Source organism: Centrocercus urophasianus, unplaced genomic scaffold (genome assembly GCF_019232065.1).
Source record: "Centrocercus urophasianus isolate 14NV4802_14NV808 unplaced genomic scaffold, USGS_Curo_1.0 seq_14, whole genome shotgun sequence".
NCBI lineage: Eukaryota > Metazoa > Chordata > Aves > Galliformes > Phasianidae > Centrocercus > Centrocercus urophasianus.
This window is the reverse complement of record NW_024884586.1, coordinates 42,095,901-42,167,989: the sequence shown is the minus strand read 5'-3', so window position 1 is coordinate 42,167,989 and position 72,089 is coordinate 42,095,901. Positions and strand designations below refer to the sequence as shown.

Sequence of the window (72,089 nt, the reverse complement as noted above, 5' to 3'; positions counted from 1 at the left end):
CATACAGAAATCTAGTTACTCTTTAACAGATTAAAAACATCCATAAATCAAGATATCTTCATTCACCATCTCTTATTTGGAACGATTTTGTTTCCAGGCTTGATTTTCATCAGCTCAACCTCTGCACAGCCCCGTCTAGTCTCCGGTTTCTTTCCCTTACCATGAAGGTCTGGCTACTCCCTGCTTTCTCAGCACACTCACAGTCTGTTTTGCTGGGCTACTTTCCATGATCATCTCTGTCTTCCACCTCACCTTATCTTTTTGTTCCCAATTCTCTGCCTCTGCACTGTCCTGTGCTAAAGGTACAACCTCTCTGTGGCCACCTGAAGGTCCTGCCTGGCCCAGGACCTCTCCTCATAGCATATAACCCAAATGAAGAACAAGTAAATTCGTCATTTCATATCACAGGTGGCTTATAGCAAAGTGTCAGCACTGACTAAAAGAGATTTGAGAATCACTGCAAGTGTTCTGGAGAAAAAAAAAAAAAAAAAAAAAAAAAAAAAAAAAAAAAAAAAAAAAAAAGAGAGAGAGAATATTATCTTCAGTAAAAGCACTGAAGGTCAATTAGCTGCAGCTAAAAATGGAGATAGCATAGAGATAAACACCAGCTGCTTTTTAAATCCTCCAAAGATGTGTATGAGGTGAATTTCAGGTATTTAAGAAGACACGTGCAATATTCTTGGAAGGCACTGTGCTATAAAGGAATATTAGAGGAAGGAGACTTATTGCTGATCAGGGTATGTCATTATTAACATTTGCAATGGATGCACAGATAGCAGGCATGAGAACAGTGCAATGGTTTGGCCTTAAAAAGCCTCAAGAGACTCCAACCTTCTTCATGTAGCAAGATGTAAAAGGTCCAGTTTCTGCATTTTGCATTAGGAGGAAGTGAATAAAGAAAGCTAACAGCTGCCAGATGGCACAAATAGCTTCACATTGCCAAGTACGTTCCTAGTTTAAGTTTATGGCAGAAGATTTGCAGTTTTGCAAGAGCTCAGTCTTAAGAAGCTATACCTAAAATTTCTTATTGTAAGAACTGGGGTGACTGAACATGGTTTCCTCTGAAATATTCCTTATCTTTGGGGTTTCTGGCCATCAGCTGTAAATCAGACCCTTGTTTTAGTTCATTCTGAATGCTGCTGTCAGAAACTGCTGATGTTGCTCAGGATTTAAGGGCTGCCTTTCCTCAGTGGAATGAATTCCTGAAATTACATACAGCAGCCCTGGTGAGATGCATGAAGGTCTGCAGGTGCTGTGGAAGAGAACTGAATAGGGTTACCAAAAATGACAAAGGTTTTTTTTTTTTTTTTTTTTTTTTTTTTGGCTTATCTTGTTATCATTGCAAGGGCTTTCCACATTCGGACCAATTCAGGAGACAAATAACAGTATTTAAACGAAGACCTTAACAAGCTACACATGTTCTTACATAGTCCTAAGTTAAGGATGAGAGATCAAGGCTGAATAGTTTGCTTACCATCTATGGGTGAAGAGCTAATCATGTGACAGGGGAAAGTAGTGTATTTGAATGCCTCTTCCTTTCTGGGGGTTTCTTCGTGTACTTCTGCAAATCTAGCTAGTGAGGGGAGAAAACAGTCTGTAAGACAGATTTTTTCTGCAGAAAAAGAAAAAATAGGCCCTCTATGCTGGTTGGAAGTAACAGGGAATCAGGAAACTACCCTTCATATGTAAAGCTGACACGTAAACTCTCTGGAAAGAAAGTCTGGAGACTTGCACAGGACAATAGTTTATATCTTCCTAAGTTTGTCGCACTTGTTCACTAGGTATGTACCAAGAGCAAAAAGGCCCAGCTCTGAGACAGTTTTAAAATTTCAGCAACAAGGACATGAAAACCTGTTCCACATCACCAATATGAAGCACTGAATCTGTATATCTGCAGCAATTGCTGGAAGTTTTCACCTGAACTTGTTACTCCAATGCTCAATAATTGTCAAGGAACCATAGAAAAAAGAATTATAGAATGGCTTGGGTTGGACAGGCTTTTAAGATCATAGAGCTCCAGCTCTCCTGCTACAGGCAGGTACACCTCCCACTAGACCATGTTGCTCAAAGCTCCATCCAGCCTGGCCTTGAATACTTCCAGGGAAGGGGCATTCACAACTTTGCTGGGCAACCTGTTCCAGTGTCTCACCACCCTCACAGTAAAGAATTTTTTCCTGATATCTAGTCTAAATATACCCTCTTCCAGTTTAAAACCATTTCCCCTTGTCCTGTTGCTACCTGCCCTTCAAGCAACAAGAAATCAGATGAATGCCCATTCCCTAAATAATATCTCTTTTCTCTCTGTCCAGGAAATTCTAAATAGAATGAGAGAGAGGGAAACAGACACTTTTACTTCAAATTCTTCTTTTGAACTCTCGTACCATCATACATTATTTTAGTTTATTGTATATTTACATTTTCTGAATACAGTTCCCAGTATGCGATTGTCCCTTTCTCTAAAACCACCAGATAGTCAAGTCTGGAGTTATAGCAAAAGAAAATGCCCAACTTTTTACAAGGCAAAGTAAGTTCTTGTCTAGGAACACAGCCAACCTGAGTCTTTTTGCGAGTAAAAAGAAGGACTTGCAAACCATTTTCCTTGGGTCAGTGACCCCTGTTTTCAGGTAGACTCAGTGGAAATGATATGTTTACATATATACAGACAAATGCTGTTATTATTTACAGAACAGTGCATAATATAAGAGGCCATCTTACAAAACAGCAGACTTTAAAACCTGTGGAGATGTTTTTAGGAAGTATCCAGATGCTTGGATACTCAGCCAAATCTCTGGTCTATAAGAGCAGGAAAGAGATCTACATTAAACATGTTGTGTTTTAAATTTTCTTTTGCAACATCTCTTCCTTTTGGCACCAAAAGAAGACAGAGGGACCAAAGAAAACCAAAAGTCATTTCAGTTCAAAGGAAAGGTTCAGTACAGTTTGTGGATGTCCAAACTGGCAACCTCTCCCTACAGGTGGCGAGTGCAACTGGTGTCTTTCATGAGCTTTTCTGTATTGCCAGTGCAAAAGTTTGCAAGACTCAGCCTGAAAAGAGTGAGGATAATTGATATTCCATTCTCAGCTGAACAAATGCAATATCATTACTGACATTCCTTTCTCTACAGCATCTTTAAAAACTTTATCTGTTAGCAAAATAAATAGTAGTGTGTGCAATCTTGAAGATTCAGTATAAAAGAAAGCAAGAGCTAATATAGAGCTTGATCCTAAAGGATCTGAAAGGAATTTAGTTTGGACTAAAAAATGGTTCAGAAACGAGTTCTGATATCCTACCTTCTGCAAAACTATTAAGCTATGGAGCACTTCTTCAAGTGCTCTGCTCCACCAGCATTTGTTGTTTCTGCACAACAAGAAATGCAATTTCCTCCCAGCTTACACAGTTTAAGTCTTATCACGTAGAAAAAGTCAGTCTATTGGCAGTCAAAACAGACATGTCTTACTTTGCATTTTTCATGATACCAGTACCTGTGAACAGATTTCTTCACAGATTTTCAGATTTAATTACTACTGGCTTGGTTTACTTTAAATCATGAAGTTGTGGGGGGGAAAAAAAAAAAAAAAAAAAAAAAAAAAAAAAAAAGAGGGCAATTGAAAATGAACATGGGAAAGAACAATTTCTAAGGGTTTTTTTGGTGGCCTGCAGATTCACTCCGCTTGGAATCAGAAGAGTAGATTTTAGAGTGGGACTTTCACAGAAGCCCATGACTCAGGAGCACTAGGTGCACTGCTGTGGGTAAAGCCACAGTGCCAAGTGGAACGAGGTACTACTGGCGCTGGCTGCATGGCTCTGAAAGCAGAATTAGCACATCAACACTCAGATCCAAAAGCTCATCCACAGAATGAATCCAGAGCCTTAATGGCAGCGCTGGATGACCACTGCTCTCTGCATCCAGTCAAGTGCCTGCTCCATGCTCTCCCGAATATGCAGGTTAACAATCAATTTGACAGTACCAGATGGATTTTATTTTATTTTTTTCACTGTACTCAGAGTCTACAGAGCTGCAGCTCTACGTAGGATTTAACACATACAGTGAGGCACTAGAACAAAGGGCCATGCCCAGAAAAGTAATGAACGCTTGCTGTCATAACATGTCAGTTAAATAAACCTCCCTGCCCCTATGAAACCTTCTCCTTCTCCAGCCCCCTCAGCACATATGTTTTACCAGATCAAACTTACTCCTGCGTTGGTAAATACGTATCATCAGCTACCCTTTGACTGTTTCATGCTAACAGTCTATATCCCTGCTGGAAAACATAACGCCATTTTGTTCTGTTTGGTAAATTTGAAGAGGGTTTATTCAGCTGCAAGCATTATCACTAGTTGTTGCGTACTGTATTTTACTGTCTGACCACAGGCACAAAAGTAGTACACAAAGGGGAAAAAAAAAGGAATTGCAATTCTGAGATTTCAAATCTTTGCTTTTGGAACAAGTATTATCTTTCAAGAATCAAGAAGTACTAAGAAAAGAAATAGTTTTAAGGTAGTAGAACTAGACTTCAAAATTGACCTTTTTGATATAGAGGACAGTAATTAATTCCCAAAGGAGGTTGTGGATGCCCCATCCGCGGAAGCATTGCAGGCCAGGCTGGATGTGGCTCTGGGCAGCTTGGTCTAGCAGTTGGCAAGCCTGCACATAGCAGGGGGTTTGAAACTAGATGATCATTGTGGTCCTTTTCAACCCAGGCCATTCTGTGATTCTATGATTAAAAAGGAACTCAGGCCAGAATTGAAAATGAGAAGCAAAACCATTGCACACTAACATGGGGCTTATGTAAGTCAACCTCACTCTTAGTCCAGACATGCTTCTATTTGGTTCAAATGAAAACAATATTCATGTTTTTTTGTTTTTCATAGGAAAACAGAATATAAAAAGCTAAACTCATCCTCTCATTTAGCCTTTGCACTGATTTTGGTGACACATCCTTCTGAAACACAGTTAACCAAGAAAAACCTTCAGCTCCCCCCCCCCCCCCCCACTGTCAGTTCCCAATGACTCAGCTCTTCTGTAGAGGACCTGATATGATAAAATAGCACAAGCCTAACCTGGCAAGAATGTGTTTAAAAAAAAAAAAAAAAAAGTCAGTACTATTTTTTTGTGTGTCTTAGTCAGATCAGTTACGCTTTTCAACATCAACAAAAGAGTGTAGTTCACTGCTCTTATTTTGTTCTCACACATCAAAATGCTCTGTTACAAGTAGAAATTGACTCCCCAGGGTGCGCTTCTTAAAAAAAAACCCTCTGATCGTTCAGGTAAATGAGCAATGAACTACAGCCAATCCTTTTGAGCCACACCAGCAGATCTGTGTCAAGGCAAAATACATTTGCCGTATGCATGATGCATGCCTCTTTGTTAAGTACTAAGCTTGCATATCCCAGCTATCACACGATATTCTCATTGAACTTTGAGAAGAATGCAGTCACATCCAAAGTGTATGCAAGCCTACGGCCCTCTATGGATCCATTTTCAGTTCTAATTTCAGACTAGGAGCTTTATCACAAAATCTTAGTGAAAAAAAAAAAAAAAAAAAAAAATGGAATCACAGTGCAAGTGTACTTTATTCCCACCTGCCCTTTTCATGGCAAAGGATTTCAGGCAAACTTTCAATAAATACTACGAAGCTCTTCAGCCTAACAGTCTTAAAACGCCCATCCATGTCAATGAATAGATTTCAGAGTAAGAACCTCAGGTCTATCACACTCCAGGCACTGAAACCTGGACACTTCCACAGCATAACATTCTCAGCAACCAGCTGCATCCTGCGATTCTATGGAACTGTCAGCACAAAGCAAACACAAGGTATCCATTCACTGAGATTTGAAGACAAAACAACTTGAATAGGGCTTTTTTGTTTGCTTTTTTAAATTTGCAGCCGGATAAGCAGCTTCATGCAGCCTGTAACAGGGCCAGTTAAGGCACAATAAGTTGTTATCTGTGAGAGAATAAATTTTAGCCAGAAACCCTGTGACTGTGGGAGGGTTGAGCTCTGGTCTGTAGGAGATGTACTACTTTTAAAAGCCTTGACTTTCATACGGATGAGTTGTTTTCAGTAAACCTGGCATTTACTTGTTTTAACTGTTACGCTAATATCTAGAAATTTGTGGAACCCCAATGAAACTCATGTTAAAAGGATACAAAATTTGTATGAACAGCCTTTGGGATAGAACTGCTAAGCTTCAACATAACTGTCAGGTTATTATTTTTAAAATAAAAAGCAGAAGAGTCAATCTATTCTCATCCTTGGAAACCAAGCTCCCTTTTTGCTGAGACTTAAAACAACATTAGCCTGAGCCAGAAACAGCTCGGGAAACCTGAGCAGAGATTATTTGCATCAGGCATTGCTATTGCAACCCCAGCACGGGCTCCTAGAAAGAAAATTGTCAGGCAAGTTAAAGTGCAGTGTAACTGCAAATCAGTCAATATAAATTGTAGCTAGATATATGGACAGACATACTGTACTTTCCTGTTTTTTAGGTTCTACTGAATATATGCCATTAATGGTTTCAATACTCAAAACCCAGAATTCCCACATGTCCCACAGCTGAAATAATCCTTCCCCAAAGACGAAGACAGACGTGCACACTATAATCACTACCTGAGCTTTCACAAATATCTCTGTAAAGAGCAACTATCGCCACTCTAATTGCAGTTCTCATATACCACATGGCAAGTGCACCATCTAGTCACAGAACTGCTCACTGCCACAGCCATGGCATGCTAAAACACCTGACAAACATTCCAGCATATATCATCCACGTTTCAGCTGATCTTTCACACAAAGAAAAATTTGGAGGCAGCAAGAGGCAGATCTTACAGACCATCAGTTGAATTTACTTGAGCTTTATGTCAAATGTGGTTCTGTAGGGGAAGCATGAATGTTGGTTGGGCAGAGCTTTGTGGGCAGCATTAGTTGGAACTTTTTCAGTGGAAACTAGCTCAGTTGCAAACTCAGCACTGCCCACAAGAGACAGAACATATGTACGTGTTTATTACATGATTCCATCTGAAGACCCATTTAAGCTGATAGTTTAAAACTCCAACAATTGTACCGCAGGCTCTAATAACATTTTGTTCTTCTGTATATCAAGTTCTTCCAAAGTCTGGAAGAAAAAAAATGAGAGAAAGGAATTCTCTTAAGCTACAAGTACTTTTTAAAAAGAGTTACATCATGCTCATACTCAGTGGAATTTTTTTTTTTTTTCCTTAGTTATAGGTATCACCAGGCTACAGAGAGTCCAAAAACACCCATTTTTAGGTGCACCTCTGCTGAATCAACACAAGCTTCATCAGCCCCTTCAGACTCCTTCCTTCTTGCCTCTCCTTAAAGTGCAAGATGAACATTAGACATTCGCCCATAATGGGATTAACAATTCCTTATTATTGCATAGTGGTAGCACAGGCAGCTGCCTATAAGCAATTGAGTAGTACCACAAATCTAAGCAGCACATACAGGAGGAGAGCAGAAAAGAATCTGAATTCCCTATTTCTTCAAGCTATGCCACCTACTTAGATTTCCTCCCTGCCTCAAGCTAGTGACGCCTGCTAGACTGACAAGACCTCTGAGGTTCATTAATACCAGGTTAACTGGGTGGCCTTCATTTCTCTTCTGCCCTGGGGCTCTGTGGAAACTGTCCCACCACAGTTTCTTACTTCAAATCCTCAAAAGAAATGCTTAGACTCACCATTTCATTACCTCTTTAAACTAAAGTGTTCCTCCTTTAATCTACTCCCTTTTTACATGCCTCCACAAAGTAGGACACATGAAATTTTTTCCCAAAGTTACTTGACTGTGGCTGGTTTGGCTTGAGCATGTTATTCCTTTCTAAGTGCTCTACCACTACTCTTTTGGCTTTCTCTTATTCCTGCTTAATATATGCTGGCATGTTTCAAAGAGAGATGGATTTAAGACGCTATTACAGAATCATAGAATCCTTAGAGTTCAAAGAGGCTTTTAAAGGTTATCTAGTCCAAATCCCCTACAATGAGCAGAGACATCCACAGCCAGATCAGGCTGTCCAGAGCATAGTCCAGCCTGAGCTTGAGTGTCTCCAAGGACTGAGCATCCACCATATCTCTTCCAGTGCTTCATCTCCCTCACTGTAAAGGACTTTTTCCCTTATATCCAAAAGCAGCATGAAGTTCATTTATGCTTCATGCATATTATTTGTAGCAAAAAAAACCATAAATTTTTATTCCTAATACGATACTGCTGCAAGTGCTATCAGTGGACGTGCTGACCCTGGATTTACCTATTGGAAAGCCATAACGCATGTACATACATTAATTTTGTAACTTGGACAGAGCTATCTATCTCTAACTTTTCTTATTGGCTTACACAGAAAAGAAAGCCTTGAAGCCAGAGGATAATTGGATTTCTTCGCACCTTTTTTTTTTTTTTTTTTTTTAAACTTACAGGTAGTTTTTGTGTGTACAGAAGATTATGACTTTAGGACAGGAAAATGAACATCTCTAGCCAAGATAAATGAAAAATCTGGATGGAAAGAAGCAAAATATAGAAAGGACAAAGGCTAGTGCCACTGATATTCAAAATAAAGACGACCTCCGGGAAATGGTGACAACTGATAGACAAGCCAAGCTTTCTAGAGGGGAAAACAGGCACTGTGTTTCTCTTGTTATAAGTGCTGACTGGACCTGCAGACAGCTGTGAAGAACAAACCTGAACAAACTACAACTTTTCCCTTCTAGCTCCTCCAGTTTCACATCTGCTTTATACCAGAGCAAGAATTAAGGTATTCTCTGATGAGTTCGTCTTATCAACACCAGAATATCCAGGCAGTTGTTTAAAGAGAGACTCCATCAGACAGGATTCCACATTGGAATCAATCTCTTTATGGTTTTCTCCTACCACTAAGCCCAAATGTGTCTCCTTATACTTTCCATCTCTGGCTTCCAGATGATCTTTGTTCTTCCTGAGCAAGAAGCCACTATTAATTCATTCTCAGGCTTGAAACTACAGGCATTGCTTCAAGATTCCCTATAAGCAGGCTGCCTCATATCTTTCAGCAATTCAGGCTCTCAGTTATCAAACTGCTCAGATTTCTATAGTCCTCCAAGACCCATTATTTAGAAAGAAAGCAAGCACAGGTGAGAGTTGAAGTTTGAATCCCTTAAAAGATTATGCTTGCCACGATAAGATGCAGGACTCTTGAAACTATCAATAATTTAAGCACTGGAAGGTAGAATAGAATAAGTCCAAAGAATTCCACTTTTATTCAGCCGGTCAAAATATTAACCATTCCTTGCTAAAAATCCTTTAGATGCCCAACTCCCAGCAAGTTGTGAGATGTTTGCCAGTACTCTGGAAGACTTGATGAAATTCTTTTTTGAATTTGGTACAAAAAAAATTGTAAAAATTAAAATGTGTCTTTCCTCTTCCAGTTTTGTCAGGTTTCAATGCCAGTAAGGTATAGACAGGCAAATCAAAATTTTATCACAACATGTTCAGAGTATGGGAACAAATATCACATTACAAAGTTTCTTTGTGCATCCTTTTGCAAAGGCAAAGACAAAACAAGTGAAATAGGAGAGGCTAGGATTGAATATTATACCTAAAACTTTGAATATACATGAATTGCCAAAAAATACTTAGGATGAAGAACAGTAAGTGAGAATACTGCCTCAGCGCCTTTACATTTAAGCTATCCTTATTCATGCAGCTTTGATTGTAAAGTGCATACTCTGCATTCGGTTTATAAAAACCCACACACGTTAAAAGAATGAGTGAATTTTGCATACCACAGGTAGGACATGAAAACCAGCATTACTTAGGAACACATGCATATGTTCATGCCTGATGGCTGAAGATCAAAACTGGATATTGTAGTAACCTTTCCATATGAATCATTAACTGCATGCCACTAAAGATGCCAGGTCTCTACTCTCCAACAGAATTCCAAAGAAGATCAATAATCCTATTGGAGTAACAGTACTGGCTTCAGCTGCCAATGAAGATGCTATTTAGGTTTTGTTGCAGTATTAGAAGTGGTTCTACTTTCATTAGAAGTAGTTACCTACAAGAAAAGAACTACAGCCTTGTTCTCGTTTTCCCTTTTTTGCCCTTTTCATCAGTCAATGGTGATGGGTTAAAAATTTCCTAATATATATATATAAAAAAAAAAAAAAAAAAAAAAAGCAGTTTCAAAGAACTCTAGGTGCTTCCGTGTTCAAATGCTGCCATCAAGTGGAAATACATAGAATCGTAGAATCCTTAGAGGCGGAAGGGTCCTCTGGAGACCATCTAGTCCAATTCCCCTGCAATGAATAGGGACACCGCAGCTAGATCAGGTTGCCCAGGACCTGATCCAGCCTCACCTTGAAAGTCTACAGGGACTAAGTATCAACCACATCACTAGGCAACCTGTTCTAGTGCCTCACCACTCACTGTACACACTTCAGTGTAGTAGAAGGTGACAACTAATAGCAAGGCCATTGTTTTAAAAAATTAGGAGAACCAGACTAAAAGAATAAAACAGTATATTTGTTGCAAGTTATTAGACAAATTACAAAAAACATTTGTTATAATCTAAACTTCTTCTATTTAACATCCTTAAATCTGAAACTTTTCTATAGTATTGCTCCACACCCCCAAAAATTGTCTGTATCACTAAGGATAAGGACTAGAAAATGTATTGCATTCCTGTAAACTTGTCTGAATTCCTGACACTGATATAAACTGCAGAGGTAAAGTAAAGCAGAAAGAAAAATTATTTTTTTGTGATTTGGAAACTTACTGCTTTTCTTTAAATCCCAAAGCAATAGTTAAGTATTTCATTCTCAGATACAAACACGTCTTTATAAAACATCTTGTTCCCCTTCTTGCAAAGATTTGAAAGAACCATATCCTCATTTTCTTCAAGAAATTTAGGAAGAAAATTCAAAATACTTGGTGTTAGAACGGTGGAATCTATCTGGTCTTTATGTCTTTTATGGCTTCAGAGATGCAGCAAAGCTGAGTAGTATTCATGAGCCTTAAGTGCTGACTCCAATCTGGGTTGAGTAACCACAGACGTCTTCTCTCAAGGCTCCTCTTCTTTCATCTAAGCCAGGCACTATTGGATATTTTCCTAGGCTGTGTGACAATCAGGAATGCAAAATTCGTCCAGTGGCTCATTCACAAGAAATGCATAGCAAATGAGATGTGTTTTGGAAAATCAACAGTGCATGCACAGTACGTGTGCAATAATTTAGTGTGCTCTGGATGCACATACACATAGTTCAGCCAGAAAAGGAAAAAAAAGAAACAAAACAGCTAAAGCAGGGAGTCCTGTAACTGCAAAAATTGTTTTGCCCTTAAGACTGTGATGGTAAATAAATATTGCCAAGGCACAGACAAATTTACGAACTTGGAGAGGGAAGGACAGAGTTATGAAAACTATCTGACTCAAGCAAGGCAATCAGCATCACTGTCTCTGGTGATGGTTTGTATATATTCCCCACAGCCAAGTCATTAACACTTCTTCACTCTCAAAATCTCAAAGTCTGTTTTAAGGAAGAATACTATGGGCTATCTGGATCTAAATAACTATTTGAAAAGTGAGTTGACGCTGTTGGCCAAGAAGAGCAGACCAACTGAACTCTTGTTAAGATTTATCTATAGCAGATTGTGTAGCACTTTCAAATAGAATCCTTATCAATCAAAAGCAATGCTTACATTATTGGGTTATGAACAGATTATCAAGAACAGCAATAAAATGGTAAGCTACATGTACTCTCCACAAGTGTGGCTTGTCCAGAGTTTGGTAATTGCTATTTCCTATGTTCTACTTTTACAGCAGCCAGACTTCTTCACCACAACATGAGACAAAGAGATAAAACAACCAACCAACAAGCAACAAAGCCTTCCCACACCCTGGATGTAAAACCTTTGTGGAAGATTCATGGATCTTTTATTGTTAATATAGCAGGAACAGAGGTTAAAATTTCTCAAAAGGGACCAAATAAAAATACTATTTAATATATTCTGCTATACCTTGGGGAGAATAGAGAATTACTGACTTTAACTGATAAGTGAGAAGTATCCCACTGTCTCAACCTGCCCCTCAGGTTAGTTGTCTTATTTTTTTTGGGGGGGGGGTCACTAATAAGGCAGAGGTGGGGTTTGAGGCTCAGAGAGATCACTGCTTGACTACAAAAAGCATTATAGGTCAGGGCCTCTGGTAATGGTCACCATAGATACATTATTCTCTCATTAATAACAAATATATAGAAAAAAAATTGAAGAGATATCTGCATATTTTGTCTTTGTATCAGTGTTTTCACAAATTGTTTATTTAGAATTCTTGCTTTGGAGACTTCCTGGATCTTATTGCTTCATATACTGTAGCTTTTTCAAATATAAGTCTTCCTTAGCACTCTAGCACTCTCACTCTTATGTTATGATCAGGCATTAGAGCCATTCACTACACTACCAACACACAACAGACTTCCATACATACATTTATCTTCCCTGTTCCAGAAAAGAATAAAAGACAGATATGATTTTTTCCAACCTTTCATGTTCAAGTTAGTATTTGTCCTCTTTTGAGAATGTGTTAGGACAATAGCAGCCTCATATACTTCTTCATTGCCAACGATAGAAAGGATGCTAAGAGCTGAAATCTGTTTTTAACATAGTGAGTTACTGGCCTCAACTTCAAAGAGGATCTCCTGTCTACATATAAAGAAGTAAACTGTGCTGGAGGAGCTGCCAACTAGGTTACTGTGGCCAAAAATCTTGTGACAGTTTATAAATATGAATTACTATAATTTCCTGCTGTCCGTAACAGGCTTATTTACTTGGAGCCTTGTTGTAGTTTGTAGCAAAGTGAGTTATAAGGGCCATGATGTAGCCCTTGCAGGCAGGGAAGGGAGAGGTACACAGCTGCATGGCTAACAGCTATGGCAACCTTAGTCCCTGCAGAGGTGGCACAAGAACACCAGTAAGGGAAAGTTAAACCCAAGCTAAAATGAGGAAAAATAATCTATTCCCTTCACAATGGGAGGCACTGCCATGGTACCATATCTTCATACAAATACACACCGTCATTCACTGAATAAGTTCTGTCTCCCTGGATGATTTTACCAAAGACTTCACTGTCCAGCTTCTTCTGTACAGTTTGTAGTTTTAAGCAAAGACAGCTTTTAAATGATTTTTAAAGGGCAGATACACTTCAGCTATGCCTCTTCTACTACTTCACTAGATTTAGAGAGGTGCAGGAAACTGAGAGTGTCCCTCTTTTGATGTATCTGGAATTCAACCACACATTCCTAGACAATATCTGTTTTAACTGATTTGGTCAATACTTTCCACAGAATCATCTCAACACTTACTTTGATGCTGGAATGCTATAATGGGACAATAATAGCAGGGTGACAAAGTCTTTGGCTACAGCAAATAAGAGCAAGCTCAAATACAGCAGCTACTGAAACAAAAGAAAAGAGCTGCTTACCTTTGGAAGACCTTGGATAGGCAGAAATCTCCAGCAGGAGATGCCCTCACCTCCACTGCCAAGCCTTAAATGAGGTCTGGGAAAGGATGGATCCTGGCTCCACCCCTTCCAATCACTCAGAGCATTGCATGCATCTGAGCTCCCCTGGGTTAGCCCTGCCTTCCTACCAGGTGTTCAATCACTGTTTCAGGCCATGACTCAGCATTTCCACTACAGATGTTATCACTGATCTTTGCACTCTGCAATACTATGATATGCACAGATATTAACAACAATACAGCTCTATAACAGTAGCACTTAAGAGAAATATCAACAACAAAAAGCCCTGGGGCAATGACTTGTATCTACATTAAGGCTTTTTAAAAACATGTATCTCTCTCTCTGCATATATATACGTTTATATTAATAATCATATAATTATACGTATGCATATAAGTTGCTTGAACAGCTCTTAACGGATGTGGGAATAGCCTTGTAATCAGACAGCTTAGAGGAAGATGCTAAGTATTCCTACCTAGAGTGGTTGGAGGAGGAAATTGTTAACAATATTTGTTTGCATGTTTGTTTTTTAAAATTGCAAGAACCAGGCTATCAGGAAGGAGGCAAATCTGTGAGACGAGGTGATCCTAAGGTGCAGCATGCCTTCACCAATGGTGCAGACCCTATGGGACTAAACAAATCTGTGCCTGTGAGTGAGCCCATTGGCAGTCCCAGACACAGCAAAAGACAGGACTGGAGTACAGGTCTACAGTCCATACAGGAGATGAATCTGGATAAAACAAACCTGAATAAAATCTACAACATAGTGCAGGGTGTTGATCTAACTGATCATCTGAGGTCCAACCAGAATGTGTAGATAGAAAACAGCATATCTACATCATAGCTCAAATTAGGACTGATAACTTTGGGCTGAGTTGAAATAGGATTTAGATGAGTGGGGGTCCAGGTGAGACTGATTAGGGATGCTAAGACCTATTAGCTCCCTCAAGCCCCTGAAAATGCTGTGATTTTTATCAGCCTTTATCCAGGTGATGTTTTTGAGTCTTTTCAAATCTTGTCTGCTCTTTGAAATATGGCAGAGAAAATACAGATTTGAAAAACTTAAAACTTAAAAAGTGCCCTTTTTCATAATATCATAGAATGGCTAGGTTGGAAGGGACTTTAAAACCACTCAGTTCCCACCCCCAGCCATGAGCTGGTTGCTCTGTTCAGATGGGGTGAGGCACCCACAGCTCTCTGGGCAGCAGTGCCAGGGTCTCACTGTCCTCTGAATTAAGAATTTTTACCTAACATCTAACTCAAATCTCCCCTTTTATTTTAAATCATTCCTCCTCACCCTGTCACTATCAGACCATGAAAAAGTTGGCCTTTGTCTTGTTTTCAGGTGATTTCAGTTTGATTTTATGAGAAATCATATGACACACACTACCCTTTTCATTTCTGACCGTAATATGAGCATGAATAATATTTGGCAGACTTCCTTGAGAAGTAATTATGGAAAAGCCAGAATCACATCCTTTGCATCTTGACCAGGTCTCTAGACAGAAGGTTTGACCAGATATGTTAAATGCCTTTTTAGTATTCTAGTAGATACACAATTTACTGAGGCAGCATCTGAACTGACAGAGGCCTGTAACCTGAAATTATAAACACACAGATTCCAAAGAAAGAGTAACAAATTTTGGAAGTTGTATAATCAGCAAAACTAACTGGATAGGTGAGACATCATTGTGAGTTTGCTCCTGCTGATACCAATTGCTAACATATTTATCACAGATAGAAGGATTAGGCAGCGGACATCTCTGATGAATTGGTTGAAATATAACATTTACAAATAAAAAATTAAACGAGTATAGCCCTTATATGTTGTTTATTAGAAAAAAAAAACAACAAATCAAAACAACAAAAACCACATCACTGAGTAATTTACAGGTACCATATTTGTCAAATAAACTATGCACTAGTCAAGAAAGCTGCAGAACACTTCCAGTGGTAAATTTTACCTTTTATTTTACAAAAAATAGCTGCCTTGAAGATTCCCTGGTCTTTAGTGCTTTTTTTTTTTTTTTTTTAGATTTACTTTGGGGAATGAAAAATCCTTTGCAATACAGATATGTTACATTTGTCTTCATTACCATCCAGCACAAGCTGCAGCAAACACACCCACAGATCCTGAGGCCAACCACAGATAATAAGTTCAATTTATTTTACATACAGTTATGAAATGTTTCAATTTGGTAGCAAGCTTTCAAGGGGCTAGATGGCAGTGTAGTTCTTGGTGTAATTTGTCAATTTGATTTTCTCTGGGAAAATAATATTAACAGAAAGGTTTTCCCCATTACTAGACTTCAGAAGAAAGTTCTTTTTCTTGCGCAGGAGATGACTATATTTGGCATTAGCCAACCACATTTCACATTTTGAAAAAAATACAATCCCAGTTGTACCCAAAACTACAAGACATGTAAGTAATCCCAGTACAACAAAACATATCACTTGGCTTTTACTGAGCAAGGGATCTGCATTTTGGATTGTTTCTTTCACTGTTATTTTCAGGATTTCATGTTCTTGATGCACTGATCTGTGATGAGCTTTTGGTGGAAGCTTGTAATTCTGCATGTTCTTTGTGCCAATATTCACTGCAGAAAGGCTTGTATTTTTGCTGGCATATTTGCAGGTGGCACCAACAAATTCTGGCTTACAGATGCATTTGAATCCTCCCTGTGGATGTTCTTTGCATGTTCCTCCATTCACACATGGGTCACTTGCACAGAATGTGACACGGCTGCTGCAGAGTTTTCCTGTATAACCATGGGGACATAAACAGCTGAAACCTGCACCAATATCTGTACACGTTCCTCCATTTTCACACGGGTTGGATTCACAGTCATCCCTATCTATTTCACAGAAGTTGCCAGCAAAACCAGAAGGGCACAAACAGGAAGCATGGGGTGCAAAACCATTGTCATCAATGCATGTTCCTCCATTCTGGCAGGGAGAGCTGGAAGAGAGAACAAACACATACATATATAGAACTCAATAAAATTCTAAAGAAAGAAGCTATTAGGAAACACTTTGTGTAATAAGAGAAGCTGGTTCTCTTCAGAAGAGCCAAATCCTAATGTAAATTCACTGAAGTCAATGAACTTGAATCAAGAATGAGTTCTTAAACAGCTCTGTCAATGCAGATTGTAGTATCTTCTGCTGACCTCTCAGGCAGAATTAATACAGCACTATATAAATCCAACCTGAAGAGTTGTGAATGGATTTTAATTTATTCCAAACATTTATCCAAATTAAGCTTCCCGATGTTTTCATAAGCTTAGAGCTACTTAGCTGAGTAACTATCTAGACAAGGCTGAACAAACAGACTAGCAGAAAGGCTTTCTCCACCTGATTGCATATAATCTGTGCGTTGTATTGGCAAAGCAAAACACTTTAATGGCAACACTGCGATTGTTTTTATTCTGCTTCTATTGTGCTCCATGACAAAAAAGCTAGAGGTGAATAGGTACAGTTTCTACAAACAGCTGTTGAGACAAAATTTTTGAAAAAGTAACACAAACTATAATAAAAAATGTGATGGTTTCAGCAGTAGCAAAGGAAGCTGTCGTGAGAACAAGGGCAGAGGAAACCAAGCATTTCTTCATTTCTTCAAACTCTTTCAGAATTTAATTATTAATAGCCTGTTACTACGCTTTAAATATTATAAATTCTTTGAAGTAATCTTTTTTTATTTTTTTTATTTTTGCTTTGAAATGTATCTGTGCCTTACCAAGCACAAGGCCAAAAAGACAGAGACCTACTGACAAAAAAATGTTATCAAATTCAGTGGAGCCGTAGAAAGTAGATGTGGTGCTTTAACCCATCTTGTTGGCAGAAAAGGGGCCCAGGGTTTGCAAATAAATCTCAAAATTATTTTCACAGCAGTGATGAACAGTATATGAACAAAGCTTTTAAAATTTACCTTCTAAAAATGGATTTCAGGCATGAAAAATATAACATAACACTTCCCAAAGATTACAATAAGCCTATTTGACAACAGTCAATTGAATATTGACTATTGAGTACTTCAGTATTGACAAGCAGTACTTCAGTGTTACCTTGCAAGTAGAAAGCCTTACAGGTACCAAACCACTGAAGCTTCATGAACACTGAGATTTCACATATGTAGTAGTTGGTAGCAATGTTCCACCATGGATTTCCATAGTGGAGACACAGTTCTTTAAGAGCGAGGTGACTTGCAAAAGGAAAATAAGCTCCTTTTTACAAATGGCCCCAACCATAAATGGGATGAGGCTGAGCTTCTCAAATGTGCAGTTGTTGCTCTGGGAATAGACATCACACTGAATGCCCTCAGCCTTTGGCCTAACTGAAGATTGAAACCCTTGGTGGCCATTAGGTGACTACTGTAGAGAAGTCATGTCTGCTTTTTTTTTTTTTTTTTTTTTTTTTTTTTAATACTTTCACATAAAACAAACAGCTCTGTGCTCTCACATTAGCCTCACATTAGCTGTTCACTTTCACTCATGCTCTCACTATAGCTGTTGGCTGCAAAAAGTGCTATTGAGAGGACAAACTAGAAATTTGGAAACTGAATTAGGAAAGGAGTTGTCCCTGGACTTTGCCAACTGGGAAAGCCTATAACAGTATGACATAATGCAATCAAGGAAATTAGCCACAGTCACTAGCCACTGTGTGTGTTTTAAGGAAATTATGGAAGCTGGAGCTGCACAGTCTTTGAGTAACTGAATGGTTATAGTCTGTCTTGGAGAGCCTAGCACCCTCTCTTGGCTTTACAGATCTCATGGAAAATCAAACAAACTTGGATATATCAGTATGAAGAAGATTCAAACCTCATGGGCAGATCAGATTGAAGGAAATGCAGGGGATTTCTAGGAAGATGGGAAGAAATTACTGGAGAAAGCAAATGTAAAATGATTTTTTCTGATTTTTCATGTGAAATATTTTTTTATACTTTTTCAGAAGTAGAAAATATAAAAAGTGTTTAGAAAATGCATGCAACGTTTTGAAAATCTATTCTTCATTTATTACTGAGCTTCATTTACCTAACATTAAATATGTTTAAGTGAATATTGTATTAATAGTCTCCTTGAATAGATTTACAGTCCTAGTAGAAGAATTATATACTTTAGCATAGAGATGTTGCATCTTAGCAAAGAAATCTGAAGAATGGTCAGGAGTATAGATTTTAAATTCACATCAGAAAACATTATTTACCCATTAATAATACAAGGTCCTTTCCTGAGATGGCAATTTTTTCCTGTAAATCCCTGGGCACACAGACAAATATATCCTCCATCACCAGTCTCTATGCATGTTGAGTTATTGCTGCAGGGCTTTGCAGAGCATGGCTGAATATCTATTTAAAAAAAACAATTAAAACATTTTTTTAAAAAATTATTAAAACACTGTTCAATGAAATGAATGCTAAAGTCAGCAGAAGAGAAAAGCAGGGCTCAATTAAACTTATGAGAAAAGTTCAATCAAACTCAGGAGAAAGAATCAGCAAATAGTAAACAGTGCTTTAAATGAAACATAGCTTTAATGGCCATTCATCCTACATTTTACAAGTCCTGATTTATTCCTCCCTTTTAACATGAAGAACAGATTGTTCAATTATTGCAAGCACTTTGAGCTCATTTCTTTTCTTAGCTGTCACTTTTGAAATGATTTTGAACTGTTCCAGTATATAAATAACTAATAATATCAATAAAATATTAGTAGGTAAGAAATAAGTTTGAAGTAGCTTAGTCATCCTTTCCCGGCCTTGGCATCTCCATGAGCAGAATTCTGATGAAGAAAATAAGAATTAGGAACTCCTCATGCTCTCTAACCAAAAGTCTATCATTTTGTGTTCGTGAACAAACATTTCATAATAAGAGATTGGCAGGTTATAAAGACCCTCTTAAGATTTCATCATCTGTCTGTGTTACATCTAACCCTTACAGAGCTGCACCAGAAGAGACAGCTGACATATTTGACCAAAAGTTACACATCTCTTTTTTTTTTAGAGTTTCCCTGCTAAGGGATTTCCCAATTGAACTACTACCAATTTTTACAAATAACTAAAATTAAATATACAAACAAGTGCGTATTTTATCCATCTAATAGAGCAGCTGCAGTGAAGAACTGGCTACAAGGCATCTGATGCCTCACATATTCATGTCCATATGTACACTAAGAATCAATGAATGATAAAGGTTGGAAAAGATCAGCTCTAAGATCAGCTAGTTTGACCATTAGCCCTCTAAACCACGTCCGCCAGTGCCACATCTCTATGGTTCTGGAACACCTCCAGGGATTTTGACTCCACCACTTCCCTGGGCAGCCTGTGCCAATGCATCATCACTCTTTCAGAGAATAAATTTTTCCTAATATAGAAAATAAAAAGGATTTAAGAGCATTTATTTTTCACTTCCCACAACATAATGGGAAAGTTAGTTAATATCACGAGGTACTGCTAAATTTTATCCGTGGCAAAACACTTCAGTAGCCTTAGCTTTTAAATATAATCTTCCCCGGATAAAAGGCTCTATTTTCTAATGTGTTTGCCTGTTCTTATTACAAGAAAAGCACTTTGCACATGCTTTAAGATCCAATTTTCACAAGGACTTGAATAAATAAACTTGAATGCTTTCTAGAATGGTGTTGTTTGCCACCTATTTTGGCAGGCTTTAAAGGCAGCTAAAAAAATATGAACTCTGATGCATGAGTGAGAAAACTTCTGAAATGTATATGTGGATAGGCATATGTACTAATTGGTATATACATATATGAATATGTACATTGCTACTAGTAATTTACGTAAGGAATTTGGTTTTTAAATACAATTTAGAACACAATTTAGAGTATCATATCCTTTTAAAATGTAAGCACACAGATAAACCAAATACTCCATATCCTCTATTCTCTTTAGTTTTCCTCTCAGAAAACCAAAATCCAAATAATTTAATTGCTTCAAGTGGTAGCTGAGTCTCAGATGAAAATTGAAAAAAAGATTGTATGTTTACAAATGTATTATGAATAGCTGCATACACATTACCAATAAATTAATTAACCCTTTTGTAAAACTAAGCTGTCAGGCTGCAGTGCATGAAGTGATCATTCAATGTTTTTCTCAGGAAAGCATCACAGCGATTGGATTTCAGGTTGGAAAAGATTCTGCACCAGAGGGCAGTGGGCATGGAAGAGGATCTGTTGAGGCAGTGTCACAGCCCTGAGCTGCTCGGGTTGAGGAAATGTTTGGATAACATTCTCAGACTTAGGCTTTGCTTTTTGGGTGGCCCTGTGTGCAGCCAGAAGTTGGACTGGATGATCGCTGTGGGTCGCTTCTAATTAATTATATTTTGTGATTCTATGGTTCACAGCACAGCAGAGTTTGTCTCTTGCATGTCTATCATAGGCATTAGCAAAGAGGTAAGTTAGCAGTATTAACACTTAGACCAGCTCACAGATTTTTTTCCTTAAGTGACATGCATAGGCATGTGACTGTAATAATAGTCATAAATGACACCAAAAATACTGGCCTACATGTTTACAGTGAACCCAATCTATAATTTGCATGCCTGTGAATTATAAGGTAGGTCATTCTTCATCTGAACTGAGAACCAGATGGCCAGCCCATGGTGAATATAAAACCACTTGATGACATAAAACTGCTCCAGAAAGGAACATGATCCATAGTAAGGAGATTATACACTAAATTTCCTAGAAAACAGAAAAAGAGAACACCATCATTCAAAAAATAGCTTATTCTCTCTTGTGTTTAGCAAGCAAATAAGCTGCTAAGACTGCATCTATATTTTACAGATATTTCAGGTGTTAACAGTGGCCAAATGAATTTGTGGGTTTTACCATCTCTCTGTTGACAATTGCTCACAGCTGGCAACAGTGAAACAGTGGTTTTGCCAAAAATTCCCTGGCAAATATGACACTTCCTGAAGTGTAGAAGTAAAAAGGAAGAATGCCAAGGGAATGACAAAAACTGTGTTACTCACAGTCCTCTGCCAGTCTCCCCAGAAACAGTACAAATGTAGCTTTTTAACAAGGCTTATCACATTACACACCTGAAGCTAAAATTTGTTGCCACTGGCTAAAACATGTCAACTAAAAGCATTCGCATATGAAAATGTAACAGTTTTGGCCTCTGGACATCACATCATTTCAGTATTAAAAAAGATTCAAGGAATGTGGCTTTTTACATAAGAAAGTGATGTGTTTGTATTATGACAATAAAAAAACAGTTGTATGTATTTGTCAATGATCCCCACATGAATGGGAGCATTTGTTTTGTTCTTTTTCCTAACTTATCAAGCATCATTTAGTGGTAGTTGTTAATAAGTTATAACACTCTGTAATGACTTTATACATTCAGGAAACCAACACCATTAGTGTTGGACACCAGAGGGTGTCAGAGGTTGAACAACTAACCTCATTTGAGGATACAGTGCATTCACGGACCAGTAGGACAATTTTTAACAGCCTTCCAGTGGCAGGAAAAAGACTGGGTCTTTTGTGGCAAAAGAATGCTTTAGAGTAGGCGCACTGAGATGGACCTACTCAGTGAATCCATTGAGATGAAAGACTTTCAATGTAATATAACCATCTTTTCATCTGCAGGGACATTCCATTTTGGCTGAGTATTCTTGGCACATCTTCATTGGGATCTAAATTCAAATTGGCAAAGAACATGGAGATAACTCTGAGTGTTGAGAGAAGTAATACTTTGTGGACTTTAACAAGGGATATCCACTTTATACTGAAGAATCATCACAATTAATGCTCATTAAAATATTATTTTTCCACGAATATATGGTTGCGATTCCCAAAGAATTATTTTCCATCATAAATACCAACTGAAAAAGGTTGCAAAACTCAGAACTGTGATGATATTTAAGTGCCAAGAAATTCAGGTAGACCCTTAATGTGGTTCTTTGAAGTGTGTCCAACTTGAAAACATAACCTTTACTTGCAGAAATCTTTAGTTTTGGAGCTCCATGTCACTGCAAGTATGTGGTCAACCAGAAATCTTCTAGTCATCCTGAAAATTTTATCCAGTTCAAATTGCATCATCATTGAATACTGTTTTGGACATTCTTTGACAGCCACGCTCTATAAATTGTAAGCTGTGTAACAGTGAAAGCCCAGAATAGAAGCAAAAAGAACAAGGACTCGGACACTTGTCTTCTTCAGATGCATCTCTGCAGGCTGAACTGGTGCACGGTCCTGGATGCTCCTGCGGTTTCTGCACTCTCACATCTTTTGGCTGAACACTTATTTGCCAACACCAGCCAACATAAACTAGCTCAGCAAAGACCAGCTCCTCAAATTACTAATGCTATGTGGCACATTCTGACAGAAACGGGGTGAGTGAGCGTGCTCTGCTTATCCCTCAGATCTGGGAGGAAGGCAGCATTTTGCCTGGTCAGACCTTTCTCTGACTTATATCAGTGCTATTCCATTGAGCTGTCATAGGATTAAGGAACAAAGGATTATGAGGTTTTCTTTTTCAATAAGTATTCAGTATTAAGCTCTTATTTTCCCATACGAAAATTTACATACATATATTTATATATATATACATGTAGTGTGTCATATAAATATTTCAAATTAACTAATATAAACAAAAAGATGTGTCTTCATCATAAAGATTAATATGACAATGAATAGTTGTTTGTTAGCATTATTCACAATTACCAATATTTAAAATAGAATGAGGAGTGTATGCCTCACTCACACATATGCCCAAATACCAAACACACTGAATGTTTTGGAAGAGACCTCAAAGCCCACCCAGTATCAACCCCTTACTGTGGGCTGGCTGCCCCCCACCAGATCAGGATGCCCACCCAGCCCAGCCTTGTGCACCTCCAAGGATGGGGCACCCACAGCTCTCTGGGCAGCAGTGCCAGAGCTTCTTATGTGCTGCTGCCCAGAATCTCCTTATTATCTTGCTCTAGCATTTTTTAAAGTTAGTTATCCATAAGATCTTTTGTATGTCTCCATCACCAGATGGGGCTGTTTCACCTCATTTGCTCAAGGAAAAGAAAGGATGTGCAAACCTATGTCACAGAGGCTGCCAACCCAGCCCTCCTCACAGATGCACTGCCAGGGTTTGAAACAGCTGCCATGCAAGCACCCAGGGAAAGGGACACACTGATTGCAGAGAGTACCCTGCCAACCAGGCAGACACCTGAAAGAGATAGGAGACAATACACAAGCATGGTTTATTTTTAATAAACATAATTACATGGATGTTCCCCTTTTCAGAGTGCAATAAACAAACTTTTGGATTCAAAATTGGACCATGCAGTGCACCTGATCAAAAAGATAGCATCAATGCTTCTGCAATACTAGAAGTATTTATATGAAAAAACAAAAACAAAAAACCCAAAAAACTGGTTCATGCAATGACAATAAATAAATGTAAACAACATAATAAAGACTTTTCATACTGGGATAATTAGGCTAAAGAGGCATCTAGATACCTCTGCTCTATCACTTCAGTTATGGCATGGTAATAGAGTGCTGCCTCATTACTGTACCATATTTGCAGAGAATACACTGTTTCAGCTTCTATTTTAAAGAGCAATGAATTATTGAGGAGGTCTGTTTCTGAGCTAAGGCTCTGTCTGACAGATCTTTTTACCTGCATTCTCTGGGAAATTCACAAAACCCGTTCACTGGGTGGCAGCCAGCTTTACAGCTCACACCTAAAAGAAGAGATTTTTAATATCAAAATAGAAAAATCAGCACTCAGGGTTAAAAAAAAAAAAGCGTCCTATATACATTACTGATATTTTTTAAAGGAAATCTGACTGCGGAGTGAAAAACAGCAACTCAAGGCTGCATAGTAGTATTCTGATTTCTGTCAAATATGTGTTTCTGCAACGTAAAGGTTTTTAATGAACCTGGAACACGTTACAGGGTGTTTCTATAAGGTAGGAGAACTATAAGGTAGGAGAATTGACATAAAGAATTGACTGCAAAAGAACACAATAAAACGCAATAGCAAAGTGTGAGTGCTCTCATGCTACTTTAAAAGGGAAATTTCAGAACAGACACACATATGCCACCACACAACACCCGACTACAGCTGCATTATTTCAGAACTACTTGAAACATAGTAATGTCTTTAATCTGGAAAAAATATATATATCTATTTAAAACTACTTACAAGCTCATTTCCACCTTACGTCTGATAACAACAAAAGATTAAATCTCAGAGGAGTAACTCAAGTTTATTATAACGATGTCTCAGCCACTTTTCTCCCTCCCTCAGCTATCTGCATCGAGAAGCATCAAGCCCCTCCACGAAGCAGCACCGCTAACCGCTGCCCTGCAGGCGAATGACACGAGAAGCGCCTCGCACGGCGCATCGCCGCACCTCCGGCCGGAGCTATCGCTGGGGAAGGCAGAGCTCTCAACCCGGCCTCGGCCAACTGCTCCAACTTTCCCAAGTCGCTCCCGCAGGTTACCTGGGGCGGAGGGGAGGACGAAGGGCAGCAGGCAGCAGCAGCAACAGCAGCCGAGGAGCCCGGCGGCGCGCAGCCTCATGTTGGGACCGCTGAGCGCGGAGCTCGCGCGATCCTCCCGGGTGGCAAGGAGGAGGAGAAAAAGGAGGAGGCACCCCCGGCCTCCGCCCGCAGAGCCGGCGAGTTGCGGTGCGGTGGGGCGGGAGGAAAAAGCGAGAGCGGAGCGCTGCCCGGCTACCCCCGGCCCGGCTATGCAGAGCAGCGGGCACCGCGAGCACCCCGCCTGTCGCGATCGCGGGCGAGAGGAGGTTCGTGGTGGGGCGCGGCAGGAGGGAGGGTTGGATGGGGGGGGACTTTGAGCACGCCTCTTACCTCGGGATCGCTGTCCTCTAAGAGCCAGTGCTGGGCTCCGGGTTTCAGAAGACTTCTCTCCCAAAGCACATCAGAGCAACTTTTTTTTTTCTCTTTTCTTTTTTCTTTTTTTGGGGGGTGTCCCCTGCAAAGGCAGTACAGGCTTGTTCTGTTTCAGAGGCGAGCGTGATAAATAAGAAAAGAACAAAGTGCCCCCAAAGCTGACAGTCTTTTTTTCTTTCTTTTTTTTTTTTTTTTTGTGTGTGTGTGTGTGTGTGTGTGTGTGTGTGTGGTTGTTCATAATATATATAAGAAAAACATTTTTATACCACCACCAAGCAGTTTAAATTCTATGCTTTGCTCTGTGACTGTTCCTCTCTCTTTTCTATCTTTCTGTTCTTCCTTTGAGCTGTCCCTTATGATGGGCTATTTCTTGTTCCTTGCCATCATCTTTTAAAGAAATTTTGCTCTTCCTAAAGGACCTGTTTTCTGCTTCAGGTGTGGTGCTTACATCCACCAGACATCATTTACCAGTTTGTCTACATTTACGTGCAGCAACTAGAGATCACTATAATATAATAAGAAACTATAAAACCTTTTCTCTAGGATTATAATGGGCTAATTTAAGATTAACTGCCTGAAAATGTGAGAGAAACCAAGAAGCACGCATTAGCTTCAGTTAGCCCATTTACTGGTGCTTGAAGATAATGATGTCACTCAGGTTGAAAAAGTTTGCTTCCGTTAATGCTGATTTTTAGTTTTAACCTAGAATGGGGGAAATGAAGGACAGAAAAAGGGAGAGGATGAGAATGAGTAGTGGTTTAAAAGACAGCACTGAGGTGAAAGGGGTTAGAGGCAGATGCTACTGCTTCAAATTTCTCCAGAAGTTTGGCTACCTGAGAAAAACCATGCCCATTTGACTCAGATTATCTCCATGCCTTTTCTGTTTGTCTTGTTTCCTTTTTCACTGATACATTACTTGCTGCTTTGAAAACTGGCACTGAGGGACGTGCCAGGGGCATGGTGGTGATGGGTTGGTGGTTGGACTAAGTGGTCTTAGTAGTCTTTTCCAACTTTAATGATTCTATGATTTTGTAAAAGGGTTTATTTGCCAGCACAGCTTTTGCCACTGTTCACCCTTGCTGGGGTATTGTGGATGGCAGAAGTGCATCAACAATTCTTATGCTTGGTTTGCTTTTTTTTTTTTTTTTTTTGACCAGGAGATAATCTGGGCAGTTAAATGCCTACAGGTTTTTCGACGTTTCTCTAGTATTTTGAACATCAAAGCAGACTTCCTGTTTCCTCTCTAAGTAGCTGGCAGAAAGGTGTCCTCATATTCAGTATTTTTTAGCACTTAAGACTAGAGAATTTCTAGAATTCATAGATTTTATCTGTACACTCATCACTGTCAAATTATCTGATCTCATCTGCATTGTAAATATGTACTCTGATACACAGTGATGTGTTTCTTCTATTTTCTGTGTTAACTGCTTGTATTCTTCCAAACTGATTTCTTATGAAAGAACATTAGAAAAATCTTGTTCTCTCAGTTCTGTATATGTTATAATCACCATAACAAACTTCAATTTTTCTAGTTTGTCCTTCTTACTTATTTTCCATTTTGTACATGGATGCACCGTTAGATAAAAGTAATCTATTTTTTAGATCAACTCTACTTCACACTCTTCTATACGTCATAGGTGCCTCTTGGATGGCTGAAATCAGAATGAATTTCCATCTTCCCATCTTTCCTACTACCATCCAAACAGAAAGCTGATAATTTTATTTTTGTAGCGTTAGAATCCTTTTTGTCAAAGTGTAGTCTGTCCATTGTATCCAATCAGAACCCACTGGAACAAAATATATACTGATATTAATAAAATAATTTCAGAACAGAAGCCCCATTGTTGTGCAGATCATTGTCTTCTCACTCCTTCTTCCACCCGAGGAAACCAAACTGCAAATCATTTTTCCTTACCTAGTTTGCTGCCCAAAATACTCTGATCCAAACTTCTGCAAACACTACAAGTGTCCCAGAAAATTAGAGATTGTGTTTTTGTTGATCTTAAGGATTTCTTCTGAGAATAATTTTTTTATTATTATATTAAGTCTTTGCGTTAGAAATTGAGAAGAAAAGAACTTCAGTAGTCATCATTGCAAAGAGATCAGTCTGTCATCTTTGGGAAACAGGTAATGTCTTTGCAACCCTGAGAAATTTTCTCAGGATCTTGCTATAGGAATCAGGGCATCAAAGACAGTGACTGCAACAGCTGAACCCAGTGAATAACCTCCATGGATCCTTTTCCAGAATCTGAGATTTTTTTTTTTTTTTTCCAGGACACCACATAACAATCTTGTCTTCTTGGACAGGAATAATGAACATGTTCAGGGACAGAGCTTCTGCATAAAGCAAGCTGAGCTGAATCATGATAAAAACATCCTGTTTCACACTGAACATAGAATTGGAGTATTTCAAACTTCAGCAGCATGCGCACAGCTCTGAAAAGACTGGAAATCCTTGAAGCAGCCAGGAGTCCTTCAAGTTCTGGCATCGTTGGGACTACTCATAACTCCCAAGTGCTTGTTTACCTACAAATATAACACCTTTTGTCCATAACTGCAGGAATCTGGAGATGGAGTATCTGCATTAGTGATGAGAAACACAGAGCAAATTGTTAGTATAATGGCTTCTAAAGGTCCCTGGTAGCTAAAACTGCAAGGATAACAATAGTCACATAGAAACCATATCTAGAAAGCAGACATAACAATAATTTGGGGTATACTTTTCAAATCCTATAGAGAAAAAAAAACCAAACCCCATCAAATTCCAGGGCAGTGCCATCTCCTTGGCAAAGTAGCAATATTTTGTGAACAGAATAACAGTAACAGAAATGCTGACCTCGTCAGTGTACAGAGATGTAGATTAGATGTTTGGAATAAATTCTTTACTCAGAGGGCAGTGAAGCCCCGGCACTGCTGCCCAGAGAGCTTTGTGTGGGTGTCCCATCCCTGGAGGTGCCCAAGGCCAGGTTGGATGGGCCCTGGGCAGCTTTATCAGACATCATTAATGCAGCTGGAGCAGTAAGGAACAATTTTACACTCTCTATGTTAGTATGTCTGGACAGGATAGGCTGTGCCAACAAGGAGCTACACATAGAAATCCTTCTCTTTTCCCCTTGCTCCTTACAGTGTCCCACAGTACACTGCTGCACTGCTCCCCATGTGCCAGCTTCATTTCTGCTACCTCTGAGCTGATTCAGTATACTGAACAGATACGAGACTGATAGGGAAAAGATGAAATCATTTTTACCATCGCCATATTTCTACTACCACAAAAGTCAGCAGATGAATGTCTGTAGAGCTCTGTGAGGTGACGGCACAAGCACATAAACCAGAAAGCTTTTCTGCACAAAACAGATTTCACTACACACGGAAATAGCAGCAGTCAACAGTTAGCTATGGACTGCCAAAATATTTTTTTTTATTGTGGTGATTTTTTCTCATTGGAACAGTAGCCAAAGTGTGCTGAGCTAAAATATACAGCAGTAATTTACAGGAATTAAATCCAAACCCATTCCTTTGCCTTACGCTCAAGATGCTCACAGTATTTTCTCCATTGACAGAGAACTGTCTCAGTGCTATCCATCACCCAATTACTATTGGGTGAATTGTGTCAGCTACTTTGGGAATCAAACAGCCATAGAATGGCCTGTGTTGAAAAGGACCACAATGATCATCTAGTTTCAACCCCCCTGCTATGTGCAGGGTCGCCAACCAGCAGACCAGGCTGCCCAGAGCCACATCCAGCCTGGCCTTGAATGCCTCCAGGCATGGGGCATCCACAACATCCTTGGGCAACCTGTTCCAGTGTGTCACCACCCCCTGTGTGAAATATTTCCTCCTAATATCTAACCTAAACCTCTCCTGTCTTAGTTTAAAACCATTCCCCCTTGTTCTATTACTATCAATCCATATAAACAGTCGTTCCCCCTCCTGTTTATATATTGCATGAGATCTTGGCCACTCTGAAGACAGAGGCAAAGCTTCCATCACAGGGGCAGTTTTCCACTGTCTGCAAAAATCTGTAGTGGGCAGATGGACCACTTTATGGCAGATGGCCAGAACTTTAATTGAAAGAAGATGAATTTCACCTGAATGTATAGACATCTTCTTTAACAGTGATGTTGATCAGACACCATGACGGTTTGCCAAATAAAGTAGAATCTAAGCAATTACATGTCTTAAGGGAAAGGTTAATTACACTTTTGGGAAGACTGATGAAACCATCTCTTCTTGCAGCACTTTTTTTGCATTGGATTAGCCAAGATGTCACTTTCAAAACCAGCCTTTTTGGTCCCTTAATATCTTTCCGTCTAGAAAACATTTCTTTCAAACTGCTGTTAAGAAAGCCTTCTGATTAGATGCTTAACAGTCTGACAGATGTCAACAGTAGCCAAAAAGTTGTATCACAGCGTATCCAATATATCCAACATTCTTTACCTGTTTTGACATGAAAACAACAATCAATCAGTTGATATTTTACAGCACCTTGTAATATTTTCTTTTCCTGTAGTATGACAAATTTGGTGCAGAGAACATACACACAGATTCCTAACAGTCAGTTAGTTCAATCAAGTTAGTGATGTTACACTTTAAAATGCATTTTTTATTCCTTCCCAAGGCTAGAAAAGTAATTTTACTTCCTGTTCGAAACTCAACTAGATCTGAGAGTTTATTTCAGGGAAAGGACTGTCTGTGTGTACAGAGAAAACGAAGAAGAGAAATAGTTTCTGTACCAAGGCGCAATGTTCTTACTGTTTTCTGAATAGGGAGAATAAATGATTCTTTCTTCGGGCTGAAATAGATATTTATAAAGAAAAATATACAGTTTACTCTGGGACATATGCATATAAAAATAAACAGCTTACTTTTAAGTACAGTGAATTTGAAATTACAGTGAGATATTGAAAATGAAATGCCTGAGATTGGGGATTGAAAATTGAACCACAATCCAGTTTATTTTTTGGGTTTTTTTTTGAGACTTTTCCACGTATGGATGATCCAGAAAGAGAAAATCATGTCTAGATGTGAATGAAGAGCAGGAAAACAGACAAAGGGGAGAGACATACATAGAAAAAAATAAATAGATGCATGAGGATATTAGAAGAAAAACGTTCATCAATATAAAAAAGACATATTTAATAACTTAGAAAATTTTACACAAGTTGCTTTCCAGCATTTTTTTGGAACCAGCATTTCTAGTCAGAGCTCTGATCCTTATAAGTGTCTGGTGTTTTAAAGCTACGAACCGATCACAACTGAGGAGTTAGATGCTTGCAGTAACTCAGGGAGATGTTGGTGGTTGGCAAAAAAAATAAATGAGAACCAGTCCACATGCCTCCTGGACTCATTATTGCTGTCAGAACTCTACCTGCTATTTCATCTTCGCTTTTGTCTTAATCTCAGCTGGAATGTTTTTGCTAACTGCACAAGCAAGCTGTTATTTTCAGTCCTAGTGGCTTCTCTGGTTTTGTGCCATTGTAGTGGAAGGATGCTGTGTTTGCTTCTGTTGTACACAACTCACAGCCAACATTTCTGTTGCCCTTATTTACGCACACTCACGTATGGCTATTTATTGACTGCTATCAGTTGCCTGTCACATGCAAAAACTTCCATATTTTTACTTTGTCTTCTGACAAAGAAACCAGCTCCTTTTTTTCTACTCACTTCTTATTTTCTTCATTTATTTTTATTTTATATACATTTCTTTGGTTGAATTCCTATCTTTATAGACATCTAATCATACTACAAATCAGGTTAGGTTCACTGTAGTCTTACTTCACAGTTTCTTGTTCGATTCCCCCTCCTGCACTATTAACATTGGTATGCTGTACAGTTCTTTTTTTTCTTATTGTGTCTAATTGGTTTCTCTGCTGCTACTTTTTTGTAAGGCTGTTTTATAATTACGGTTTTCATTGCTCTTTTTAATGATAATGTCAAATGAAATCTAAATTAGGTTATATTTGCCTTATTATGTTTACCTTGCATTTTGTCAGGGTCTATTTAACCCTTATTTTGTTATACAATATCCTATAATCCCGAATAAAGAAATGTTTAGTTCTATCAAAGTTTCTTCTCTATATCCGTGCATTTAAAACCAGAAGGGACTTATAGTAGGAGTAATAAACAAGTATACGCCAGGTGAAGTCTTACTTTTTGTAGCCAGAAGTTTATTTTCTATGATTACCATTGAGAGCAAATGAAATAGAGATTGGCAGTATATCAACTCTTTACAAATGTTACATCATCACAATCTACATCCCTTGGTTTAATTCACGTCTCAGCTCTTATTTTCCAAGAAATCTTTCTTCTTTCATGTCTCAGTTCGAAGTGATAGAATTTACAAATAAAGAACAAATGTTCAATAATGTTACTACAGTTATATATTTAAAATTATTGAATTTGGAAAGAACTTGCCATCAATAAGCATTTTTTTCTGACATGAAAAAAGACACAATTTTTTACCTTTCAGTTCCTATATCAGCACTAACTAATTCTATAACTTTATAAAGATGGTTTTTTTTGGAGAAAGATTTTGGGTGATTTATTACTTAGTAGATATTTCACTGGCTCTGCGGCCCAGAGAGCTGTGGATGCCCCATTCCTGGAGGTGCTTAAGGCCAGGCTGGATGGGCCCTGGGATGCCTGAGTTGGTGGGGGGCAGCCAGCCCACGGCAGAAGATTGGAAATGGGTGGGCTTTGAGGTCCCTTCTAACCCAAATCATTCTATCATTCTGTGATATTAATGTAGAATTCATTGTGATACCGATGGTTTTTTGAGATTAAAATTACAAATGAATTAGCAGGAACCTTGCTGTTATCACTGGTGACTGAAACAACTATGTTTCTATGAAGATTAAGAAGATGTTTGAGGCTAGACAAAACAGCTATGATTTGTGTCTCCCTGAATCAGATCTAACTGATGAATTCTGTGGTTTATTATTTTTTTTCAAACCAAATAAAACAAATACCTTGGCATGCAAGAAGTTTTTTTCTGTACTGCTGAGTATACTGAGGTCTTCTTGTTGCCTTAGAGCTTTTTGGTGACTTCAGGTTATGCTAAAAACCAGAACAGTCCAGAGTTGTTCCACATTCAGGACTTCCAGTCCAACTGGCTATCAGCAAGGGCACTACGTGTTCCTTGCACCAGAAATGAGCAAATTTTCTGTTTTCCAAACTAACATGAACTACGGAACTTCTAGAGAAGGATCCATGGGCTCACAATCTTAAAATAGTCATTTTCTGTATTTGTCTTTTTTCACTGCTACCATTAATAATGCTAGCTACTAGTTGTTCACACTTGCAGATCTTTTACAAACAAATTATATATTTCATCTACATATTGCTGTCTGTTGAACACTTGTACAAATGTGCAATTTCTCTTTCAAGCGTAATAATCCTTAGGCGTTTTGTTCAAAACTGTGATTTTCCCTCTTTACCCTTTCCATATTCAAACAAATTTGTTATTTCTTTTGTGTCCTACTCTTTTACATAAGGCAATAGCATTATGTTTTCTGATTTAGTGATGTTCACCATTACTATCAGATGGATTTTTATCTATTCTCCCTCTTTCCAATACTTTATTTATTTATTTGTTTGTTTGTTTTTTGGTGGTGATACACAGTGAATGCAGCAAGGACTTGGGGACAGGAAACAAAACAAAGAACTGGTTTGTGTTTTGCCTTCTATTTGTAAAAGCCTCTAGTGACAAGAAGGAGAATAAATAGGTGTCCTTTTAACTGCAGTTCTGGAAAGCAGTGGCAAGCATGCCTGACATGAAGGATACAACAATGCTCTCAATTATGTTTGCATAAATGCAGAAAAGTACCGATTATTTTTTATTGCAGATATGACAGTTACATTTCATTATTATATGGTTTGCTTTTATCTTACTAATGTAGCTGCGTCTTGTTTTAAATTTATAAACCTCTTGTGTCAAGAACTGCCTTTTTATTTTACATTTCTAAAATACTAGTCTCCATGATGGGTTCCTAGTCATTTTGACAATGATAAGATGATTTAGTGTTTGTGTTGCACTAAAATCTGGCAGCTGCTATCAGGACTGGAATCTGACTGGCACAGGACATTTTATACGAGAAGGCACATACTGAGAATGTGAACAAACACAAAAATCAAGGCAGAACAACAGATTAGGGTACAGCAGCACTCAAATAACACAATCATACTGAGATAGAAAAGAGCACACTGTTTCCTTTCCTTTGAAAAATGGGATTCTCATATTGTTTCAACGTTTGTTTGCCTGTTTTTGAGAAAAGTATGCACAAAACCTGTGCAATTATTCTATTATTCTTAAAAATGAAAAACCAAGCCCTCAATAACTGTGAAATGCAAGAAGTAAGATCTATCCACAAACTTACGTCAGCTTTCATTGATTATGCTTTCCAATCCCGTCAACAATCTCCTCATTACATACTGCTTTTTCAAGGCACACCTGCTTTTCAGTATTTTGTTTACTCATGTGGCTCCTCTCCCTTATCTGCTGAATTTCTCAATCTTTTCTAAGGACTATTATTAATTTTTCTCTCAGACATTTCACACTGTTCACATTAACATCCAATAGCTACAAAAATAGAAATGAACATATTTTCAGAACCTTTCTGTACCAAAAGGCACTCACACATTCATTTTAGATTTGGAGGACAGAAGGACAAAAGAAATTAAAATAAACACTTCCTGCTCATTTTTAGTTGCACACGTAAGACATTTTTTCAGTACATTTAACACATTAGTTATTCAAAGCATAGCTCTCAAAACTGTGAAAAGCAATGGTGAAAGCTCAACACTTTTTCAATTCAGCCTCAAGTGAGAGACCCAGATAACGAGCAAAACATAATTAATCACTGCATATGAAAAGTTTGGCTCTAATGACTTCCACAGTAATATAGATATCCTCATGGAGAGAGGCAGGGAAGAAAACAATTCTGCAGAAGCCTTAATGCAGGAATCAGACTTCTCCTGCATACTTCTGTATGCACCTTCTGACCTCTGACCCTGCAGATCATGCACTTCTCTAAGCACAGCTCATTTTCACAACTTGGCTCTGATTCCTGCAGCAGTAACAGCACATGGCATTTCAGTAAACCTTCCTTCAAAATAAAGTAATATAAGAGAACTGAAGATAGGTTGCACAGAGAAGTGCATTTATGATGTTTTGTAAGACTTATGTTGTTTTAAAAACAGTATATACATGCAGTAAATATCCTGGCTTTTTTCTTTTTTTTTTTTCTTTTTTACTTTTGATGTTTTTGTTTTAGAATCAGAAATAGGAACAGAATATCCCCTAACATGGCATCATCTTGGTATCTTTATGGTACACCTGTGGGTTACCAAAATCTAGAGCCACTGCACAGAACTCAACAGCTCAAATTAGTGGAGTAGCTGCTGGTCACGGCAAGTAGTTCTTCACCATGGGACAATGAGACTCTGCAGAGGAATTTTATCTGTATTTGAGGATGGCACAGAAATGGTATGACTCAAAGAATTTCTTCCAGGTGCAGCTCCAAGCTTTTCTTCACAAGATCAATTCCTTCTGCCTTGTATTTCCTGTGTTTTCTCATTTGCGTATTCCATAGTTCTTGGTCCCATCTCAGTGTCTGTTTCCCTCTGGAACTATCATAAAACCCAGAAACCAGCTTCTCTTCTCACTTGAACACAGATCTGCTTTATGAAAGCCACTAATCACACTGGCTTTTTAGTTGTTTTCCACTCATTACCTTAAATTCATTTTCTTTTCAGGTAGTTTTTGTTGTCTTGTTCCACTTCCCACCCCAGAGCCTTTTTGCTTTTTGAAGACTCATCTTCTCTTTGGCCAGACCAACAGGGCGAACAAACTTGCTGAGGTTTTATTTGGTTCTGTTGAACATGTGCAAATGACGATTTTTAGGGGTTTCATCTCATATGGAAAAGAATAAATGTTCATAAGAAAAATAGGAAGCATTCCTTGAAGGAAAATTCAGCCTATCTTACTAAACTTCAAATCTGTGCTCTGTAGAATGAAGATAGGATAAAATGTTGAACACTTGCTTGATTTTTTTTTTAACATTACTGTAATTTTGGCCAAGTTCCATGTCAACCATATCCTGAATCTTGGAAATTGTTTTAGAATTTTGGCTGATAATAATTACAGGCATTTCAAGAAAATACCTGATGCAGAAAATCCCAGCTGAAATAGCTATAAACTTAATCAATCTATTTTGTCTGAAAACAAGGTCTCATGAGATAAAGTATTTTGTTAACTTAAGGATAGGTAATGCTAAATCACTAGCCATGGAGGTGAGGTGGATGTGAGATAATAGCAGCATGGGAATAGAAAGAGAATGATCAGAGAATACAGAACACAGTGAGAAGGAGAAAATAATAGGAATGATAAAAACCAAGAGGAAGGAGAATGGGTCTGGAATACTGAGGCAAGTGCAGGACAGAAGAAACTAGCGCTAAACATACAGGCCATGGTTCTCAGAGAACTCACTCTCTCACCCACTGCATACCATAACAGTTCCCAGTCATTCTGCCACTAACTCTTGCCTGAACTCTTGCCTGCCTTGTTGCCTTTGCTTTAGAAGTGTGTTGGTGTTTGCTTTTGCACTGCATTTCCCACTGCTCTCTAACGATTTGTTGAAAAGAAGACCACTGGCTCCCGGCAAGCAGCTTTCACTCTTAAGCCCAACTCTTCACCCTCTGAGCCCACAGACCTGAGCATCTGCACATCCCTAAGAGGCATGTGGGCCCAGTATCTCCATCAGAGGTACCTTGCCAAGGATAGATTAAGAAAAAACTTGGCTCATTCCTGCAGAAACTCAAAGGCACGTTCATGCTCATGCTGTGATTTCTCTTACACACTATGCAGCACTGAAATTGAGAAGAAGCGGGATGACCCATTTGTTTGGTTGCCATGACAATGTGTTACTGAGAGCAAAATGCTGCTCCAAGCAGCCTTGCTGTTTGGCTGCTGATAGTACCTTAAAAAATAATGTAAGACAGTTGTCCATTGTCATTACACTGTACCACATTGACCTCTGTGAAGTGAGAGGGGCAGCTCATCTAAAAGAGGAGATCTGTTGCTCAGAACATAGCGTTTCTTTGAGAAGAAGTTTTTAGATTTTATTTATTTTTTTTTTTAAGAGATGTTAGATGAAGCAGATGAGTATCTAGTTGTTTATTTGAAATTTCAGGAAGAATCATTTCATTTCTAATGGTATTGTAATGCTGCAAATAAAGGGTGAAAGGAAAGCCAACAGTGCCTTACGGTCACGGGTGAGAACTATATTCATATCATAGCAGAAGTAAAAACATTTTCCCTGGAGTAGAAGCTGATGACATCTGTAAGTGGGTGTGCATAGGGGACATGTAAAGATATGCTTGAGGTCTGGTTTAGAACATGGCTAAAGATTACTCTGCATCTGACCCAGACAAGGATAGGCAGTGAACAATTTTAAAGCTTATGTTTTGCTATAAATATTGATACTGCAATTATTATTCATATCGTTAATAATGATGAGAATAATAATTTGTATCAGTGGAGAACTTACTTATTCAAATTGCTCTGATGTATTGGGTTCTGTATCTACTTGCCTGCTCTTATATAAACTTCTATACTCATTTCTTTCAAAAGTCCTGTCAGTGAACAGCAACGTGTCCCAGTAGACCAGATGTTATTTCTTCCTATTCTCTGAGACATTTGGAGACATGTAGCTGTTCCTGTCACAGGGAGGGATGTGCTTTGCAAATCTCTGTTTCCTTGACAAGAGCAGCTCTTAGCAACGGGCGATTTCCCCCTTGCAGTGGTTCTCTCCTTCCCTCTGTGTATTCGCTGTTTAACAAGTTTATCTCTGCTTGGAATTTCTGCTTAAAGTGACTGTAAACCAATGTCAAAGCAAAGTGTTGTGTACACATTCAAATCAGAACAATTCATGCATACAAGGAATGAAATTACGGAAACTTGTACACAAGTTTCTTCCTAGTCTGCATCACCAGTTTTGATTTGCAAGAATTCAGAGATTTGCTTCCCCTTTTTAATGGAACTCTTTCTTAAAAGGATCTTCTAATTTGAATTTTATGGTAAACGGAAAGGGGCAAAAGTAATTTACAGAACATAGATGACAAGGAAAATTTCTTTAATGTGATAACTGACCTTACAGGAAACCAAAGAGACAAACTATTTTGATATCAATGAAGAGAGATGCTCTTGAGACAAAAGATAGAAATGTACTGGGGAAATCCCTCGTGTACAAATGTCTAAGATCTGGTAAGTTCTTCATAAAAGAAGAGAGGACATGAAGAAGTGATTAGTCTGTGATTCTGTTAAAAGGAAATAACATGAGATGAAGTTTAACGGAGTTTAAGGAAAAGGAACTGACCACAACATAACAGTGGATCTCTAACAGGCTGCTGTTACCAGTGAAACTAACTGCTTCAAGAGCAATCCATAGATGCACACTGCAAGGTTTTATCAATTTGCAGCCCCACTCCAAATCACAACCACTTAGCTTCATATGGTGTACAATATGAAACATCCAGAGAGGTGGAATCAAAGTGAAAGATATGCAGAGGAAAGGGAGCAGAGATTCCTGAAGAGTTCCAGATTTCTGCTCTGTGTTTCTCTAAACAGTTTCTGTACATGAGCTACAGGCTTCATTCTCTTAGCTGAAACTCTCAATGCTCTGTGTTATACAAACTCAACATTTTTAAAACCTTAAATATTCAAAGAAAGTATGAGATGAACATTAAGGTAATGTAAATCATCTTCAGCTGTGATACAGATAAGCCAATTCATATAACATGAGAATTTAGCTCATGTTCTTAGGAATTAGGGATGGACAGCTCCAGAGGAATATATCAATCAAAAACACAGGAAAACTTTGGAATTCAATGTAGAAATGTGTAGAGGAAATACTGGAGGTAAAGGAGTTCAGCAAATGCAGGTATATTCATTAAAGTAGCGTAAGCATACACCAAAATAGCATTGTAAAGAAGTAGATAGGAATACAACCCAATAGGCATAATTATGAGGATAAATCATAATTAATAAGTTTCATAAACAGAAATAAAGAATATGATTCTGCTAGGAAGAGATAATTTAGGAAAAAATACATATGTATCCCATATGAGCATTGCAGACACACTGAATGGCCTCCGGCCTTTCCCAGAACAGCTGAGAGGCAATGCACTCTATTGCAGCATCTAAGAGCCATTTAGAAGCACACTAGAAGGCATGGCTCAAATCTCATATACTTTTTTTTTTGTCTTCCCTGATGATAAGAACAACTCAAGTCTTATAATAATGTTTTCTGAACCATTTACCAGCTCTATAAAGTCCCAGACGTTTGTCTGGGATCTCTAATGGATTACAATGAAATTTGTAAGGGATTAATTCAATCTACAAGCAATTGCTGCACCATGGAAAAGACATCAAGATAAGGTTCCTTGAAAGAACTCAGAAATAATAATTACCATCTAATGTCTCCCAGTCCAATCCCAAAGATTAGAATTAGAAGAATTCAATCTTCAGAAAGATTGAAATCAAAATGACTTTTACTAAAATATGTATCTTCCTGTTGATGTCAGTGGGCTTATAATTTCACACTGTGCACATTTCTTTACTAGTTGCCAAGGAGAGATTTTGATATAAAATAAACTTTCATTTCAAATAGAATACTGAATAGAAAATTAACTTCGTTCAATATCTGGAAGGATTCATGCCTATTTGAGTCAAAACCTAGGTATTTTCATTGACTATCCTCAAAAAGAAAAAAAGAATCTCTTTGCATTTCTATGAACACGAAGTGGTCACTTAAAAGCAAAAGGCGAAGAGCATTATGTGTAATTTATACATGCCTATGCACTTGGATAGCTGCTGTGAAATATCATTTGCTTTTAGTATGAAGCCACAGGAATCAAACTGATTGGTACAGTATCTTTATGAGAGATCTCTGTAAGTTGGGAAACACTTTCTATTTCACTGCAGGTTTGTCCTTTAATTTGAGCAATGGCTGGAGGAAGAAATAGCGGACTTTTGATTTCAACCAGTATTCCCAAGTTACACAAAGATAAGCATGCTGATAAAGCAGACAAAGAACAGGAAAGGATGTAATTTCAGTGAGCTGCATGCTGGTTTCTGACTGTCACAAGTTTTGCTTTAGCTTTGCTATTTCAGGAGGCAAGTAATGGCCAACGTCCCACTACTTGTCTGCTGTCCCTTCTAGTAAGGAAGAGCCACCATCAGAACTTGAGTAGACATCATCCCATCACCTCAGGATCGGTAAGCCAGCCATAACTTTCTGATCAACTACCCCAGTTATCAGCTTGCATCTGTGGAGTACTTTAGAAGGCTGATTTAGGGCAACCATATGCCTCTTCATGAACCTGAGATGGCAATGCATATTGATATTCTGTGCTGAGCACAATAAAATATCCTCAATTAAGTAAATGCTATTACTGGGAATGTAAAAGTCTGAATAGTCTTCTGGAAAATAATTGCAGAAATGAAGAGCAGAAACATAAATGGCTAATGGCTTGTTCTTCTGGAAAAAGAGGAACTTTCTATAACACTAAAAGCCTGGATGATGCAGAAACTCAATTGTTAGTTCAGTTTTTTCATAAATACACAGAACTGTTGAGGATATCTTCTCCCTTTCCTGAGGAAATCCAGTATGTTTTTGACAATTCCTGTACATTAGCAGGCAGACATTAAATCTTCATGGCCCGCCCAAAAGTATATATCCTTCTGTCTATACACATAGATGGGACAAATAAGCAGCTTTTGAAACCAAGTCTTATAGTGATGGCTGAAAGTTTCAACTGAAACTTTTTTTGTGAAAAGAATGGATTTCTACAATACAAAAGTATCTGCTGTCTCACAAAGTTTATCTTCGTTACAAACCTTAAAATGGCCCCAAATCAGAGACCTTTTTTCTGCTCAGCTTTGAAATAGTTTAGTTTTCACATGCACTTACTTTTATGGAAGACCTAAAAGGCCTGCAACAAATTGTCAATTTTTCAACAAAGATTACATTTTTTTTTTAGCAATTTCAGTCTGTCTATAGAAATCAATGATTGCAATTCATTATTGAAAAATAATTTGTGGCATGCAAGTCATGCAAGGTGATATTATTATTTTATACCTTCAACAAACAAGAGTTTAGTAAGAATATGAGACAACTGTAACCCTTTTGTATAAATCTTTTTCATTCTTATCCCTCTTAATGCATATGTTCTATATGGAATTCCTCCGTGTTTAAAAATGGAACATGATTGGCTTACTACTGGGATAACAACTTCAGTAAAATCTCCCATTATAATTTATTTAACCCCACGCTCTAAAACAGTTATACAAGCTGTAAAGTTGGGGAAAAAAATAAAAAAAAAAGAAAGAAAGAAAAAGAAAAAAAGAAACCCTAAAGGCAAAACAAAGTATTGTTATAGGCTTCATTAAATCTCACTGAAGTGTGTTGAATATTATAAACTTAAGCCCTTAGGTTCCACAAGTTCAAAATTATGTTAAGACCCTGTTACAAAAAATAGATTCCTGCATTATAAATTTGCTGCATAGAATGTGAGATGCAGTGGCATGTGAACACACATCCATATAGGTTTAAAAACCTAAATAACACGGTAGAAATAGTTGCTCTATGCCAGTTTACTGTGGTACCAAAGCCTGTTAGCAAAGTTGGTCTGTCATGAAGGTTTATCAGGATATTTGTTGACAGTTTGCTTGAAGTGGTTCCAGGCAAGAGCACCAAAGAAAGACTGAGTCAGAGAGAAGGCTGCTGAAAGCTGTAGGTGTTAGCCTAAGCCAGTCCTATATGCTTGCCCAAAACCAGACTTCTAAAAATGCTGCATTTTGGGCAGTGTTAACTGATTTGCTGAAGAGTTAGGATAGGCAAATTTTTCTGTTAGTCCTTCCTTGATATAAAAACGTCACTTTTCATTTGCATCCTAAGCAAATTAGGAGGTATCAGAGAAACCTGACTCCGTCACCACCCTTTTACAAAATGTGGCTTTCAACTATTTAACTTTCTCCTACATATCTAGAGTAAAATAATATAGGTAATTAAAAAAAAACAAGAATGAACAAATCTCAATATATTTTTCCCTATGAGGTAATAAATATTTTTTTCTGTACAGACTAATCTTATAAATTTTTTGAATAACCAAAAGAAATTAACATTACATCATAACGACAAGTTATGTCACTTCAGACTGCATCTCTTTGGTGCTCTGAAACTAGAAAACATTGTAAATACATTTGATAGCTAACATCTGCAATATTAATTCCACACATCCTTAGTGGGGGGTGCAGAGAATAGAAAAATTGAATTAGTTTACAGTTAACAATTTCTTTTCTTTGCATAACAACATGTCTTGAAACTGGGTCCGCACAGAGTATTAGCAGACTTCCTACTATCTTTCTATGAAGTCTTGTGTTTAATGCAGGCATAGGTATACACACGTATGCAACTTATTTCAGGATTTCCTGTTGCCCTCCCCTATGACCTGGAGCTACTTTGAGCTATACAGAGACTAAGGGAGGAAAAGAGTCCTAGTGGGGATAACTAATGGCAGGAAGAGAGGAAAGAGAAATACCCGATGGACACATTTCGTTCCTTCTTTAGCCTATGACCTAATATACATTGAAGTGAAGAAAGCATATCCATAATTGTTCAGTTAGTTTATGAAAAAAAAAGAATAAATAAAGCTCTGCCATAGTTGATGCAAGGTCTGGCTGACTGAATATCTTTATTGTTCAAACACAGCTCCCCTAGGGTCAAGTTCTACAGCTTGAATTAGTCAAAGACCAGGCATCTGTAACACAGATGAGGCAGCATGAAGTTTTAATTCTACTTTAAGACATTCTGTCCTGAAATCCTGTGCTACAAGTCCTTCCCTTTTCCAGTGGTCTGGTTTGAAGAATGGGTTTGACGGTCCAGACGGATTTGGGATTTACAAAACCTGGGCCACAGTGGGCCAAAGGAGCAGTGAGAAGTGATTAGAGCAATTTGAATGGGGTGCTGTGGGTTTTACTGGGTTTGATGCTCACATTCTTAACTATTTTCAATAGCAGATTTAATACAATATTTTATATATAAATTCGAAGAGACCTCATATCGCATCACTTCAAGTCCCTTATTAGGTTTTAAAATCTTAACATCTTTTATATCTCAGCTTTGACACTGCTTCTGGGCTAGATTTCTCAGTAGACACATTGTAGTTCTGTCAGATAACACAGTCTGTGATATTCCTTCCTAGCAAATTCCTCATCAGCTTTATTAACAATGGATCTATATTGCACGCTAGAAAATCCTAATCCTTTTTGATGCACTGCTATTTTCTGTGGTGCTGTGAGCACTGTCCTGTTCAAAGCCCTTGAACTGAATGCTAACTGACTGGATTAAATCTTCTGTACTTCCTTTTTCCCTCCTTTACCAACCTCCTTTTCTTTTATATTCCTTACTTCCCCTAGCTTTCTTCAGGTCTCCTTCCTGTATTCAATATTTATTTCTCAATTTTTCAAGCACCATCTGCACCAAAATTTTATTTTCCCTGGTGAGATACTTGGTATTTATGCACTGCAGTGTCCCACTGGCTATGGGTTGTGCTTTTTCTTGTCTCAGCCAAGGTGCAGTGTGAAGCTTGAATAAACAGAGATGCTGGACCTGCCAGCCATAGTCTGGAAAGCCTACATCCAACAACCCTTCTTACATCCGCTGGCTCCTGTTCACATCTTTCCTAGGCAGTGGGTCGGAAAGAAGAAAACACATCAGTGTGCTTGAAACTATCTGCAGAAAACTTTATATTTAAAAAAAAAAAGATGGGAGGAGAATCACAGAGAATTTGAATGATTATTTTCCTGTTCATTTCTGATTCACTTTTTTCTACTAATGGATATTTCTTACTTCGGGCTTTGAAAATGACAGATTCATTTGCATCCTGGAGTAAGTGATAATAACTTAGCTGCCTAATTCCCTGCTTCAAAGTCTACAGAGAAAATAAAAGAAATGCTCATTAACATTTTATGCAGCCTCTGGATAGAAATGATATATCCACAGACAAGAAGCAGTTCTTAGACTTCAATACTGAACTCTTAAGATACCTTAAAATAAACTACTTTCTTCACAAGGCTTGCTAGAGAAATGTCTGGCTACAGCCAGGAATTCCCGTGAGTTCAGTTCACCATAACAGAGTTCTCATAGACAATTCTTTTGGTGCACTTCCAAATGTGTGTGTAATTTGTGGCCTTGATGGAGTTGAGTGAGGCTTCTAACATACTTATGAGTCAGAACTTTGCAGCTTGGAAATAGACAAATCCTGGAACAGCTATTTAAGTTGTTTTTCTCCTATTTTCTTTGTACTACTTTTGGTTACAAACATTATGCTGTTTGTAGAATATTTAATAAAAGTAATTCACACTGTAGACCTGATTAGGTCCCTAGTAGTTTCCTGCAGTTATGCCTTTCTTATCATTGGCCTATGAAGATATAATTATCATATTATTACAATAAATAATTACTTCAGGTTGCTGCAGAAGAAGCAATTGGCCCAGGCTGCCCAGGGAGGTGGTGGAGTCATCATCCCTGGAGGTGTTCAAAAAACACGGAGATATGGCACTGAGGAGCATGGGGGATGGATTGGGTTGGATTAGATGGCCTTAAAGATCTTCTCCAAACTTAATGATTCTATGATTTTAAGAGTGGAAGCCTCTCTATGTACACCGTTGCAACAACTGCTGATAACCAAAACCCCTCTTTCATGACAGCTGTTCCAGCTTCCTACTTTGTCTCTCTGCGATTTGTTGTTCAAAATTCCTCTGCATACATCTCTTGTTCCTGTTATGAGTTTCTAATGTCTGTTCAATTCAGAGGGTTTCTAGAAAACTCTAAAAAATATCCAGCAGGAATTGCATTCTCAAGCCTTGTCTCTTGAAGATTTTTGCTTTGTATTTTTGTTTCGAGTCACATGATTCTTACTGATCTACTTTTTTTTCTGACTTCTGCACACCCTTGGCAGAAAATTAGAGTATTTAGTCTTCCTTCAAGCTCTTTAGAGCACCTTTTCACTTACATTTCTACCTTCACCTCCATCTTGCCTTTGATTATACTTCCTTCTGCCAACCACTCCCTCCTTTGTCTGACCATTTGTTTTCACTTTCCCTTTGATGTTTTACTTACCCTTGAGGCTTTTCTTTACTCTGTACCAGCTGAGGGCTTTTTTTGGTGTTTTTTTTTTTTTTTTTCCTTTTCTTTATCTTTTTTGGTCTACAGTCAGATCCCTAGTTGAAAAAACAAATCCATGAAGCTTTTATGCAATCTTGTTGCAAATAAATTATTTAGACACATATCGTATAATAATTGCTGATTCCAAAAGTAGCTGATTCTATTTCTGACTTTAGCTTTTGCAAACTAAGGCCCTACTGGCAGAAAACCCATTATCCTCTGAAGGAGGTAACATTTTTATACAATAAAAAACTAGTTTTCCCATTCAATAAATATATAATTTTACTAGAAAAATCTGAAAAGCTTTACTTGTGTGTGGGAACAGGTGCAACAGATCCCCCATAGAGCTATAAACAGGAAAAATTGTCTTAATATCTACTAGAGAGCCAATCTGCTTGAGCCAACTCCCTGAGTACACTGGCGGTTAGAACATTCTACTAAGCATTTTGTGTGGAAGATACTGACTGATGTTAATATTCCATGGTGTAACTGCAACAAACTAGGAACAAAGGAACCTAAGCCAAACCTCACTGTTGCTTTTTCAAACTATCCTTAAAAAGCTGTAACCATGGGGAGCTCATGCTCTCTTACAGTAAGATATTTCAGTGGTTAATTATCATCACTTTGAGAAAGTTTTCCCTAATGTCTATCCTAAAACTCCTTTGATCTAATTTAGCCTCATTACATCTTGTCCTGTCCACTGTAGATACAAGGAAAAGATAATTCTTTTCTCTTTGCTGCAATCTGCTCCATGTCTGAGGTTTTCTGCTATAAGTTCGTATTTTCTAAGCCTCTCTGTCTTTTAGTTACAAGCAACAATTTTCCCAAGTACACAGACTCTTGAAACAGATTATGATAATACCTTCTGAAAATTCTGAAACCAGGCTGTGAAATCTCTCATACAAGTTTTCATACAGCTTGGCTGCACAGCACATGATAGAAGTGCCTTGTGATTCTTCACATAAGTCTTCCCTAGAACAAAAATAAAAGCTTCTAAATATCGTACGTGTAAATGCATTTCTTCCTAGATAAGTGGAAAGTAGATTTCATGATTATAGAAAACAATACATCTGTGGTAGTCAGGTCTCAGTCTATGCCAATCTCCTAGGTAATTAAAATTATAATAATGTGATAATTAATTCTTTCATTACTAAGCAATTAGCGCCTGGGTGTGACTGAAGGTGGTTTGTGAAGGAACATTCAGCCCTGTGGCCAAGAAGTGAGAAGGCAAGGAGTAATTGAAGCTGCAGACATCAGCTTTTAGCAGGAGCTCAGGTTCAGGCAACAAACACTGATGTCCTGCTGATGGTCACTGCCATCAATGATTTCCACTCAGGGCTTTCCTTCCTTTCCCAGTAGATAAAAATGGTAACTTGTAGGCTTGCCTAGCTGTAGTGGAGCAAGATTCCCTTCTGTCAGATATTGGCAAAAGAAACACAATGGCTTATTGTCATGGAAATTAATGAGCTGGAGACAGATTCAGATTACTGCATAAAGTGACAATGTATGTGGAAGCTCATAACTCCTGTGTAACACTTCTCATGTGTTTATCTAAAATAAATGGCTGACAAAAAGAACCACTGCCTGAGAATGAAGGCATTACCATCCCAGGAAATCCTGCCCAGTTACAAAACCATCACCCACAAACATAGCGATATTTTCCACTTGTTTTAGATGGATGTTTTGGATTGGATGGATGTTACTGTTACTTTTGTCCATGGTTCATTCATACTATAACGAGAAGGAAGTTTTCATTATACCTGAAAAGGATTAACCTCAGTTTTTACAAGATTTGCCAGCAAATAATGCTGGAGAAATAAATTACTGCAGATCAAGGAACTGTGGAGCATGGAACTGCTCTAAATACATCAGAGGAAAAAAAAAAGTCAAAGGCAAGAAGAATGAGATGGGCACATTTGTCAGTAAGGGAGTGTTCCTTAAAGTGTTCAATTCTATTCTGCAACGCCTTCTGTAATTACAAAGATGAAAAGGTTAGGTTGTTGGTGTGCTGAGATCTAGCAATGAATACTTTCTTTTTGAAAGAGGAGCTGTTTTGTGTTTTCTGTTTGTTCTCAGACTGCTCAGTGAGTCCTTCCTCAGACTTGGACCGCTGTCCCTTGGACTAAGCAGAAGATATTGTGCAGATTGATTATTTAAAAACCTAGTTTGTTACACTGCTAAGTTATACACTGGTAACTTATAAGTACAAACTTTATACGTTAATGTATTAGTCACACTCTCAAATCATTTTCAGAAAGACTCACTTAGATCAAGGTTAATTTTAACAATGTTCTTAGGAATTTATACTTACATCTGAAAAGCAAACTGCATGCTGTGAAAAACAAAGCTAGTCATTGAAAAAGACTGATTAAAGACTATGACATGCAATGAATAACATTAAAAATGAGAGAATATAATAAAATACGACATCAAATTAAAAGCACAAATTGTTCATGTTTCACTGAGCCATCCATTTTAATACTACTGACATAATAGCATACATTATTTATTACTCGTATTAATAAAATTATAAATAAAAAAAAAGGATGATGTTTTTCTGAAACAAATTCAAGTCAAGGAAGTCTGGAGCTAAGGATGGACCTTAAATTAGTCATATGAATTTGGTGGCCGAGTTAAAGTTGTTCTGCTTTTGGAGATTCTTTTTTTTAAATGGAGGTTGAAGTTACATTTTTCAACTTTATGATTTCATTTATTACTTTCAGGAGATTTAAATGTTCATGCAATTTAGAAATTGATTTAATGATAATCTGTTTCAACTGAAATTTAGCAATTGCAAACTACTGGATAAAACCTGGGAAATTTTTGTTATTTTGTTTAAGCAACAGAAAGGGAAGCCAAGCATTAACAAAAGGAACTTGACATGCACTAAAAGTCTTCCAGTTGAATACATGCTAGGACTACATGTGTTGTGATCACATGAATCATGCTTGTAAGAGTAACGTTATTACATCTTCATTGTTAGACTATCAGCAGCTGTGTCCTTTCTAACACTAGGGTCACTCTAATGCAATCTCAAAATTTTTTGGAATACCTCTCATTTGTAAAAGATTGTAATTTAAAACTCTCTTACTTAGCTCTTCAGGAGAAGCACGTGACTTATTCTTTAATGTATTGGCTAGATGTAACTTTATAACATTTGTTACAATGGGAGAAACTGACATTTTCAAGGTCTTTCAGCCAGAGATTTTACATTGGGTATTCATAATAATTATTCAGAAGGTGCTTTGGTTGCAAATAGGGGAACAAAAACAAATTCTAAAGAACTGAGTTTAGTAGCAAACCCTGGTGGAACAAGAGACAGAACTTTACCACAGTCGTCCAGGAGAATGTCTGGAGAGGAGCTTGAAATGTATGGATACATTTTCTCTGTTATCTCCATCAAGGTGCTTAATTGAATCTTCAGTGGCAAATTCTTCTATTTCACAGCTTTGAAATACCAAGAAAGCACCTCAGACTGTGTCTGTGGTAAGTAGCACCAATTTTGCCTATCAGCCAACAGATGCAGTTGGCTTTATAGGGAGTACAAGAGTGTCTACTTGGATTATAACTCAGTCAAACAAGAACAACTTTTAATCTTGCATGTTTAAGATGCTGTGAACTGTAAGGACTGATAAACGCAGTTAATTTGGCTTTTTCAGTATTAGCATTTTGTTGAAGTAAACAATTTGGTAATGAGTGATCATCATACATTCTTTAGGCAGCTATTTATATTCTTTAACACACTGTTCATTCAAAAGCAACAGAATAAATTAAAGTGCTTGGCCATTCATACGAAACATAATGGAAACCATCTTGACTTCAATGACCAAATTTAAAACACTATCAATCTTTTGAGATTTCAAGATATGAATCTACCCTCTGAGGCTGGAATCCACTGTTTGGACATAAGTGATGCGGAGGGAAGGAGGAAAGGAAACAGAATCCAGACAGAATAATTTATTTGCTAAACATACAACCTGTGCTCTTGCCTCTTACTGAGTTCACTGAGAGCAAGGAAAAGCTCAAGGTACCTCCTTTCTTGTATTCTTTATCACAGGGATGGGTCTTTTCCCAGCAAGGAAAGAAAAGATAAAGGTATGACGTGCACAAGAAAAAATAACTCCTATTCTACATGCCATCCTGAAAAATATCCTCTCTTGTTGCAAGAATGAGAAGTGAGAGTTGATTGCAACACATTTGCATTTACAGAAAAATGCCAATCTAATACTCCAGGTATGGGATTACCAGGATTTTTTTCAGAGAAAGCTTTTCTTACTTGTGCTTGGAACTGAAACAAAACCAGATTATAACAGCAAACTTTTCCCATCAAGGAGCATCCTGCACTGACCTATGATCTGTGCTTATTCCATACCCTCTCCCAAGTTTTTTGCTAGCGTGATCTCTTCTGGATAAAGACTGCTTTATGATCTTGGGATTAGCTGCACTGCTACGAGAAGTAGGCAGCCCTCAAAATGTCTCAAAACAACTGTAGTTGGAAATATAGAAATGATACAAATATAGAAGCCAGCAACCCCTGAGGTAAACAAAGTGGAACTAATGTTCCTGTACTCTGTAGAATGTCGGTCTCTACCTACTTTCTCCACAGCAAGGGAAGGACAAAAAGTAGTTAAAAGAACATATGGCTTTTAAAAGAACTTGAACATTTTACCTTGATCTTCATATAGACTGAACTTTAGGTTATATGAGGATGGATTTTACACATACCCCAGATTAAAACTTTACAACAGAGAGAATACTTGAGAACTCTCTTTATTCCTCATACTCAATTATTCTTGCTCAGAAAAAAAAAAAATAATAATGGAACAACCAAGAAAAAACATCAATGCAAATCACCACTAGCTATGGTGTTGTTGTTGTTGTTTTTAAGAAAATCATTGTAATTCCAATAATAAAATTGTATGTCTCACAAAAATTTGTTTTGTTTCCTATATATTCCTTAAGATTGAATATTATTGAAGAAAAGCCCATAAATTTTATGCTGTAGGAGATTTAAAAAGGCTGGGAAAAATTATCTACTGTTGTACATAGCAATAGTTTCAACCCATTACATCTGCAGAAAATTTAGATCTCTGTATGTCTCAAGGAAAAAAAACATTAAAAAAAGAAACCTGACTAACTTTTAAGGCACTCTTTGTCATCTACAATAAATACTACATTGTAAATTTTGTAATTGCCATATCTTTTTCTCATTTACTTTTTTTCTACAAAACTATACTCTCCAGACAAGACTGAAATGGGGATAATTGACTGTAAGTGCAAATTATAGAAAAAAGAGAAAATTAATTTCTACAGGAGCTTTGGAGACTTTATGAGGTTAAAACAGGAAAAAGTGTAAGGAATAGAACAGAAGAGGTATGCCAAATTACTATTAATTTCTGTGATCACGGAGTAAAGTCCCAGAGATACATTATCCAACTGAAGTTTAACAAGGCTCTGTTCAGAATAGATCTAGATCTCTTGTACGTATGTATCCGTACTTATAATGTTGTTCTGAAGAAAGGAATAATGCAAACACAAACATATTGTGATAGAAGTCAGTCCAAAGAGAGGAAATTTATTATCTTGATTATCGTGATACTACCAATCATTATCTAGACCAGAACCGATTATACTCCTTGCAATTTGCTTACTGGAGATGAAGAATGTAACACATTTGAGCCTTTGCAAAATAAACTACTGTTCTAGCAAGTGGGATTGTTGTTCCATTCTTCTCTTCTGTTATCTACCTTGATGGGAATTTAAGTACAGTTGAAAGCATTCACATTTGTTTCATAAAGAAGTGTGCAAGATTGATCTTAAAGTAACAGTTATCAATACCATAATCTTTGCACATCAAGCTCTTACTTCTGGCCAGCTGACAACTTCAAAAGTTCAAAAGTTCTCAGCATTTTTTCCTGCATGCTTTAACTTGGCTGAGGAAGCAGCTTATTAAAAACTCGTTTATGTGGGTCAGTTCTAAATATGGAACCCTCAAAAGATATTGCAAGGCAAATAATACTTAAGTTATAGTGATCCCATTTTCTTTTGCTATGCCAGAACTGCTCTGTGGACTACAGCAAGAGAGATTTTTCCATTATGGCTGGATCAACATAACAAGCACTAAAAAACATTAAGATGAATTTTAACTTTCTATTTCCTCACTGCTCAAGGTCTTCCCCATGAGTGCTGGCTGACAAGATCAGCAGCCCAAGAAGATATATATAAAATCCAGCCACTCAGCAAAGCTGGAAAGCTTCTGGGCACTGGAACAGATGCCAGCTAACAAAAAACACTATGGAGCCTGTGTCTGAAAAACACAAACATTTGGTGCCTCGCCCTGAAAAGAGTTATTCAGCTGTAAAAAATCACTGATATTCAGCTCTTTTATAGTGCCAGTTGGCACTAGACAGAAGTGCCAAGCCAAAGTAGGTTTCCACTCCAAATCTTTGAGAGTCTGAAGTCTACCATCCATCAGGGGAGGGAACAAAGCACAGGCAAGACTGGGAGCCAGACCAGCGCTGGAGGAGAACGCAAGTGACAGCCAGCCCACCCTGCAACTGCACTGGGCTGATGAGGACAGTAAGCTTTCATCTGGCTGCTCTGACTAAAACATAGAATCATTCCTCAGTATCAGGCAGTAGTTCATCAGTCATCTCTATTTCAATCATAATTTGTCATTGTTTCTCAGCCAGGCATAATGAAATTGATTCCCACTTTCAAAATCAATTTAGCCTCATCAGGAAAACAAGTGAATGAAGGCATTTCCAACTTTGTTGTAAATCCAGTGACTTGAAATGAAACTGTACTCAGAAAACCATGCCTATCTGTTTTTACTGAATCTTATCCTTGTAGAAGGAGAAGCTGGAAGATAAGGAACAGTAGGAGAAAAGCAGCAACTTCAGCAACCTTTTATTGTCAGCAGTTGCTACCCTACTCCTGGTAACCTGCATTAGGCTTCGAAAAAAGTGCACTTCCTACTCCCAGCTTACAGAAGGAAGGAGAACCAAAGATCAAAAAAGTGAGGAAAAGAATCAGACCCTTTTTGTCTCCTCAGATTTTTTTCTTACTTTCTGGTAAAAATATATCTTCATTCTGAGTTGGAGCAAAAAGTCAAATATGCCCCTGTGAATACACACAGAAACGATCAATTTCTTGACATTGCATCAAAAAGGATTAACAAGACACTTTGAATCCACCTGCTAGAGAAAATACTTTGGATCACAGTGTAAGCATCCATTTCCCCTGATTACAGCTAGAAGTGTTTGCCATTATTTTAATGCAAAGCCATAGAGATGCTGCATGCATTTTGCTCGTATAAGACAAGTTTACGCATTGTTCTGGTTTATGGACATCTGTATCACATGAATATTTTAAGATTTTCTATCTTTCTGAATTTTGCTTACTTCTCCCTTTCCTGTTTCTGTTATTATCATTGTTTTACCCAAGTTATAATTAATTAAAAAAAATATTCAGATGAAGGTGCTAGTTTATGTGCTGGAGTGATCAACTCCACTTTGCACCAGAGAACAATGTGTTGTGCTGCAGAGAGCTGGTTTGACCTGATGTATACCTTGGGAAAGTAAATTTCTGCAAATGCTCATGTGGCGTAGCAGTTTTAATATATTTTAATTTTCTCTTCAAAATCAGCACATTGCTCATGTTCATCTTTTTACCAAAATTTTGCCATTTCCACTAATGAAAAAAGATTTAGACAATGCACTAAATCTAGATCAATTTAATAAGTCATATGATGCCAGGCCACTGAAGAAAACAAATGTAAACATTACAGTTTTAAAAATCAGTGACAAAAATTAATTCATAATGCAATGATGCACAGAATGACAGGATTCTCACTGTGGAGCAGGGCTCCTGAGCATTCATTTGAAGAAAGGAAGAAGTTTAAACATCTGAGTCCTTTCTGCATTGTCCTTACAACCATGCAGTAAATATAAATTCATCATGTCTATTTAGTTGGCAAAAAACAGAATTCCATAAATTTTCAGTTTTCAGTAGTTTGCTAATGGAGTAAATGTAACAGAACCTTTATATAAATGCAGTGAATTGTTACCTGAAGCTGACAAGATTGTAAGAGCAAAGAGAATGATTAATTTCATAGGCAGAATTTTCTAACAGAAAGAAGAGACGCGCAGTGAGGATTCAGGTGCTGAAGAGGTGAACTGGAGCATTCCCACATCTGTTGTTGGCACTGTAAAACACAAAACCTACATTAATATTTTATACTGCAGATTTTACAAAGGCATCCAGCTGGATGGGTTAGGGCTTTTGTTGTGCAACCAATCTGGATTGCGTATGCTTGGAAAGGAGAAAGACCTATACCAAGAGATGGATGGCCATGACTTGCCTCTTCAGAGAGATGAAAATAATCTTTTTGTTATTTTGGCTTTGTTGCTGTTGTTTGAGTACTGTGTGCATCTACTTAAGCACAAAAATTTGGAAGGGAGTCCTTGTTTGAAGGGAATGTCCCTCTTGGTTCACTTCAATGCCTGTACTCTGGGTCTTGGAGTATGCAAGGACATTCTTTCTGAATGAAATCAAATCAGAAGATGTACTTTAGCTGTGTATATAGTACACCTCTGCCATGCCACTGGTGTGAGTTCAAGTTGCTGAAGCAGAATAGAGTTGACATGAAGTAAAACCCCCAGATGAGTAAAGAGGTGGAAATATGGTCCCCCAGCGATATTTCTAAAGATCTGCTTTATCATTCAACATCACTGCTAAATACAGATATATCTTATTGGATCTTCTTCTGAGATAACTTTCAGCTTTTCAAAACTATCACCCTCTTTCCACACGTCCTGGTCTCCATAGCGCTCCAACACTATATGGCTGATGATAACACAAGGACAATGAGGACTGACTAAGGCGTTAAATGTTTTAGCCTCTGCCTATAAATCCGTGCCTTTGTGAGCAAGATTCCAGTTTTATGAAGTTCAACTACATGATATTGGCTCAGTTTTACTGTCAAACAATTTTGTCAGTCTGTAAATGAATGATTCCACAAAGCAATATCATGCAAGAGGAAAAAAAAAAAAAAAAAAAAAAAAAAGACAAAAACCAACCAAACCAAACAAAAGCAAACACACACAAAAACAATATCATAGAACCAAAGAGTTAATGTGGGAATAGTCAGTAACTAGAAGTATTGAGAGATGAATGCTGACATGAAAATGTACAGAACATGGAAATACTAGGAAAAAGTAATAAAAAGATTTTTTAAAGCAGTATGCTGGCAAAAACTAGGATCAGCCTCTTCCAAAGAGCAAAATTTTCCCACGATGGCTCTCTAAAGTTTACCTGACACTTAAAGGGTGCCTGTGATTTCAAGGTAGGCTGAGAATGCTAACATCTGGCCTAGTAGTATGTTACTCCAAGCAACTTCCTCTATTTGTTAAGCAGTATGTATTTGTTGTACACTCATAAGTTGTATTTAATCATATTTTTAAGATATTAAGGTAAAGTAACTCACAGAACTGAGGGTTATGTTCCCTATGAACTGAAACTGCTTTTAGACTGCCTCTAATCCAGAGTTTCTTTCCTTGACAGTTTGCCCCGGGGAGCCAATTAAACTATTGAAAATAGAGCTAGGTTCAAATTCTGCCGTATGCATCACTTACAGTCTTGTTGGCCAAGCTCTAGCTGCTGTATGCTTTGTAATTTTTGTCCAAGCTGAAGCATGAGCTGGAAAAAATCCACCAGGGTCTCTATTCTCAGGCTGAGATTGCAAAATGAAAATAAAAGTGCTTTTTCCTTGTAAAGTGCACACATTTGGTTTGCAGTTGTCACGTAACTATGATTATGGAAGTGTTTAAAGACATTTTTGCACTTATTTTCTCTCCCCATATTTATTTCAGAGCCTGAGCTGAGTTTATAGATATCAAAGCAGTCTTTCCATCAGTGTCAGAAGCTGCCAGACTATGAAGTTCAACAAATTTAAAACTCCCTCTTTCTTCCCAGACATTTCATTTCAACTGTTATAAAACACTTTTCTCCTGACACTTTCATGGAGAATTGCACTAACTACCTGTTCATCACCAGCCAGATACTTCTGCAAACTCAAGGGTAACAAAACTCCTTTCATTCAAAAACGGGAGAGCCCCAAGGCTACTCCATCACTCAGCGGGAGTACCATGGAGAGTATGCTATTCATGGAAATCCATTGTTCCACAGAGAGAGGCCAGCTGTCTCATTAGGACAATTCTGTCCCACTCCAAAATCAAGCAGTACTGGGGACCACAGTCCAAGAGGAGTTGTCTGCAGATTGTTTTGGAAGGAGAAGGGACAGTAAGGATCTGCAGGATTCATCCTGCTGGCCTGAAACACGTGTGAAATCCATCAGGAAGTCAATGAAGCATAAATATCATATGTCCAGTGTTCATCCATTGTTATCTTTTAATGGCAGACAACAGAGAAAGCAGCACAGATGGCTGCATTTATGGTCCCATTCAGTACAAAAAAAAAATGCTTCCTGACATTTTTTGAGTCATTTACATTTCCCACTCTCACTTACAGGGCTCACTTATGCCACTTACATGGTTTTTAATGAACCACAAGCAGTGCAAGGTCTAAAGCCAGCTTTCATCCTGGCTGTTAATGCACTCTAGGTTGCATCAGTGAAGAGATAAAGATTAATTTTAACAGGTATGTGTTACTATGAGGCATGGGAACAGGAGATTTTCATTGTATATTTTGCAACAGTTTGATATTTCTGCCTTACTAAGGTGTGGAAACTACAGCATCCCACGATGCCTTATTCTGACTTATTCTTATCAGATCTGAAGTCCTACACAACCCATAGAAGGAGAAAACTGTATAAGAAGCTTATGTGATTAATAAGTAACTAGTGGCAGGAAATATAATTAGTGTCAAACACCATGAATTTAATTCATAGCCTCCAGAACCTGTCAAATTTGATGTACAAGGATAAAAATAGTTGTTGAATGCAATAGCTTCCCTGTAACAGATTTCAGTAGAATGTATGGATAAGATATCATGAAGCTCTGTTTAGAAAAGGAGGAGAATAGGAACCAGGGTGCTCATGAACTGGATTTAGAAGAGGCAATACAGCCGTCACAGAAAATTAATTTGAAAAGAGAAGTCATCATCAAAGGGAGGTAATCATCAAATATGCCTGTTCCACGTGGCCTTCATCTTTCTTTAATTAAATGATGGAAACTGAAGATACTCTGCATCAAATTCAAATTATTTCAAGCTGCCCTTTCTTCCTCAACATACTATCATGGTGCGCAACTCTTATATTCTTAACCAAACGTTAGGGAAAGTAACAGGTTAGAAGTTACTGACCACACAGTCATATTAGAGCAAAACGGACTGCCAGCCACTTGCCAGGCTATTCTGAGACCACAAAACAAAATCTCTGGCATCCCTGCTATGCTGGCACTTTTCAATCATGCACGCAGTTTATAGCACTGATGCACGTTATTAGTAGATCTCTCTTCAGACTCTGCTGCTCCAAATTACCTGTCTCTTTTGGCTACTACTGATTCTTCATTGTTTGTGCCAATATTCAGTGTCTCAACATATGATTTTTTTATTATTCCAAGAGGAATATCAGTAGCAAAATTTTCAGCCAGTCTTACAATCACTGTAAATTGCAAGATTCTTTACCTTTGTTACCCCATTTTGTTGTCATGCCAAATTTCTAGCTCTGCCCTCTTTGACACCCACTTCAGGTATGTACGTTTGCTAGAACTCCTAAAGGAGGAGTTTTTATTTTATGTAAATAAAAAAAATATAAATAAACTTTTTTATTTTATAATTCCAAAAGCAATCATATAATGCCGGTTAGATTGTAGAAGCAGATTCTTTACAGCAAGAAACAACTAAAGATTCTTCCCTTGAGATTAAAGAATTATATTTTCTTCCCAATAAATTTGATTAGCCCTAAATTATGTATATGAGTAACTGAGTTCTTCTGCATTATTATCATGGTCTTTCCAGAAACAAACAAACAAAAAAGAAAACAGCAGAAATATATAAATAGGTAAGTGTAAATCATGAAAATAGTGGACTTCTCTTTCAATAACAAAAGAAAAACGTGGTTTTATGATCTGCAGTAGTCAAAAATTTATCTGCCAAAGCACATTTTTAGATGAAAGGAGTTCCTCAAAAGAAGAAAAGAGTGTTCTGAGTCAGCTGCTTCAGACAGCTTTAACCATTGGAAAATAAAAGACTTGTTATTTTTGAAATGTAAGATAAAGAACAGTGCATCACCACAGCAGTATTTAAATTGAAACTCTCTAGCTTTTCAGAACTTTCCTTTTGGGCAAAAATAGTAGAAGGAAAACAAAAGATATGTTGGAGCAATTATTCTTTTTCCAAATCCAACATACATCCATTAACAAACACAGAGACCTGAAACTTCCCTTCCTCTCCCTGCTGTTCCTCTATGAGTGAAAATCCTTTTTTTGCCCAGATAACGTAACATGCAATTTGGACTGCAAATTTGTTTGCCTATTCTAATGTTTGTCTTCAGACTAATACAGATATTAGACATAGCTACAAATAATTTTAATACCAGTAAATAATATTAATTTTTAAAATGTGTTATTAAATGAAGCACCTGGAAAATTCACCACAGTATTTTTTTAATAAAAAATAGTGATTAATGTCAGATTTGAGAAACAAAGCTGACCATTTCCATAAGTAACTTTGAGCTATAAAGTTTTCAGAAAAGTAATTTTAGCTGAAAACTATGGTGAAGAAGTTGCAGGGAAACTAGATTGTATTGCATGTAACAGTGATAAATCTTCATGTACACAGTTATTTTTCCACCAGAATTAAACAAGTGATTGATTTGCTTGAAGAAAGTGCATTTTAAAAATGCTGCATGCAAATATTCTAAAAAAGTCCAAAAAAATTCAAAAAAATATTCTAAAAAAATACTAGAAATTTACACCTGAAAATTAAAAAACGGATCATTCTAACTACACCAAACACAAATATCAGTGCTGATGCCTCATCCACACAGAGGAGCACAGTGCCAGATCATTAGCATTTCATTTAGTGAAAGCGCTGTCTGAATCTGCAGACCCTCTGGAGTAATCCATCTGTTCTCATTAATCAGGGCATCTGTTTTGGCAACTATGCATTAACAGGAGTTCTGTACTCGATCAAAAATCCAAAAGCCATTCCTTTGTGAATGTGATATGAGATACCTTGTCTTGTCTTTAGAAGAATTTTATAATCCTCTCACTTCTTTCTTGCCCCTGTGCCCTGTCAAATCCACACCTGAAGGTACTTCACTTCATCTTGGACACAGTGAAAGTATACTGAATGGTGATGAGAAAATAGAGGTTTAAGCATCTCTCATCAGATGCATCGGCCTTGAATAACTGAGTTATGTCTCTCAGCTAAGTTTTTAGGTGAATTCATAGAATTTTCTAAAGCACTCCGAGTTCTTACAGTGCAGTGTATTATTTTCTTCAGTATTTTGCTGACCTGAACTCAGTCTGACACACTAACGTAGCATCTGGAAACAAATATGCACTTAAGAGAGGAGGGGGCAGAATTTTATATTTAAATCCCTAAAGATTAACTGGATATTACATGAAAGTATCAAGCTATTAGACACGTGACCTATATACGTCATGATGTAAATTAAAAAATTCCTACCCACCAGGTTCAGAAATGGAAATCTTTTTTTGTTGTTAATAACTCAAACCTTAATTTTATTGATTTTAATGCTATCATTATCACAGGTATGTGAACATAAGAGCAATCGCATTCCCTTCCCATCAATAAAATAAAAACAGAAGAGTCTGCAAAGCATTCTTTCTGCTTTCATAATAAACCTAAATTACCCAAGGAGCAAACTGAACTGTTGCACTGTTTCCTGCATATCCAGTTGTTCTTATGTTTTATTAAATCAGTTAAAAGAGGATTCTTATTAGTAGCATCAACTTCACTATAAAATAAAGCATGGTTTAATGACCTGCATACATGCTTGGGAACTGGGACTGATTCTGATGCTGAAACTAAAAACTTCAGTAGGCAGGAGCAATGTGTTCTGGCCCCATACAAATTCTCTTGCTCCATTCAGGAAAGCATTTAAGTACAAGTACGTAAGACTCTCTGGGATTTAAGCAACTGTTAGCAGCTTTGTTCCAGAGCACGATATTTGTTTTCTATTATAGAACTTGTAAGAAAGATTATGGACACGAAGAAGCAATTAGGTCCTTAAGAAGTTAGCTGAAGCTTATGTTCATTTTTGTGATGGATATGAGTACTGACTACAGCAAAAAGGCATGGGATTTTGGACTTGATAACACAGTAGTTTAATATGAAAGGGAAAGGTTATCCCAGAAGATGAGTGAGAGCTATAAAATCTGTCACTTGTTTTGTCCTTGATGAGCTAGAGAGATTGTAAATCCAATAACAAAAGCTAAAAATTTAGTTTATTAATGCTCATCTGATGTTAAATCAGATGTCTTAAAGATAGTCAGATATCTTAGTTTCTAGTGTAAAGAAATACAGTATTTCCTAGAACAAATTCAGTAGCTTTCACGTGACTCTTTGGAAGAACAAAACTCATTAAAAAACAAGTATTTTTCTAACAGTGAACACAAGTCACTTCACCTTCAAAAGTGCAGCAGTAACAGCTACTGAATGTGGTGAAAGTTGTCAATACTCTGCACTGCGTTATCTCAGACCAAGTATTTGTCATTACTACCCTCCCTTTAGAGATGATAATACCTCTTCACCTGTAATGACTGGCATAAAAAAAAAAAACAAAAAAACTATTCTTTGAGACTGAACTGTGTAACTTCAGGGTGCATTAGAAGCCTGCCAATGTAGGATACTGAAAAGAAATATTTTCAAAGTGTTTGTTTTTTAAAAACCCAACTATTAACACTTAACATTTCAATGGGAACCATCATGGCTAAAGCTGAACTAACACTGGAATATATTTTACTTGAGCCTAAAGAAATAACAGCAAAAATGGAAAACAAACTGAACTTAAACAGTCTTTCTTATGAAATAAATCTGCCCGATATCATTACAGAATTCTAGTTTTGAAAATAAGCCATAAAAAGTTAGAGAACATCTGGAGAATGCACACTCACTTTCCAGGCATCGTATAATCTGAGGCTCCAATTTTCCATATGTATCCAAGTAAGCCCACTAAATCACTGAAGTTCAAGATCTGGTGGAAGAAGTAAAAGCGTAAATGCTTCTTTTCTGTGAAAATTCTACATGATTTCTTTGGAAAAGTGCAAGAAAATCGTTTAGACAAGTGGAAGATATACGTGTAAAGTGCCACAGGACATGTGATGTGGCAGTACTCAGAAAGGAATCTGTTCCTGTCACTCTGCTATGTGAAGACCTTACAATGTTGTGATTAAAACAGGTTAATATAATAAAAGACAAAGCTTTAGTGTTTTCTCTTAACAATCTTTTCTTCTCAGCATAATATAACCATTTGCAATTTCTACTTGTAAGCTCAGAAAAAGAGAGAAAATAATTGAAGTATTAACAATATATTCATTTCTGGCCCTATTAAATGATGAAGAGAATGTATCAATTTTTTCTGTAATTAAATACCTTTCCTGCAAGAAGTAGCTGGAAACATCAAAGGAAGTGTGTGAAAGAAATAAAAATCTATCAAGAGAAAATAGCCTATGAGTATCACATTTCTTAAATGTCAAAAGATCTTCATGAATGTTCAGCTATTAAGACATACCTAGCCAATATACTGATAGATTCAGATGATTTTGATGACTTCAAATATACATTTTTGTAGCAGAGGTATTTTCAGGCCCAATGTTAATTTGGAAGAAAATTTCGGCTATGTCTAGGTTAACACAGATGCTATAATGATAATGAAATTTTACAGGACAAGAGTCGTACCAGTTAAGCAGTTTTTTTTTTTATTTAAACAGGTAATACTCCACTCAATTTGGTCAAAATGCTACTGACTTTACTAGGCCCAAGTGTAATTTAATAAGGATTTAGATTAGCTCTCTCCCTGTACTGAGTATATTTAATTATTTAGCATCATGTGGTAAGAGAAATCTTCATTAAGATTTGGAAAGAGTACAACTGGTACTGTATTTCTTATAATATATGCATTATACAGCTCTGCACACTAGAAGACATTTAAGGACACATGCAATTACCCTTTGGAGACATATAAGTTTACATACAATGAACTCAACTAGGTCTTGCATACAGTTTTCCTTAAGGCTTCTAGATTCTGTATTACTTAAAATGCTTGGAAATACATTTTTAGAAAATGTTCGCTCTTGAAAATCCATAAAACTAGACAGCAAAACTAAGGGGCTCCCATTTTCAACATCTGTGATAGTTATTTCACTTTCACCTCCAACAATACCCCCCAGCAATACTAAAGAGAGAAAGGATTTTTGTTGTTTGCTCTTCTGCCCTGACACCCCTATTCCCCTCCACATGCTTTCTCCTTCCAAAATTCAGCTTGGATTTAGAAGCAGCTTCATCATGCTTTTAAATCACTTCACAGAAACATAAAGGTTGGAGAAAGCCTTTCAGATCATGTAACCAAACCCCAATCCACCCCAACCATGCCTACTGACCACATCTCTCAGTGGCATATCTCCACAGTCCTTGAACACCTCCAGGGATGGTGACTCCATCACCTCCCCGGGAAGCCTGTGTCAATGCACTGCTGCTCTTTCTGAGAATAATTTTTTCCTAATATCCAACCTCAACCCGGGGGGGGGGCCCGCGTCCCCCAGTGAAGCTTAAGTCTATTACTTCTTGTCCTGTCACTGTTGCTTGGGAGAAGAGGCCAACCCTCATCTCACTACAACCTCCTTTCAGGTAATTGGAGAGAGCAATATGGTCTCTCCTGAGCCTCCTCCAGACTGAACAATCCCAGTTCCCTCAGCTGCTCCCCATAAGATTTCCTTCACAGCTTTGTTGCCCTCCTCTGGACATGCTCCAGGGCCTCAGTATCTTTCTTTTAGTTAGGGACTCAAAACTGTAAGTGCAGTCTCATCAGTGCTGAGTACTTTCCTCTGAGATGAGAGCTGCATATTCAAACACAAACTATTGTATTTGTGACCATGCAAAAAATCACAAGCCAAAAGAAATACTTGTAAACATCCAAGATAAGGACATGCAAGGTAATCATATTCAACAATATAACTAACAATAGCTTAAAATCAGCTTTCCCTTCTTGCAAAAGAGCACTGAATAAAAGTAGCACACATATGAATAATAAGTTTCTGAATGATGAAATTTAGTTTACTTGTTAGATTTATTTTCCCTGAGTTTAAGACATGTTAACAGAATAAAAATTGTTTTCACTCCCAACGATATCAACAGACCTTGTAACATGCAGATTCCGTGACTTCCAGCTGCAGTGTTTCAAAGTCCCATGCATTCCTTTTTTCTCTTTCCATCTGGGCTGCTTTAAACAAGTTTTAAGGTACAAACAAGAAGTATCAGCGTAGCACTGCTCTGATAGAAATGGCAACTAAAAATAAAAGACTGAAGAAAGAGACTTTTTTTTTTTTATATGGATGTAGACATCACTAGGTGTATCTGATAGAAAATTAGTTAGTCTTTCAGTGCCAGATCCCTCATTAAGTCTTAAATAACTGTTCATTTTGTGCAGTCTTCGTTTAACAGATTTCATCTCTGCATAAATCATAACAACATGTCTCTGGTTCAGGCTAAATGGCACCCAAAGCTCCCTCATTTTATTTCTCAGCATCTTTTTAGGACCTTCTGGTAGAGAAGTACATCTGTTTAAATAACAGAACTAGAACAGCGAAGGGGCAATCTGAGCTATCTACCCTGTCTGCTCACCATTCCTAAGGAGAATCAGACACCACAAGTTTAAAGCTCAACAAAAAGCCATCACAGTCTTGTTACATCTCTTGTAGTCCATAATTTGAGCAGTTTTATGAGCTCTCCAACACTTCATTTGAAGTGATTACAACAATCTCACTTCCTCTCTTTTATGCGGGAGCCAAAATTTGACTAATGTATCTGGCAGGTAGAACCATACTGTTTAAATAAAAATTAAACCAATTCGGAATATTTTGACTAAGATTCCCCCCATCTGATTAGTTAATGCAATTGTTTTGAGACTGAAACTTTTAGTGATAAAACATTTATTTTTGGTGTAACTTTCACGGTGATATTCAAACCGATCCTGAAGTTCACACAGACCTAAAATATTGTCTTATCTCAAGAAAGCCAGTTGAATTGCGATCATATGTCAGTAGATTACAGAATAAATGACTCATTCTTTCTTAAAATTTATTTTGGTGATATCCACTAAGTTTGGAAGACTAACCCTACAATCTAATAAGTCTGCCTCAGTGTGAGGCATAAAAGATACTTGAACTTGGCTCATTCCTACTTCAGAAAGCACTTTGCTTGCTACCAGTGAATTGGAAGATGGTAGGAACTGCATTTCAGAAGGCAAAGTTAATTATAACATTATTGTGTCTATTTTAACATTCAATTCTGAAAAATAGAAACAAATGCAATAAAAATCTGAAAATGGAAGACTAACTGAGGGCAAAGGAACATCAAATATTGGAATTCAAAGGTCTGAAGTCTAAAAAAGTGCAAACATACACAATAAGAATAATGAGCTTCCAAAATATGCTTCCAGGGACCTTGAGAACTGTTGGTAGGGTCTCTTGGGGAAAAAATTCAAAGGAAAAAGGGAAAACAGAAAAAATGGCAATCACTGACAAAATAGAATACATATCTAAATTCAACAAGATGAAATCAAATAAACAGATAATTATTAAAGGAAACTCCACTGTAGCATATACAAACATTATAACATATATAAACTAGAGAGTGCAACCTGGACACATGGTACAGGAGAAAAGATCTAGGGTGAGGTCATTAGAATTCATGGCAATCTGTGCACAGTTTAATAATGGATCCCATGATGCAAAGGAGGCAAGGCTGAGATGTTATCTGAAATGGTCACATTTACATCTAAGCTTTCTGAGGCTTCTTGCACTAATGTGGAAGACCAAGTCACCTGGCACAGTATGCAAAATACATGATAACTGAAGAGAAGCCAGTGGAAAGAAAAAAAGAGGGCTGAGCAGTTCACAGATCTTGAACAATTAGAGAAAGATGAAAAAAGCACTGAAAGACAGGTTCAGGTACTTGTTCATCATATATTTGCTGCAGAATTTTTATGATGAAAAAATATAAGTTTCAAGCAGCAACTTTTCTGCAGGTATGATGTACAAGTTAGCTGAAAATATGTCCTGTGCCTTTAGATTTATTTCTTTCTGCCCAAAACCTGAGAGCAGAGGGAGCAGTATTTTAAGCTCTTCTTTACCTTCACTCTTCCATGTCTTTGCCTTTAAGATCCTCTGGCTTGTCTGCTGAGGAAGAGGGTGTTTGACAGTGAACAGAAGTGTTCGTTAACAAAGGAGTTAACAAAGCAGACCGAGTAGGAAGGAAAAGCTTCAAAGTCATTCCTCACAGTTATGCTTATCATTTTTTAAAACAATGATACTGTGCTATTTTTAGCAAAGATCCTGGAAACACATGGTGAGCATTTATTATCCACAATAAGAGCAATAAGATGGTGAGAAATATTGTTCAAAGTCTTTGTTTTCTTTCATGATGTGGAAAAAAGCTCAAAGCTGGATTTTTTTTTTTTTTTTTTTTTTGGTACAGTATTTTGGAATTAGAGCTGGCCATACTGTTGCCATTTGAATATAACTACCCACTCTGTCAAAAGTGATTAAAGCCTCTAAATCAAAATACTAATGAAGATTGTTTTCTCTCAAAATCTATGAGATCTCATGTCAGGCAGATTTTTTTTAAGCTAGCACATCACCTCAGCAGCCAAACTGGTAAGACTTTGACAAAGCCTCCACCAAAGGAATCAAAGTTCCTTGGATTACAGGTGGCAAAAGAGCACAAAACGCAGAAGAATCAGAGACTGAACTTCTCAATTAAATGGATATGAATTTCTTTAGGCTGCTGAAATATTTTGCCATCTTTGTTATCTTTCAAGGAAAGTTAAAGATTTCCAAGCTACTGGAAAGTTTTACACATGGAAATTGATGTTTGTCCTTATATATGGACTTGAACAACAAACATGACTTGAACAAATCAGCAAGCTGAGTTTTGAGACCATCTTACATTTTCCAGGAAAATAATCTTTCTAAATTATGGTCTTTGAAAAAAGGCTTTCTGCATACAAGACCAACTTGAGTTCATGGCAGCACATCTCATACCCAATGTGACAAACAGGCAGATGACGGTCTTACTGACAGTCTAATTCTTCTCAGCCCTATTTTAAAGCTCATATCTATCTGAAATAAACTGCTTGTGTTAAAAATAGTTTGCTATGAAGTACTACATACACTTTGGAAACTCACATCAGTTGTAGAAACATAAGTAAACAAATGGAATATTAGATCATCCAATTTCTCTTTTTATGTTGTTATTGCATGGTGGTATCAACTCAGGCTAATGAAGTGCGTCAAATGGCTTTGATTATTTTCATCAGGAAGGCTTGTAAGGTCTCATTGTCAACCAGATTTCAATCCTGCCTGAAATGCCACAGGTCAAAATATTTCTGATGGCAATTCAGTACAAGAAAGTGCATGTTGCAGGCATACTCAATCTATGCCGTGAATCTTGACAAAAGCTGCTTGAAATATGCTTCAAATATATTCTTCCTTGGATCTACCAGAGCCATCTCATAATGCTCTGACTACTTCTCGCATCCAAAAAATAAACAATGGAATTTATTTTGAGGAAAACTCTAATCTTTTAGATTGTCCAGTTTCCCTTCCCTATTTGTTTCCCATCTCTATCTGCTATGCCTGTATCAGGAAATTCAAACATTCCTAGGAATGAATATCTACTGAGCTGCTAGAATGTTTAGAATGTTCCTGGCACCTCCTAGCAAGTTCCAGGTGACACTTTCTAAAGCAGTTCTTGAGCACTGTTCAGGACTTACATTTCAGGCATTTGCCAAAATCCACGCCTTCCTCATAGCACCCCTGTGACCCAGATCCAAGTTGTAACATCCCTTGTAATGAGTCTCCTTTTCTACTTATGCAGGATTTCACTTTTCTGCAACATGAATTCCATTTGATTATGACACGATGGCCTCAGGTTCTCTAAAGAGTTTAGTCTCAGAGCCAGCACTATTGTAATTCAGACGAGAGCATTATAATTTACACCATTAAAGACTAGAGGTTATTTATCTATTACAGAAGTAACTTTTGTAAAGATCTTTTCTGTTTTTATGTACTGATTTCACCTAAAGTGCAGAATAAACCCTTAGCTCTATAAGTTAGAATAAAACCCCCACAAATTATGTAAATTTAGAGCTAAATAATGCAAATAAATTCTGTGCCAAAGATATGGAAAAAAAAAAAAAAAAAGATTCAAACAAAAGAAAAGAAATCAACAATTAGAAAATGAAAGTCAGGCTGGTGGTAACCCATAAGTTAGGTGATTCAAGATATATCTATATGCCTTCCTAGCTATGCTACAATTTTTCTACCATACTGCAGGAAAGTCCTACAATATTCATAAGTTCATATTTTCCATATGGGAACATTGATTCAGACATCACTAAGAAGCAGCTTTGGAGCCTGAAGCCATTCATATCTTCAAATCGATTTTGTCTTCAGGCTGAAAGATTTATAAGAACAAAAAAATATTATTTCAAAGTCTGAAATAGGTGAATAGTTCTGCTGAACTGTTTGATATGCAAACACAGAAGGAATTAACAATATGCAAATGCACTTGGCACTTCATAGCAAAACAGTAATGATTATTTTATTATAAAAAAAGCAGTAAGTCAAAATATAAAGTAAATAGGTATACTGTCAATTTGCATACTTATATTCATATTGCTTATATGGCTTCAAATGAGAATAATATCCTAAGTAAAGGTCGGTAGGAGACCATTTCATTTTATTAAGAGCCATGTAGAATCATAGTAGGTATTTAGTCCAAAAACAGCTTTTTTCCCCCATCTGTGCCATATCTAAAGCTCAGAGGACCAGACTGACAAATATGAAACAGAGACGTGCATCCTTTTTTTGGTACTTAAGAACCTATACATATGCATGGAGCTTATAACGGAATTGTTTTCCATAGATTTAGGTTATTCTGTTAACTGGTAGACAAAATACAAGTGTAGTTTTAAACTATTAAATGAGTCATCCAACACAAGGAAGTAGCTATGTCCTACGAGATAACTTGGCACAGAACTATGAGTCCAATTTGTAAAAAAAACCTACAGATCCAGGTAATACTGAAGTCTATACACATAGACAAGAATTGAAATACTTCACAAGATAAAATTTCTTAACTTGGCTGTCCAAAGGATAAGTTGTCCAAAGCATAAGTTGGCACAACAGCAGCTTTAGCAAATACAGAACACACAGGCAGTACCATTCAGCATGGTGAGGACCATTCAATGCAGTTCTGAAAACCATAAAGCCAAATCCTTATTTCTGTCCAGGCAAATAGGAATTCAGGTGCTGCAATTTAAATGCATTTTAGAAGAAATTCTGCCTTTCTTCTTTGAAGCTGCTGTGATCACTTTAGTAGATAGAGGTCTATTTTTTTATTTTCAGTACATTCAGGACACTTGGCAAATTTTGTCACTCACATAATCTATTTAGAAGTAATTAACACAGCAGAATTGAAGGTGAGATTGAATTCATTGGGGTAGAAAAGAACTAGTGATCTTCAATTTGACAGCCACCATCCAATCTCACACTGAGTAAGAACAGGGCATTTTGTCTGTCTTTCCAACTTTGACAGCAGCTAGTAAACCTGAGGCATGCAAAAAAAAAAAAGAAGTTTTTTTTGTTTTTGTTTTTGTTTTTTTTTTTTTTTGCCAGACTTGGGAGGTTTTCTGTCAAGGAGAGATTATCTGAGGAGGAGGAAAAACTGGAATGAACTTAGGGATAAAGCTATTTATTTTATTTTTTTTTTTTTCTGACTGAAAAGCTTGCATCTGGTGCTGATTTATCTTTTTTTTTTTTTTTTTTTTTTTTTTTTTTTTTTCTTATTTTTTCTCCTCAAGTGTTCATTTTTTAGATTAGACCCAGCTACTGAATTCTGTTAATTTCTAAGTAGAATTACACTAAAGGTGGTCAAGAGTAGGCAGGGTGGAAAGTTTAAAGCGCATTTCTGATGATAAGTTTAAATAATTAAATTTTCTAACAAATATGCACAAATAAATGGAGGAGAGAAAATAAAACCATGGAAGCCAAAATATATGGAATATATGTAAATATATATGCATCAACATGTGCATCATGTCACACACAACTCCTTTAAGAATCCTGAATATGGATATAGAAGCGTAAGGATTAAAAAAACCCTTAATTTTTAGCATTCTTATTTCTTGACTCTCTGCCAAAAGAAACTCAGTGACATGAACCCAACATCTTGCAGAAATCTCCAGAGATGAAAAGACTATAAATGCGTATAAAGTGGCCTAGATTAATATGATGACACTTCAAAAGCACAAGTTGAAATATTCGTCATTTCATCTTGATCTGTGAATAATTCATCATTTTAAAACACAGGCTTTTAGATGCAGACTTGGTTGCATAATTATTGAGTTTTCTTTGATCCACATTGTTTGTTTAATCAGTTACCTAACATTAGGAAGTATGCTTTGTAATTACTGTAATTTATCTTATATAATAGAAAAATGGAAAAAAGGCTTGAATACCATATTAAAGCATTCTGAGACATTTGACAAATCTTTTCAGCTGTTCTGAGTGTAAAATCTTTGTGTTCCCTTCCAAGAGGAGGAATAGGTAAAGACTCACTATTGATGATTAAGTTCAGTTTAGCATTCTAACTTATAATCAAAGTTTATCTGGAAGAACTATAGAAACTACAGGCACTACAAAAAATGTACAGGCATCACACTTTCATAAAGTAATATTATCTATTCTAGTACAGTAAAAATTAATTTAGCTTGTTCTAATTCTGTTATACTAAAAATTTTCTCTCATATCTTTGCTTGAAATATCTAATATATTATTTAAGCCAATTAAATCTCATAAATAATTCTTTTGTGTAATTATTTCACTCTGTTCCTGTCAGCCATTCAGTGAAAGATGGATTTTAGACCAGGTATATTTATAGTTAAAATGGCTTTAATTAGGCTCAATTACAAACTAAGATTTATTATTTCCAAACTATTTGTTTCATAATACAGATGATCACAGCTCACTGCCTTTAGATATAATCCAAAGTTGAAACCTGGAGATATTTTCTACCAGTGAGCGCAAAACAAAACTATCTTTGAAACGGTACCAGCTCTCAACAGGAGCCCAGTGATAGAAGCTCTACACAACAGGGAGCAGCATTCACAGCTGTGCTTCCCAAACTGCCTGTGGGCCTTAGGAAAGAGGGTTACAATCCTGTATTCTTCTGTATCTCATCCAGTTAACACACAAGGAATGACAGCCTAGGAGCCCTACTTATTTACACGTAAAGACCTGAATTAGGCTTAGAGAATAAAGTGTCATAGCATAGTTAAACTGAAAAAAGTTCACTAAGACCGTTTAGTGAAACTGTTGACCCATCTCCACCATACCACTAACCACATCCCTGAGTACCACATCTCCATGGTTCTTGAACACCTCCAAAGACAGAGATTCCACTACTTTCATGGGCAGCCTGTGCCAATGTTTCACCACTTTTTCTGAGAAATTGTTTATCTGCCTCTGAAATCAGATGAAGCTGATCCCTCTACACATGCTCAAGTGAAGAAGAGCCTGACTGCTCAGTCAGGCTGTTAATTTGTATTGGGGAATATTAATTACCTAAGAATGTCTGAAACAATGTTCTTGACACAAGACTGTGCTGAAAAGCACAAAAATGGAATGCATCTGCAGTGATCTCAGCTTTTGGCAAACACATTTTCATTTCCTTTCAAAATGTGCAAACTATTATTCTGCAACCCATAAAAGCCTAATGGCTGAAACTCAACTATCTTAATAGTCACATTTTTCTTATACTTTAGAAATAGGAAATTCTGAGATTTTGCCCCTGCTGAAATCCAGGTTAAGATTTTGCCTGAACTACTAGTGCAGAGCAATCTGTGTCAATGCACTCTCTTCAGTAACTTCAGTGTATCTGGAGTTAAACCAACAATACCACAAACCCCGTTCTTCTCGTAGCAGCATGCAGTCCTCAACATGCTAAATAAACTCAGAATAAAGTTTTTTTACCAGTCAGTATTGAAATAGTTATTTCTGCAATCCTTACACAAGACAGAAGGTATTAACAACACTAGAATGCAGTGGAACACTCTTTTCAATCCTCCAAAATGGAAACCAGCAGCTGTATCCCATCCTTACACTAGCCCACTTGGGTTTTCCTTCCATCAGCACGTATAACAGCTTTTTGAACCCCAGTAAACTACTGGCATCCACAGTATCATGCAGAAGTGCAGTGGAAATTGTGTGGTTAAAAAAAAAAAAAAAAAAAAAAAAAAAATAGTACTTCCTTGCCTTTGTTTTCAACTTGATATTTGAGCATTTTATTTGCTATTCCTTTGTTGCTGTATGCTGAGAAATTGAGTAATATTTCCTACCCATCTCCTACATGACAATGGCTGTAACATCTAAAATATCTCCCTTCAAACAATTCATTTCAGGCAAAAGACCCCAATGCAATTATTCCCTCCTTACAGAGAAGCTTCCCACCACCCTTGCTGTCAATCCTTATTGTTTTTTTATTTCCACTGTAACTTGGGTGGGAGCAACTACAAAGTTGCACACATTGTTCAAAACACAGGTGCACTGTGAATTTGAATAGTGGCATAACCACATTTCCTGCTTACGTCCTTACTCCTTTCCTTGCAGTTCCTAACATCCTATTTTGATTTTTTGATCACAATTGAGTACTATGAGGATGTTTCCAGGGCACTATCTGCAGTTCCAGATCCCTTCCTTTAAGGATGAGAACTAATTTAGTTCAGTATATTTAGGGTTATTCCTCCCTGAAAGCTCAATTGGTTTTTATCAACAGAGAATTTCCTCTGTCATTTTATTGCCCAGAACTTACTTATTTAAGATTCCTCTTTTTCAGCTGGATTCTCATTTGACTACGGTGAATAATTTTCTCTCATCAGCAAGTTTTGTAACCTCACTTTTCATCTTTTTTCCAGAACACTGGCAGACATGCAGAGCAGCATAATCCCCTCTATCACGGACGCTTTCTCTTCAGGTTTGTTCTAACCTTTTTTCTTCCTGTCCACAAATCAGGCCAGAAAAGGACCTTCTCTTTCAGTCCATGATCAACCTTGTTTCTAAAGGAGCATTTAATATAGAATTTTAGTCAAAATTTTTTTGAAGTCCTAAGTATTTCTATAGTTTTGCATATCCGTATCAGCTGAATCTTATTAACATAATCCATCAATCTAATAGATTTGCGTCACAAGGCTTCTTTTACAACAGATATTCTATCTGTTCCTCTATATACCTGAAAACACAGCTTGAAAACATGTATACTAGAATTGGTTTGTTTTTTTTTTTTTTTTTTTTTTTTTCCAACAATAGTTGGCTCAGTTTAGATTTACTGTTATATAGATCCTTTAGTAATTCCTGATTGCTTTTCTTTTTAAAAGTGGTACCACACTTACTCTTAGCTTTTTGACATCAAAACCTTGGCATCTGCCTGCCTGTGCTGCTTGCCCTACCGTAGATAAACCCATTGCCCCTAGTGCCATCAGCGAGGCCAATGATAATTAGTTGATATTACATAATTAGTAGATATTATACTGGAGGATAACTTCAATTCCTTCATCTCTGGCAGACATTCCCATTAGTGGCAGAGTTTTGCTGCAGGAAGTGAGGTCACTTTGCACAATTCAGCATCTTCATGCCACCTCTCCCCTCCTCATCCCTCAGGAATTTTGGCTCAAAACCTCCTCCAGAAGTTTGGCTTCCATTCCTTCCTGACTCTTAATGATGGCATTGTGCTTTTATAAACAGACATAAACAGGATAAACCTCAACCAGTTACTACAGAAGCTGCTGAGACCTTCAGGCAATGTTCATGTTCCTGGCATCTGATTCTGTTATATAAAATAATTTTAAAATTCCAAAGTACTACAGGAATTCCAGGCCATGCTGCCCCTTCAGGCTGACCTGCTGGTGCCATTCTTTTCCCTTACAGCCAGTCGCATCCAAATCTTATATTCCTTTCCATCCTCAGGATTCCACAGCCATTTCATGAACCCCAAAGTCTTTGAAAGCGGTGCTTGAAGGCAGGGACCATGAGAAGTTCCTGTCGAGCTGACATTCTGCTGATACATTTAAGTCCATAATGCAAGTTATTGTATATTTCTAAGTGTGGTGTTTAGAATAAGGTTGTATAAAAGGAATGAAAAAAGAAACAAAAAAAACTATCAGACCACATAGATGAGAACTGAAGCAAATTAGAGGAAAAAAAAAGCACATCTCCTCACAACTAA

General features: G+C 37.4%; 1 protein-coding gene across 1 annotated transcript; it reads right to left on the bottom strand.

Moving 5' to 3' along the window:
- Positions 1 to 15,356: 15,356 nt before the first annotated feature.
- On the bottom strand, positions 15,357 to 25,042 carry DLK1 (delta like non-canonical Notch ligand 1). The gene is made up of 5 exons (XM_042814518.1): positions 24,964 to 25,042; positions 24,135 to 24,198; positions 23,548 to 23,678; positions 18,704 to 18,845; positions 15,357 to 16,463 (listed from the first exon to the last, which is right to left on the bottom strand). The coding sequence occupies exons 1-5, from the start codon at positions 25,040 to 25,042 to the stop codon at positions 15,722 to 15,724; spliced, it is 1,158 nt and encodes a 385-aa protein (XP_042670452.1). The 3' UTR covers positions 15,357 to 15,721.
- Positions 25,043 to 72,089: the final 47,047 nt, after the last annotated feature.

What these genes read in the sequence shown, in the direction of transcription:
- DLK1 (XM_042814518.1), bottom strand. Translation starts at nt 25,042, where the DNA reads ATGAGGCTGCGCGCCGCCGGGCTCCTCGGCTGCTGTTGCTGCTGCTGC. An exon ending in GAATTTCCCAGAGAATGCAG is followed by an intron (nt 23,679 to 24,134) that starts GTAAAAAGATCT and finishes TATCTCTTTCAG; the next exon opens with GTGTCTGCCTGGTTGGCAGG. An exon ending in TGGCAGCCTCTGTGACATAG is followed by an intron (nt 18,846 to 23,547) that starts GTTTGCACATCC and finishes TTTTTTAAATAG; the next exon opens with ATATTCAGCCATGCTCTGCA.